This window comes from Bidens hawaiensis, unplaced genomic scaffold (assembly GCF_021521415.1).
Source record: "Bidens hawaiensis isolate Kalapana, Puna unplaced genomic scaffold, B.hawaiensis_p1.1 tig00060555_1, whole genome shotgun sequence".
In the NCBI taxonomy this organism is placed as follows: domain Eukaryota; kingdom Viridiplantae; phylum Streptophyta; class Magnoliopsida; order Asterales; family Asteraceae; genus Bidens; species Bidens hawaiensis.
In genome coordinates, this window is record NW_027500924.1 from 17,770 (window position 1) to 89,858 (window position 72,089).

Consider the following 72,089-nt stretch of genomic DNA (forward strand, 5'->3'; position numbering starts at 1 on the left):
CATAAGAGTTATGCCGATATTCGTAGAAAACCGTTATCTTTTGAAATAGGCGACAAGGTGTTTTTAAAAGTATCTCCGTGGACAGGAGTTATAAGGTTTGGAAAGACCGGTAAATTAGCCCTGAGAAACATTGGTCCTTTTGAGATTTTTGCAAAAATTGGTCCCGTAGCTTACCGATTAAAACTACCCTTAGAACTGAGCACTATTCACGATGTGTTTCACGTATCGAATCTAAAAAAGTGTTTGATTGAGGAAACGGCAATAGTATCACTGGAAGATGTTCAGATCAATGAAAAGCTCAACTTCGTAGAGGAACCGGTAGATATTGTGTACGGGAAAACCAAACAGTTACGACACAACAAAATATCTCTGATAAAAGTTTGGTGGAATTCAAAACAAGGACCCGAATATATACTGAGGGGTCATATACGAGTTGTAGACATATTTTAGAGGCTAACATATTGATATTTAAGCCCCAGTACGTTTAAATCTCTTTAAACGAAAAAGGTTTTGTTTATTGATACGCTATAAGTTTAAACACAATCGATAACATCAAAACGAGCATTGTAGCATCCGTTAAGCCGAAAAAGATTTATAAAAAACTTATATGACATGTTCTAGGCAATCCGTGAAAATATTTTGGATTTTTACAACGAGTCAGTACGTTTTTCTTATTTTACAAAAAGAAGCTGAAAAACACTCGTTTTCGCGCTGGTTTTCACACTCAAACTAGTTTTCTTGCGAAAAACCAAACCCGAACTAAATTTTGGACCGACGTTTACGTATGGCACGAATACCGAGGCACCATTGGGCAAAAAGGAGGCCCAATGGGCCTAAAAGGTTGCGTCCGCAAGAGGGGCAGCCAACCCCTCTTCTAGTATTTTCTATATATAATATATTATAGATATTTTAGAGCAAATATTTCCAGAAAATTGTAACGATTCCGGCAAAATCAGGTATACCCTAACCGGTATATACTATTTATGTGTTATTTAGTAATGAATATATGAATTATAATGCATTTATACGAGTATGTATGATTCACAGTACGGATTATACTCGATTATGCAGTTAATCGTATTGGAAATACGATTAACCGATTAACTATTATTGAAGCCCGAACGAATCGAGGATTACATTATAGATGAGATATATGATATTTAGTGATGTTTACGAAGTATTAAAGCTTCGGGATAAGTGAATTAAAGCACAGAAAAAGAATTTTCGATTTAATGGTACGTCGGTACGTTAAACGAAACCTTTAATACAAAACCGAGCAAGAGACGATCGATCAAGCCGAAAAAGATGCGCAATTATTAATAATATGATGTTTTAAGTTAATAAATGTCATGGTTTAAGTTTTTAAAGTTTTTAAATCGGTTTTATATAAATTTCATTTTTAAGCCGAAAACGACCGTTTTAGCCTCGTTTTAAGCTGAATTAAACATTTAACCGAAAAACCAACTGAACCAGATTATCCAAAACATTATCCGGATTTCCAAAATCCAAATGAGTGGCTAGAAATGGAAAGGTGGGTCCCACCCCACCTCCCCTTTACCTTGTCCGATCGGCAGCGGCAGGGGTATAAACCCCTTGCCCTTGTCATTTTTCTTTTTTGTAAACAAGTATTTCAACATCCTTCAACTCTCTCCACATTATGATCTAAAAACCCAGATTTGTAGCAAGAAAAGCAAGGTAAAAATCGAGTTATTTACGTTTTCATCTTCTTTTCTTGAGTTTATTTGCAAGAAAATGAGGTTTCAAGTGAAAAAGGGTGAAAACCCGAGATGAAAACCGATTCATGCATGATCAAGTGATGTATACGGGTTATACAAGGGATCTTGGTCCAAGAAATGAGTTAAACGAACCAAAAACGAATTTTTACAGTTTAAATCTTTGTTTTTAAATCATAACCGAACCCATGAAAGAAATGGATTGATTGTGGGTGTAACTTGCTTGGTGTGGTATTATGGTGCTTGTAGGTGTTGTATCTAGTTGTTAACAAAGGCTAGAAAGCAAGATCCTTGCGATTTGAAGCTAAAAACACAAGATAGTTTGGTTTTTTTTTATGGTGTATGTGTTTTGGACAGATTGTGGTACATTTAGAGTTAGGCTACGAAATTTCACAAAGATGATCTACATATGAAAATATGAGATCTGTGAAAATTTGGTAATTTTTGGACAAAAGGATGAATATTTGGTGAATTTAATGCTCGGTTTTGGCTAAAAATGGTGAAAAATATTTAAATATCATGATAAATTCTGGAAAATTCCAGATAAGCTTTTTATAACATGTAACAGTCACACACAAAATTTTAGGTCAGTTGGAGAAGTCTAAGTAGGCTTTTCGGTTAAACGAGTTTCAGGGTTTTCTAGTTCGGTTTTAGTGAAAATGGCATGTAAAATAAGATTTTGGTTCTGGAAAAATTACAGGGGACTTTGTGGATGGCAGGGGTCATCCAGGAAAAATTTGGGATTTTTCTAAGGTCGTTGGTATTTACGACATATTTAGTGTTTAAATGGTGTTTAAAAATAGATAAATAAATTTTAAATATAAAAATTAATTCTGGAAATATTTTTATAAAATTCCCCACTGTCAAAAAGTGATTTGTGCAAAATTTCAAGATCCGAGATTAAACGGATAATTATTTGTGCAAAACAAACTTTTAAAGTTTAAAACGCGTAAACCGGTAAAGTTCGCCTAAACGAGCTGACTGGTGTATAAAAACCCTAAAAATGAACTATTTTCATATAACTGAGTTAAACAGGTAAAAATAAATCATCCGAAAATAATTCGGATGATTTGGGTAATTTTATCCGATTTAACAGTTTCCGGTGCACTAAAGACGGAAACGGGTCCCGCGGCCAATCGGGGCGTCTAAACCGAGCTCTAATTTCACAACTTTAATTAAATTATCAGTCAACAACTATTTTCGGGTCGTGTGTGACCAAACTCATTTTTGAAACGTAAAAACGGATAACCGTGCTAGGCACGCAAAACGGGGAAAACGAACTAATAGTAATTTTAACTATTGACCTCTAAACGATATCACAATCAGATTCCGGAGAAGTGTTTCTGGGTTAACATTGCCCCCGGAACGGGTACAGTACTGGGTTAACAGTGTCCCCAGATGTACCAGTTAACACGGTTAAAGTTATATTAATAGTGATTGTATAGTAACGAACTTAGGGATCGTATTACAGATCCGGACTAGTAGCTCACGTACTGTGTTACCTGCTTGCTTGCGATAAGGTGAGTTTCACGAGCCCCTTTTTCTGAATTGTTTTTAAATATTTTCTCGGGGCGGGAAGCATGTTATTATCAAAATGTTTAAGTACATACTGAACGCATGGATTTGCGTGTATTTATATATATTTTATTGTACGGGAATCGTATGGAAATGTACTAAGATGGTAATTGTCTGAGTTGCTAACATTGTAAGGCCCCGTAACACGAGTGATTAGCTAAAAGCCGGTAGAGTGTGAATAGTACTATTGGTCTGACAAACCCAACTGGTCCGGCATGGATTTTCTGATGTTTCCCAGCCAGTTGCACATGTCTATTTTGTTGTTCTTTATTTTGCTATGTAATGTTAGACATAGCGGTTTGGGGCAGGTTCGTGGGCGGAGTATGCCACGGGGTTGTATGTGGATAGTCAGAGGTTTCACTTGTGGGCTCAGCATAATTACATCGTTAATATATGATTATTATAATGACTTGTCGCTGTTTATTTAAATTAGTGAAACTCACCAACTATTCGTAGTTGACCCGTTTTCTTTACATGCTTTCTAGGTACCCCCAAACTGGATTAATTGCTACATGCTTGACGATGCGTGCTTTTTGTGGAAGCTTAATGATCTTTTTGTATTAAATATGTTAATGTAATGTTGGTAAAACTTATGTGCTAACGCCTAGACGGTAACTAAACTAGGAACAATGTAATATGGTGTAAATTAATGTAGTGGTGTTTTCTTTATAAGCAATGCTGTTGATATCAGACGTGTCTGTTGCATCCCGTTTACGTTTCCGCTGCGGTTACAGGGTGTTACAGAAGTTGGTATCAGAGCCATTTGTTATAAAGTATTATAGGATCTGAATATCAATTAATAATTTATAGTGACGAGATCTGGATGAACTTGGATGGACAAGTGAGTTATTATGGTCCGGAACATAATAACAGACTTGTTCGCACGAGGGAATTCAGGGGAAGTCACGGGGAACATTAAAAGGTAAAATCGGCAAAATATGTGTAAGTATATGATAATATTTTTATGTGACAAAGTTGTATAAGTATGTGTATATTAATTATGATTTACATTATGGAAGGATCTATATGTTTGCTTACTTGTGTACAGATAAGGATGTCGAGATCACGAAGTCTGTCAGTGGAGGAGGACCCGGAGGAGGCCAGTTCCGGGAACTCTAGGAGCTTACGCTTAGCATCCAGCACTGAGCCTAGTGAGACTAGCCGTAGGAGTACTAGCTTGTCCTCCCCTACTAGGGTTGCCAGATCCCCCACCCCACCCGCACCACAGGCCACCCCTACCCCTCCGAGACCCGGATCCCGCTTCACGGCGCGGATCAGTGTCCCCTATGTCCCACCTACCTCTACCCCACCCAGACCTACCTTCCACAGGGGCGAGTCCTCCCGCCCCCAGCCCGAGCCTGTGCCTCCACCCGTGTGGGGTACCCCTAGGCTGGAGAGGGATGAGCGTCCCTCTTCCGAGGCTGCATGGCTCCGAGTGCTCACCGAGCAGGTGGTTGAGCACACCATCGCCTTGACGGTGGGGATCCAGAGGAGGAGGCACTTGGCGGACTGCGTACTGGACAGCCAGTATGCGATTGCCCAGCTGAGGAGGGAGGGCGCATACTCCCAGTGGATGATTGACCGGATGGAGACACGGATCCGGGGTTTGCTGGCGGTGTTGGTGGCGATGGTGGCAGTGTCGGCGTGGTTGGTATACCACCAGGCTTAGTTATGTTAGGGTGGTAGTAGTCAGGGTCCGCTTTTTGATACTCTGTGCAAGCAGTTAGTGGCGATGCTAACATAGAGTAAATCTTGGGTAGTTATAGTACAGCCACTAGCCCATAGGGGGTCTCTTTTGGGGATGTCATTGTAGATACTTTTGGTGTATCATTCAAGCACTGACCCATAGCGGGTTATGTCGAAATGATGCCGATATAGGACCGATGTATAAAAACTTAATCTATGGGATGATGGTAGGAATGTAATGTGTACTGATGTTTATGTAATATGTACTGATGTTTATTAATGAATGGAATGTGTGTTGTGTATCGAGATTGGAATTTGTATTAATTAGAGCAAACTTTGGGTAGCCTTTCCTCCATTCATGCTTCAATAAGTGCTTGAACCAACCTTGTAACGAGTCCTCCTCTTCTCCTCCACCCACTTTCCTTTTGAAATAGTTCATTTCCAGAACAGACAGGGTGTGTATATCTCTATAGCAGAGATATGTCAGATCGCCGTTGGAACGTCAGATAGCCCATCTTCTGCTATCTTGGTGCCATTTCAAACAGAGAATTGGAGAATCATCGTGGTACGACTTCGACCTCCATCTAAGAATCGCTATGCGGCTCACATTGTAGCACTTGATACACTTTGTTGACATTTGTTGAGCAGGCTTGGCAACGGGAGTTGCAACAGGCTCTTGAGGGACGGGTTATTCATTCACCCTCTCCGGAATTTCCGGATTAGGTAAGTAGTTGATGCCATAATCACTATCTTCTTAGAATGGATAGTACATAAACTGGTTCAGCCTCAAGGGCAATTCCCTTTCCCTTATCTTGCAAAAATTTGTCTTGCATTTCTAGAATGTGTGCGATCTTGTTAGTGGCGCTTGAACTTTGTTGACCAATCTGGTCAGACGATCCCGAATGTTCATCTGTGGACTGAATGTGCGCTTCAAACTTGAACTCATGAGTGATGTCATCGAATGTGCGCTTCAGACGATCCCATGGTTCATCTATGGACTGAATGTGGACTGAATGTTCGGTTATTAGAAGTGGACGGACCTTAACCAACTTGAGCTTCAATTGTTTCAGGCTCAAAATCATTAGGTTGGCTTGTTGGAGTAGTTTCAATAACCAACACACCCGGTCTCAGATTTTTCTTTCGCCTTTTTCTTGGAATGAGATCGGTGGCTGATTCTTCTTCAATATCATCATCATATGTCGTAGTGAGTGATTGAGGAGGCTTCAATGCAGTCGACTGGAGCTTTTCTTTAAATGCCTCAAACTCTTTCATTTGACCAGTATTAGGTATCGATAGTTCTTCCTGGTGTTCAGTTTCCATGTGTTGTGATGGAGAATTATCAGGCACATCATCGTCATCATCATCAGAATTCATCTCAAAAGCAGTTGTGAACCTTGAAGCAGGTGTCACATGTGTTCATCAGCAATTGATGCACTAGCACTAGCAGTGACAGCCTCGGTTTCAACAAATCTTCCAAATAAGACCAATTTATGAAGACCATTGTAGACTACTTTGGCCCACTTTCTTTACTGCTTCAACAACCCAAACGTATTGGGATCCACGACCTTCAGATCGAGTGTCTCTACAGATTTGATGAGAATATGATAGTGACAGTCGAATATCATCTGTAGGAACCTCGGATACATCAAGAACATATCCTTTTTCTTCCCCTTGAGGTTGCTTATCATTTCATCGAACACAAACTTTGAATAATTCTATTTCAAGTCCATGACCAAAGCTACCGCAGCAGACATCTGAATGTGGCTTATCTCATCAGAACCCCCTTTCGTCCTGAGAGCACGTGAAGATTGTGTGAATCAAAAACCTCCAATATGGATGGAATAGCTTCTTGAAGGCTGGAGGGTAGGATCCTTGGTATCCCATTCTCAGAGCTACTTCAACAACAACATCAGTAGAGTATTCTGTTGGATAATCGGGTTGATCACCGAACAGGAAAACCTCACGACTAATAGCCTCAGAAATAATAATAATAGGCTTTTTCTGGATCTTCGATTTAATCACCACAGTTCACCAGCTCCTCTCTGGTTAATGGAGCCATGATTCCAAGATTCGGTCTTCCATCTTCTAGCAAATGACATGATTTTCTCATAAAGTGTGAGAAATCCTGCACGTATTAAGCCCCACGATCATTGACTTGAAATCCTTGTGGATAAGATGTGGATCATATAAACATCCAGCAATGATATGAGTATCAACAAATTTCAAAGGTTTCTGATCCGCCATGACTGCGATACGGCCTGTTATATCCTTAATCGTGTTTTAACTGTTAAAAGATTAAATAAAACCTGTTATGAACTTATGCACGGCAGAAAGCCAAATCTGAAAGGCCTTGAACCTTTCGGGTCCCCGTGTTCGATATTAAAGACTAACTCTAAATTTGGTGAGAAAGCTGACGAAGGTATTTTAGTTGGCTATGTGGTTGGGACACCCAACAGAAGAGTCTTTAATTTATCAAACAGCAAGGTTGAAGTGGTCTATAACACTGACATTACTAGTTACAAATCACCAAGGCCTAGCATGGGACCAGCAGAGGCTTTCGACTATGATAAGTTATTCAAATATTTTAATGTGCCTTACTTGGATTTTGCATACATAGATGAGAAGATGGCCACTCAGATGCTGTCAGACGAAGCGGAGGCCAAAGTGCAACGTCCCCAATATAATGAAAATCAACCTATCACGTCAAGCGCGGTTGAAACTCCATCTGTCTCGACTGAGGATGTTTTCTTCAATCCATTTCACACTCAGATGAACTCTCTTCAAATCTTAAGAATGATCTGGAAGTTGGTCCGGTACAAACTACCAGAATTCACAAGAATCATCCATTAGAAAATGTGATCGGTAATCCTTTTGATGGTGTGCGTACTAGAAGAAGTTTGGATGAAAACACATGTGTGTATGAAAGCATTAAAGACACTGGTATTATAAATGAATGCTTGTACGCTTGTTTCATCAGTCAGATAGAACCAAAGAATTATCAAATGACACTGAAGGATAGCTCGTGGGTTGAAGTCATGCAGGAAGAACTGGCACAGTTTGAAAAAATGGAAGTATGGCAGTTAGTTGAAAAACCAGAAGATGTGAATGCTATTGGTACTAAGTGGGTATTCAAGTGTAAAAGATATGAGAAGGGAGTAATCATTCGCAACAAGGCAAGATTGTTAGTCAAAGGGTTTAATCAACAGGAAGGAATCGATTACAACAAAGTGTTTGCTCCTGTGGAAAGATTGGAGGCAATTCGACAGTTCCTGGCATTTGCTGCATACAAGGAGATGAAAGTGTTCCAACTGGATGTTAAAAGTGTGTTTCTTAATGGAAAAGTCGATGAGGTGGTATATGTAGAACAACCTCCAGGTTTCCCTGACCCAAATTTTCCTGATCATGTGTACAAACTCAGCAAAGCATTATATGGTCTACATCAGGCACCTAGAGCCTGGTATGCAACCCTGTCAGATTACTTGCTAGAGAATGGGTTTGAGAGAGGAAAGATCGACAGTACTTTGATTGTAAAAAGAAAAGGGGGTGATTTTCTTCTCGTTCAGGTCTATGTGGACGACATTATCTTTGCTGCCTCACGAGTTTCTATGTGTTAGGAGTTTGAAGCAGTCATGAAGAAAAGGTTTGAGATGAGCGCCATGGGCGAATTAACTTTCTTTTTGGGATTACAGGTTGATCAGAAGAAGAATGGCATGTTCATTCATCAAACTAAGTATGTTAACGATGTGCTTAAGCGCTTTAAGATGGACGATAGTACCCCGTTTGACACTCCAATCTGCGTCAACCACAAACTGGGTGCTGATTCCGACAGTGATGAAGATGTGGATCCCACTCAGTATCGGGCAATTATAGGTTCTTTAATGTATCTAACTGCTTCTAGACTTGACATTATGTTTGCATTTTGTCTTTGTGCACATTTTCAAGCCAACCCGAAGGAATCGCACATGAAGGGAGTGAAGAGGATCTTGCGGTACCTTAAAGGAAATCCTAAGTTGGGTCTCTGGTACTCTAAAGGAGGCGAACTGGATCTGGTAGCATACACCGACTCTGACTATGGAGGATGCAATCAGAACAGGAAGTCAACCACCAGTGGATGTCAGTTTCTTGGAGGAAGATTGGTGTCGTGGCAATGAAAGAAGCTTGTAGCCAAATCCACCTGCGAAGCAGAATACATGGCAGCATCGAACTACTGCTCCTAGGTTTTATGAATACAACAACAAATGCGCGATTATGGTCTGAATTTCACTCAAACTCCTATTTGCAATGATAACACTGCTGCAATCTCAGTAACTAACAATCCCATTAAACATAGTAAAACTAAAGATATTGACATTCGTCATCATTTTATACGGGATTGTGCTGAGAAGAAATTAATTGTGTTTGAAAAGGTTGATTAACTGGATAATTTTGCCGATCTTTTTACAAAAGCGTTTGACCGGTCCCGTTTTCAAAACCTTGTTGAGCTTAATGGGATGATCAATCCCGAGTAACCTTGTTTTCCTTGTGTTTTTATTTAAAAAAACATCACTATCGCTGAAAACTATGTCGGTAGCTTAAGTTTGAAGGACATATTCTGGTATATGTTTGGTCCTTATGTATACGTGTAGACTATAAGGATAGCCATGAACCTAATAACTGAAAGCGACCGGGGCGGTTTTGATGGATTTTATTCATTCGCTGAAAATTAGTCGATCATACTTAGTCGGAAGGACACATATTTATATGTGGTTGGTCCTGCTGATCCACTGGATCTTCAGGATAGCCGTTTAGCTAAAGATTTTGACTTGATTGGGGCGACTGAATTAAATTTTTTTTGGGAAATGATATATCTTTTCAGTCTATAACTTCGAAAGAAGTTTAAATATTGGTGTTATATATGAAAATTGATCCAACCTTGAAAAGTGATAGATAAACTGATTTTGTGCGCCTAATTGGTGAAGTAATTAGGCCTAAAAGACTCTAGAACAGTCATTGTATGGTATGGTAGCTTTCTATGGTGCGTAAAAGTAGATGTGATACAAACTAAAACGACTCGATTTACTGTGGAGAGTCATTTTGATTTGTGTATGTCTCCACACATATCTCTCCGAATGATAGGGAGAAAAGTGATTACCCAGTCATACACGAGCCCATGAGTGTCTTGATCCCCCGCGAAGATTGTGTTAGTTTTCTTCTGTGATCCAGATTCGGGACTTGCAGGCATTCCTTAAAAATAATAATAATAATAATAAAATTGTTTATAGTTGAGTCTTATAAAGATTATAGGCTCTCAAATATATCAAGGAAGAGGCATTGACTGAGAATAGTGAAAGCATATTCAAAGTATCAGAAAGGTCAAAGAGTCGACACTTAAAGATTGTTTGATCAGACACTACGGGTCGAAGTCAAATCGGGGTGATCTGGGGAAAGCCAAATAAGCCTTGAGAATAGATAGGAGGCATCGCAATTTCTCAAGTGATGTCCATCTAAATTTTGAGCTTAATTGAACTTAATCAGTATCACAGAAGCAATGAAAACCATACTAAGTCATATACCTGCCTACAACCTGTTTCTCTATGTCATAATAACGCTGAACATGGATCTGTGTGACAGCCTCTTAATCAGTGAGATTCCTGTTTGGATCTTTTCTAAAAACATGCTGGGTTCTACAAGACTGAAATTTGATCCCGTCCTTTTATTTAACTTTTGTTATGTATTTTGTCTTATGGGTTAACATCCTTAAACACTTGGTTACTTGTTTTTGATCGTTTATTTTTAATTTTATTTAACTCCGCTATGGGCGAAGTTGTCTAAACGGCAAAGTTGACTAAATGGGCGAAGTTGACGAAAGGACCGAAGTTGACTAAAGGGCGAAGTTGTCCTAACTTCGCCCCTGGGGTTTTCCAAAACTATATAAGTGACATCGGTGGTCAATTCTAGTCAAACTTTTATACACTAAACCCTCGGAGAACTTACCATTTGAATCAAACCCCATGTAAATCCGTTTTTCATTTTCTATCGAGGTTCGTTGGCCTTTATTGAATCATAATTCATATATTTTGTGTGTTAATCTGGTCCTAAATGTCTGTGTTAATCCGGTTTGTTTTGAAAACCCTTGAAGCTTTGGTCATGATTGATTGGAGGTTTCGTTGTTGTTAATTGGTTATTTAAACTCTTAATCGCACTATCATTCATATATTATCAACCTCTGATTGTTCATCCTTCCACCTTTCTGGGTGTACTTGATATGCCGTTTATGCGGTGAAGTTAGGGTTTTGGTGAAGTTGCTGCAACTTCGCCAACATTGGAACTTCGCTGCATAAACGTTGGATTACTTAAATTTTTTATTTATCAAGCAAACTTTTTTGTCCAAAAGATGTTTCCATCTTCGCTTAATGTTTCAACTTCGCCAGTGATATAACAAGTGAAGTTATGAACTATTAGCACTTTCGTCTGACTTAGTTCGTTGTCTGTGCAGATATGGCTGCTGTGGCAGGTGCTGGTGGCACTGGTGGTGACGAAGGAGACGGTGATAAGAGACAGTTCTTCCCGGGTCATAACATGTATGTGACGTTAGATCCAGATACTCGTGGAGCAGACGATTTCTCGGAGATCATCACGTTCCTCATTCGTTCAAGAATTTTTCATGCAATCACTACTACTCTGCCGATATCCCTGCCGAATATCGAAGACTTCTGGAGAACAGTGGAATATGATTGTCGGGTTGAACCTCCAGTGATGCGTGCTACCATTAACAATCAGGTGGTACAGTTCTCGGCAAATCATATAAGGGAAGCTTTACAGTTTGGGGGTGAGACGACTGAGGATCCCACTGATTTTTGGCTACCTTCAGGAATGGTGCATTTGTTCGTATGGGGTATTCAGGTCCTTTGGAGGATTCTCAGAGGCGTAAGGGGTTTTTATTGGATTAGTGGAGGTTTTTGATGCACATGATGATTGTGTGCATGTCTGGCCGCAAGGCTGGTACAGATGGTATGGGTGCGACAATGCAATCTGCAATGGCTGCTCTGACTTACATCAAGCCTTACAGTTTCAGTCATATGGTATTTTATGAGATCAATCGTCAGCGACGAGCAGTGGCACGGGAACGATTCTTAATGTATCCATGATTCTTACAGATGATTCTTAATCATGTTGCTCCCAATTTTCCCCAACGTCGTCCTATCTCCTTTGTGGAAAGCATCAACAAGAGATATTTGCTCAGTGTCGGTCCTCTAGTGCTCAGAGCAAGCCTGAACTTCGTCCGAGACACACTGCTCTATTCGGGTATCTTGTAAACCCTGCTTATGTTGCTCCACCAGGGGATAAGTTCAATGATCCGGCTCCGCAACAAATTGATATTCCTCAGCCACCTCCTGTGATACAACCACCACCCGTGGTACAACAAGCTCCTCTTGTTGATCCAGTTGCAGCTCCTGCAGATCAGGTTGATCTTGACGTTGCCTTTGGAGGGAATGATTTCTTTGATATGGGTACGGTAGATCCTGCTGAACTTCAAGCCTCAATAGCAGCAGTTTCTGGTGTGAATGTGGGTCCGTCTGTTGCCGCTGTGGAGGATTCTGAGGAGACTTTATCTGATTCCTCTACTGATGACATTGTTGAAGCACAGAAAGTTCTTGCAAGACAAGAAAAAATCCATGGCAAACGAAAGAAAGAATCAGATGATAGTGAGTCGGACTATGATGAGGACTTGTATTGTTTGGTACGTAGATCAAAGAAAGTAAAGGTTGGTGAATGTTCAAGGGTTGTCCGTTTCTCTCCGCCATCGTTATCTGGTATGTTTATGTTACCTGCTTCTTCGGCTGTTCCATTGCCGGTGACCTCGAGTGTACCTTTGGTGCCCATATCTTCATCATCTGGTATTGCTCCCTCTACTGTCCAGTTATCAACACCGGAGATTGTTTCTCTGCCACCTCCTACTCTTACTCCATCAGAGGTGGTTGCTAGATTTGTTGAGTCCACACTGGTAGCGACTGCTGGTTATCTGTCTCTATGCCACACCCAGTTACTACTCAATCTACATCTGATATTCCTGTAAGCTTGGAAATTCCACCACCGTATGCTCAGGATACCTCTCACATGAACTTTGATTTGATCCAAATTTGTCTGATTCTAAGAGGATTGAGGCTCTTGAAAGGGTGGTTGCTGAACAGTCAAGGGTAAATGTTATTCAGACTCAGGCTATTAATCGTCTGGTGGCAAAGAATCAACTTCAGACTACACTGCTTGTTGAGCATGGTAAGTTGTTTGATCAGCTGAAGCAGTTCTTAGCATCTCGGGGGGAGACTACTTGCAAAGGTGATGAGCTGAGAACAAAGAATAGACAAGACAGACACGATGATCCCAATGCATCGAAAGATGCAGGTGGTGAGTTGACAAGAACTGAACAAACTCTTGGAGCCTTCACATCTCAGGGGGGGTCTGTTGGTCCGTCGGGCAGTGCAGAAGATGAGACAGTGGTCGTAGATGAAGATGATGAGTTGTGTGATGATGAGTTGATGGTTAATGAGATTGAGAAAATCGGGGAACAGATAGATATTGACAGTGGGCTAGAGGAAGGAGAGATAGTTGACGATAGTGTTGAGCACGATATTCCAAGTGTTGATCAAGAAAAAGGTATTTCAAGATGAAAATGTGTCAGGTGATTTTGAATGGGAAGAACAGCCAAGATGGAAAGAAGGCTGTGCTCAGTGGTTCTTCATGACAAAGAAGCCAGTGCGAGGATGATGGGGATCAGTATTTTAATAAGGCTTTGAGATCGCTCAACACCTTTCCTGAGTGCGAGGTAAAATATTTGGCTTGGTTGAGATTAATAAATAGAAGTAATGATAATTTTGCAACTTGGGTTGGAAAAATTGTGTGGAAGGAGAGTGTTAAAGATAAAAAGTTTGAGTTACTAAAGCCTCAGAAGGGGAAGCTGATTGAAGATAAGGAATGTGGTATGCGGGCTGATCGTAAGCCTTGGATGGTGATGAAGTACAAGCCGATTCGTTGTTTGAAAAAGGTTCCTATGAAGTTAATGCCCAAGGATGTGTTGAATGATCTCAAGTGGTGGTATGTTGATTGTCAAACCGCTGAAGCTGTGATGGAAGATGAAGACGAACAGGAGATCCTGAGAGTGTATGATCCAATGCACTTGGTTAACTTGTCTCAAGCAGATTTGCAGGTACTTAATGATAAGAAGATTTTCTATATTCCTGCGTGGAAAGAAGAAGCAAAGAAGTACCATAGGGTGGTCTCTGTCTATGTGAGACAGGGCGTTCATGCTTGAAGACGGTGGGTACGTGATTTTTGGATTACAAGACACGCGAAAGATGTTAGAGATATGAAGCTATTGCCAAGGGGGAGTCTGTTGGTGCATGATGCCAGTAGTTCATTTATCTCGTGTTTATTTGTGTCTGTAATCGTTACTTTGTTCTTGTTGAACTTGTTTAGTTTACATTAATGTTTGGCGAACTTGGATAGCGAAGTTAGGACAACTTCGCCTAGCCTGTTAGGCGAAGTTGTCGCGATATATATTCCTAACTTCGGCTCACTTTAGAGGTAACTTTGACGGCTGGGTTTTGGTGACTCTCTGTGTCACGTGTTTAATCTTTGGTTATTACCTTTGCAATATAACAAGTATTCCTTTATACTAGTGTGTTTACGTGTCATTTATGTGTTCATCGTCATAGCACTCGTATCGTATACGTAGGGGATTCCGCACCCTCGTGTTACGAGATACTCCTGTGTAGATCCGGCTGGGAACCTACACTTCTGAAATCTCATCTGTCTTGCATGCGTTTGCAGAGTTGGAGAATAAGAGGAAGTTCCAGTCTCCCAAGGCAAGTGATGTGGGCGTTAGCCACGTGGATGCTGGGGGAGGAGCGGCGACAAAGAAAGCTAGGACCCATCGTCCAAAGAAACAAAGGGTCAAGCTTGGTGATCGTATCAAAGAGATGTCTTGTAAGTTTTCAAGAGCACTTTACTTTCCTATTATACTTTAAACTCTGCTTAACTTTTTACCATGTTGTGTGCAGAGCCAATTGGGGCTACCGGTGGGAGTTCTATGTTGGAGAAGTCTCCATCCTTGCCGCCGGAGACGAAAAAGCCACCATCTCCTCCTCTCGAGAAGGAGAAGCAATCATCTCCGCTGTTGGAAACAGGGAAACCACCGTCTCCACAGTCCGAGACCGAGGAAGCACCACTCCCTCCACCAGAGACCGTAGAAGCACCAACGACTGTCATATCCGGTGACGCTTTCGGGTCTAAGGAGCCGGAAACAGCTCTGGTTCCTGAAGGACTGGTGGCGCATGATGCGCCACATCAATCATCATTTCTCTCTCCTCCGTCCCATTCCTCTTCTTCGGTACACCCCTAATCAACAAGCTCTGACTATTATGGGTTACCCAATCCAGGAGAGGATGGCTACCTACACATTCCTCATTAGAATGTCACAAAAGGATCTCGTTTCACAGATCCGGACACTTGTGCTTCTTTTGTTAGCCAATGTATTCCGCCTGCGAAACGAATCTTTCAGCGTGGTCATTCCCGTCATGATCTTCAAATGGATTTCCCTTCGTCCCTAGCTAACACCATGGCTAGTGGGCAAAAAATTTTACGGGAATGGAGATCCACGGGTGAGAGGTGGGGCGAGAAGTCTCGGGCATAGGAAGAGGCCAGAAAGGAAGCTGACGAATATCGTTTTGCGGCTAACACTGCTAAGTGGAAGTTATCTAATGCTGAAACTGCTCTAAAGGCTGAGAGAGATAAGCTGCTGCCGCTCGTCAGTGGAAAGAGTCTTGTCAAAAGCAGAATGATCTCCTTCAAGATGCACGGGATGAAGCTTAGAAGAAAAAGGATGATTTGGCTAAGGCGCTCGATGCCAACTCTTAATTGGAGGACCAAGTGACTCGCCAAGGTACCATTATTCAGGACCTTGAGGCGAAGTATAAGTTGCAGAAAGAGTAGGCGGAGTTCATGGAGAAAAGAGCCGCTGATATGCAGGCTGCATGTGACTCTCTTTTTCAAGCGCGTGAAGAAGCGGAAGCCCGTGCAGCTGAATATTTTAATGACAAACAAAAATAGCTGACGGATTCCACGAGCTCCAGGAAAGGTCGGAGCGACCTAAAAGGGACCGACGGTGGTTGTTAGGGCAGGGCCTCAACTCGGTGTGTTTCACTTTTTCTCCTTTATCACTTTCCTTAATCCTGATCATGCCGTCAATTTTTTTAAGTGTCTCCGTTTTTGACAAGTCATCAAACACATTAAAGAAGGAACTGAGCTGACGGATAGTCTCGCCTTCCTGCTCAATGCCTCTTCTCAATCTGGCCGCATGATGGGCTTTAATGAAGGACTCCAATACGCTCAGGCTGGCCGCCCAACTGAGGAACACTCGCTGCATGGGTTGAATGTCACAATTGAGTATCAGATGCGTTTAGATGATAATGACAACCTGTCATTCCCCGTACAAGGCATGCTTCCTGACTGTGCAGCAGCAAGTGATGGTGTCCAACGCCTGAAGGAGTACGTAGAGGATGAATCTGAAGACACTCCACCTACGCCTCCTTCATCATCGAAGCCAGATTCTCCATCTTCCAGGGGTCAAGATCCTGAAGACTCGTCCGTGCCAAACCCTTAGAGTAGCTGATGACTTGTAGTTTTATTTTGACTTATTGTAATTATCTTTTGATATGAATAAAAGGAAGTCATCTGCCGTTTTGTGAGATCTGTATTGTGTTGTACTTAGGATATTTTCTTCTTGAGATATTTTGAATTTGCAAGTGAGGGCGAGATGATGAGGTGGCGGAAAGAGACTATTGCAGGACATTTGATAAGACGTGTATGACATCTTTCTGTAATCCCTTTTTGCTTTTTCATCTCTCCCGCCTGACGTGTCGCCCTCTGATTGGGCCATATTGTCTCTCTCCACTGGCAATCCATCCATTGCATTAATTGCGATGTGTATAAATAGGTCTTTTCTTATTAATTCTCATTCTTATCTTTCTCAACTTATTTTTCTTTGAACTCTTCTCGATCTTCAGATCTATACCTTGCAAATATTTACAAGTACTAATTGCTTCTATCGAAATAATGGTTGGTGAAAAGGAAAAAAATCCCTCTATTGATAATGTTTTTATCCACTGGAAGGAGAGAGACATCGAAGATATTATAAACGTCTATGGTTTAGCGTCGGAGTGGGAGCCATAATATCCAGCGGACATTTCTACTGCTGACAAGCCTCCGGCCAAGAAAATGGCCGTGTATGCGGACCAATTCACTACAAGGAATCTTCGATTTCCTGTAACGAAGTTTGTTGAGGCCGTTTTGAAGGCATACGGAGTTCACTAGTCACAGGTCCATCCTTTTGGGATGCTAAGAATTCGCCACTTTGAATTCTGGTGTCAGGCCCATAACTTGGAGCCCCCGGTTGGCAGGTTCGCCATCTTCTAAAATATGACCAGCCGTGGTGTGTGGTATAGCTGGGCGACCACCGGAAAAGGCGTTATTGGTACTGAATGGTACCAGAACCTCCATGAGTGGAAACCAAAGTTTTTCTGGATCCAGGAAGATATCATTCCATTTGCGATGACTTATCGCAAATCTGATGTTGAAATGCCTGTGATCCATGCCACCACAGAGTTGAACGTTCCGTGTTTTAAGACGTTAACCCGCACTCCTACCCCATGCGCGCGATACATGAGGGAGCACTAGTGGGTGCTAAAGTGAGCCGTACATGGCCTTTTCCTGACCTGGAACCGTTTTATGAGAAACCCAACAAGAGTAAATATATTGTTATTCTTTTAAGGTTCTGCATAGGTATTAAATATTTAACTGTGCAGGTGAAGGATCAATCTTCAGCTCTCTACTGGATTATGATGAGGGTCTTATGGTGCATCGTCCCATAGATCCAAAGGACGAGCCTATTCTCGAATGCACCCGCAACAACTTTTTGTTTTCTACCACCCTCCGTCAAGAGCATGTAGTCTCCGAGGCAATGTTTGCCAAAGGTGAGGAGTTTGTCGCAAAAGGTGAGGGAGTTTTGAAACCTCGTCCACTTACTGCACTCACTTCCAGCGGGGTGATAGTACTTCTTTCTTCTAGCAAGGAGTCATAACCCCGTGAAGAAGAATAGTTATCTATTGGAACCACTGATGCCGAGAATGTTGTGCGTGCAACTGTAGGTCTGACCCGTAAGCGGAAGCAAAACCCTTCCACTAGTAAGGATGAGGTTACTGGGGAAGACATTGTTGATGCTGCTACTGATGATGAGCATCGGGCTGATGATGCGAATACCCCAAAGCCGACCGGGAAGGGCAAGTCAAAACTATCCAAGCCCGCTGCTTCTAAAAAGCACAAGAGGGTGAAACTAGGAGAGCTCGTTCATCAGCTTGCATCAACGACGGTTATTTCAGGTAACGCTCTCAGTATTTTCATATTTCCAACTATTTTTTTTGTGTAAGAACACTTTGTTGATGGAGTGAAATGCTCTGTGGATGTTTCAGGGAAGCAAGCCAAGGATCAGTCCCACCAGGAGGTAACTACACCTTCTGCATCACCATCGAAGGGTGGTAAGGATCCTATTGTCCTCGAACACACCCCTCCGGGTAAGGGTTCACCAAAGGGGGCTCCAATTAACTTCATGGAGCCTATAATCTCCTCGCCTCCTGATTCTCCTCCTTTCATGGTGAATCAAGAGGGACAAAGTGCTGTAACCAGTGATCCTTAGGCTTCTACATCCCATCATAAGGAGGTTCCCCTGGTATACCGCCCACCATGGTCCTTGCTTCATGTTTCCACGTTTGCAAATACTGACGTATGTCATGAGTATCTGCAACGAGGGATTCCTCCCGCGGAAAGGGAACGCCAGTGCGGGCGTCCTCGCCCCGAGCTGATAAACTCGTATGCTAACACCCTAGCGAACGCCATCTCTACCAGTCAAGAAATATATCGAGACTGGTAGGGTATGAATGAAATCTGGGAAGATTTGGAAGCCAAAAGGGCGAAGGCGAAGAAGGAGGCTGAGGAAGCCAAAAAGGAAGCCGAGGACCACCACCAGGCTATCATTATTGCTGAAAGGCAACTGGTTGATGCGAACAAGGCATTAGAAGCAGAGAAGGGTCGACGAACCATTGCTGAAGAAAGAAATGCTTTCTTACAACATCAAGTGGACACTTTAAAATCCGAAACGTCCTCTAAGGATGAACGCCTTGCCAGCCTTGCCGCGAAGAATAGGGAGCATGCCCTTGAATGTGCTGAGCACAAAATAGACCTCATCCGGTCTAAGGCGGACAAGAAATGGCTAATGGCGGAAGGAATTCCCCGGGTAACTCTTCTCTCTGTACTTCCACTTAATGAATTTATTTTTACTATCTGCTTATACTTTCTTTGTTTCAGGTTATTGAGCACATACATGAAGGTACTGAACTTGGGAACTGCCTTGCTACCCTATTTGTCACATCATCACAAGCTGGTCGTCAGGCAGGGTTTTATGAAGGCGCGGAATTCGCCAAGGGGAACCGTCCTTTTGAAGAATTCGAACTTCATGGCCGAGATACTGCCAAGACATTTACTGAAAAGACAGAAGCTTTCAAAAAACTTAAGTTTCATATTGAAGAGACTGTGTCGGAGCTTGCTGATCAGGATGGTGGCGTGGATCTCTTGAAGGCCTATTTTGCCAAAGGTGATAAAGAGAATCAAGAGAATGAAGACGCGAATGAGGATAGTGAAGATCCGCCTTTGTAGATGATGTGTTTTTGTAATCCGCATGTATTCATCTTTCTTGTAACTGTAATCCCTTTTGACTTAAATATAAGAAGTTTTTCCTTCACACTTTGTCTTATGTATATAATATAAGTGTTAGACTTGTAGGATCTTCTTAATTGTCAATAAAGGATTTCTTGAAATAATTTTCCAAGGACCCTTTGGCACGCAGGCCAGGAGAAATGTTGTTAATACAATACATGTACATAAACTCAATCAATATTCTTTAATAGGAAAGAAACGTAGGCCAAAATATATTGCAAACGAAAGCATTACTAGTCTATAGGGGCGCCCAGGCCGAAATAAAAAGTAACTGATACTATACTTAACCTAAATGTAACACTTTTTCAATTGTGCCACATTCCAGGTTCTGGGAATTTCAGTCCCATCCAATTTTTCTAACTTGTAAGCGCCCTTGGATAATACTTCTTTAATTTTGTAGGGGCCTTCCCAAGTTGGGGCCAACTTGCCAGGAGGCTCATGACCAGATGCCTCGTTGTTGCGAAAGACAAAGTCTACCGTATCAAAAATGCATTTTTGGACCCGCGAGTTATAATACTTTTGTAATTGACGCTTGTAATTATACTTTCAAATTAATGCTAACTCTCTCCTTTCTTCAAGGAGGTTCAGATTCATCCGCAACTCTTTATCGTTGTCATTGATCATCAAAATTCGTGCGGATTGCGGAAGGCCCAAAGTACATGGGGAAACTCATCGACTCATCCTGTTCGCTTGGTACCCAATCTGGCTTTAATGCCTTCTTTGATTGTTCGGTTGGCCCGTTCAACCTGACCATTGGCCTGCAGATGAGCTACATATGTGAAAATCTGGGTGACCCGAAGTTCTTTCAGCCACTCTTGCAGCCTGCTATCCGCAAACTGAGTCCCATTGTTACTCACAAGTTCTTGTGGAAGGCCAAATCGACAGATAATGAATTCCCAAAGGAATTTATTGACACTTGATGCCTTAATAGATGCGACTGGTTTGGCTTCCAACCATTTGGTGACGTAATCAATGGCCATGATTAAAAATTTGACACGTTCGGGGCTTCTGGGAGAGGTCCCATGATATCAATTTCCCACTTCTGGAATGGCCAAGCGGACGTTACTGGAACAAGCTCGTTCTTCAGACGCAGCGCATTGGGAGCATGACATTGGCAAGAATCGCATTTTCGAATTTCTTGCACAACATCCAAGTGCATCCCTGGTCAGTAGTATACGGCGTTCATGAGTTTTGCTACGACCATACTCGGGCCTGCGTGGAGACCACAAATGCCTTCATGAACTTCCCTGATCAAGTAATTCGCATCCTCGGCATCCATGCATCTCAGAAGTGGGCCGACGAAGGACCTTCTGTACAAGACGCCATGTTTCACTTCGTAGTTCAAGGCCTTGTGTCTTATCTTTCGAGCCGCGGCCTTCTCTTCTAGTAGAATTCTTGATGAAAAGTAAGCCATGATTGGCGTCATCCAGGATTCAACGCCTGTCTGAATTACTAGCACTTGATTCTGCGGGACGGATGGCCGATCTAGTACTTCGATGCGAATGTCTTTAGCAAAGTGTTCAAAGTTTGTTGAAGCCAACTTGCTAAGAGCATCCGCCAACCTGTTCTCGCTTATTTTGATGTGAATTAATTTGCACGAAGAAAATTGACGGATCAAGTCCTTTTCTTGTGACAAGTATGAAGCCATTACATCATTTTTTTGCTTCATAAGTGTCATTGATCTGTCCCGCGATCAACATAGAATCCACCCGCGTTTCCAAGTGTTTGACACCCAGTTTTTTAGCTATCCTTAGGTCCGCCAAGAAGGCTTCATATTCTGCTTCATTGTTGGTACTCTTGAAGTCCAACTTGATAGCATATGTAAATTCATGACCTTCAGGATTGACTAGCCTAAGGCCTGCGCCTGAACCTTCACTGCTTGAAGCTCTGTCCGTGAACAGTAGCCAAATCTGGCCTTGTTCAGGAGGAACTGGTGTTTGTTGTTCAACTAAGCATTCTTCTTCTTTGTGTTGCGGAACTTCCGTGACGAAGTCTGCCAATACTTGCCCTTTGATTGCTGGTTTGGGTTTGTATTCAATTGCATGTTCTCCCAATTCGATGGCCCACTTCGCCAATCACTTAGTCAATTTTGGCTTGCTTAAAACATTCTTTAGTTTGTATCTCGTTAGCACATTATTGGGATGAACCTGAAAGTATCTGCGGAGACGCCTGGCAGCATAGACCAATGCCAAAACCAATTTTTCAAGCATTGAATGCCTGGTCTCTGGCCCAGTCAACGTCCTACTGACATAATAAATTGGAGTTTGATTGTTTTTTCTGTCTGTCAGTAGTACGGCCCCAATGGCGACATCAGACGCTGATAAGTACAGTGTCAGAGGTTCTCCCGTCTGTGGTGCTGTTACGGTAGGCAACTCCATTAAACATTTATTTGACCTCCAGGAACGATTGTTCAGCTTCCACGGTCCATTTGAAGTGCGCTTTCTTGAGGCAATTTCTCATAGTCGAGACAAACGGATAAGACTTAGCCGCATGGTTGGCTAAGAATCTATTCAACACCACCAGCCTTCCATTAAGTGTCTATACTTCCTTGAGAGAGGAAGGTGAAGGCATGCGGGCTACTGCCTAAACCTTGTCTGGATTGGCCTTAAAACCTGCACCCGTTACAATAACACCCAAAAATTTTCCCTCCTCTATATCTCGAAGCATATGATCTTCCTCAATGCTCTTGATCACCAGATCATCCATATATACCTCCAAGTTTCGACCAATTTTTTTCTTAAATTCCTCGTCCATCAATCGTTGATACGTAGCACCCGCGTTTTTCAAGCCAAAGGGCATCATCTTTTGACAGAATGTGCCTTGGTATGTGAGAAACGTTGTCTTGTCTTCATCGCTCGCCGCCATGCGGATCTGATTGTAGCGTTTGTAGGCATTGAGGAAACACTTGAACTTGAATGGGGCTACAACATCAACTTTGAGATCGATTTCCGACAATGGATAACAGTCTTTGGGACACGCCTTGTTCAGATCTTTGAAATCTATACACATTCGCCATGTCCTATTGCTTTTGGGGACAATGACCGGATTGGCGACCCAAGTCTGGTACTTGATTGGGCGGATGATTCCAGCATGTAATAGGTCTTGAACTTGTTCGTTCATTGCTTTGGTTTGTTCCGGACCCATCTTACGCTTCTTCTGCACTATTGGAGTAAACATTGGGTTTACTCGCAACTTATGCTCTGCAATCCTCTGCGGGACACCGGTCATGTCCGCGGGTTGCCATGCAAATATGTCTATGTTCCTTGTCAACAAATTCTTTAAACATGTCCTCACTATCTCAGAGATAGCGGGTCCGATCGTTACAATTTGATTTGGGAACTTCTTGTTTAATACCCATTTTTCTGGCTCGGTCCACCGAACTTGCTTTGGAACCTTGCTGGGTTTTGAACTTTCTGCCGTGAAGCAATGGCGATTAATGTGGATGATAGCCATACCAGTGCAAGTTGGAACTCCCACCGCGTCGTGTGCTATAAAAGGATGGGCATTAAAGTCGTCAATCGCCTCACGACCCAAGATGATGTCGTGCTTCGATGTCACCGGTAGGACCAAAAATTCAACATCCTCCGTTCTTGAATGAATCCTATCACTAAGAGCGACTGGGAACGATATTACCCCCCGCGGGTGCATCACTTCACCTCCGAACCCTGTCACAGGTGCATGAATCAGTTTCAACCTCACCTTATCATCTTCATCCAATTGTTCGAAGAACTGCTCATACATTATGTCTGATGTGGATCCCATGTCGAAAAAGACATAATGTGAACGATAGTGGCCCACGAGGGCAGTGATATCACAGTGTTCTTGTTACAAGGTCCTCCTCTGAACCGCATAAAGATTACCGGCTCATTTTTCCATTCCTCATCTTCGAATTCTCTCCTCTTTCTTCCCACTTTGTGTCCGCCTTGTATCATGTGGACATTCAGGTCATTAACTTGTTTCTTGGGCGGGCCCTGGTTATCTCGAGCGGAAGCTTTACCAGTCCCTGGTCTTGTACCTTTGATCAAGTGTCCAAGTTTTCCCGATTTCACAGCCGCTTCAATTTCGTTTTTCAAAGCTATACACTCATTCGTATTATGACCTATGTCGTCATGAAACGAACAATGTTTCTTAGCATCAAGGAACGATCTCCTTGTGAGTGGTTGCGGTTTCCTGAAGTTCATGTTTTCCGTTGTGGGGATTTCTACATGAGTCTTCGATAGTGGGGTCCAGTTATTGTTGACCCGCGCTGAAGAATTTGCCTTGTTTTTGTTTCCAATCAAAGATCTGGCATCAAATTGCTTTGATGATTCTGCAGAGGGTTGGAGCCTTGACCAAATAGTTCCTTTGGCCTGTCTATTTGGTCATAGAGTTTGAAACTCCACTTTTGGCGTTTGTTTCTAATTTCCAGAGCTCAAAGTCCTTTTGGTTCTTGCATATAATTTTGCTGCGGACATTATCTCGTCCCATGTTTTGGGCATTCCGTCTCTTCCAGTCAGTGTTCTAATCAGATCATCACTTTTTACTTTTTTTGCGGAACGCTCCTCGCAACATATCCTCGCTGACCCCACCGATATTGAGACTTTCGTTATTAAATCGAGTTATGAAGTCCTTAATGGACTCATTACTTCGTCTTATCACATCTAAAATATCGGAAGGATCCCGAGTATGTTTCTTCTGCTGACTGAAATGCTGGGAATATTTGGCTACAAAGTCATCCCAGCTCTTGATTTGTCCGTCCGGTAGCTTCTCAAACCACTCCCATGCTTCACCAGTGAATGTTAATGCGAACATGTGGCACCAGTAGGGAAGAGTCCAACCACTGACTCCTCCTACAACCACAAAGTTCAGTAAGTGATCACTGGGATCAGTCATCCCATCGTATTTCCCTATAGATGTTGAGATTTTCGCATTGACCGGGAATGGGGAAGTTGCAATACGTGTGATAAACTTTGATTTTTCAGCAAAGGCTGCATGACGATACGGCTTGGTAAAGTCCTCCTCCGCGTCACTATGGTATTCGGCATGATTGATGGGTGTCGAATCCAACAAACAAAATAAACCAACTTAACACACTAAAAATAGTATGAGCGAAAGTAAAGTCCGTGTCCTCAGGGATACAGATTAACTAAATTATACCAAAAGTATTTCAGTTCAACACGATTGTTTTAAAAGGGGGGGGGGGGGTTTGATTTAAACTTGAAATTTATGAAAACAAAATATTATAAAATGTGAATTCAGATATATAAAAACTAATTCCAACACTAAGGAAATTACTTGATTTAATTCTAGCTTATGATCATTAACAATTATAGTACAATGATTTTTAGTTAAATGGTTTGTACCAATACTAGACGTCACGCCGTTCGGACATCCACTCTATCTAATGTCTAATCACACACCGTTCGGTGATTAGAGCCAACCCAGTACTCCAAGCTCACGTCGTTCGGATCTTAGTGTGTGGGTTGCGTGATAGAAGTATTGATTATAATCAAACACTCACGCCGTTCGGAGTGTTTAACTAGATCATGTGACTCTATAATAATTTTGAGTTCATAGACAAACTCAAAACATTATTTATTCCTTGTATCAAAACTTAAAATCTGATTAGGGGTTTAAATCTTAATGAACTTTATTAGAAAAATTAATAAGTTGATCAGGTTTATTAGCAATCTAATATATACCGGAATAGAACCGGGTTAAAGATCAAAAATCACTCAAACAAACCAATTAAACAAACGAATCACATAACTGCTTCACATAAGTTTTGAAACAAATCAAAATACCATAGTGTTGAAACTAAAATTGATTTAGCCGGACATAGTTGCTAAACCAATCAAACCATATATAAAAGAAAACATAAACTCACAAAACCAAAGAATAATAAACCAGAGATGATGAAGAGGATCTGTCCTCGTGAGATCTCGATAACTTTATACCCAAATGAATTATCCATTGCACTTCAAACCTAATGCCTTTTGAAACTTACGTGGGCCCAGCTCGATTCTTTTATTTTTCTATTTTTTTTGTCTTTCAACTCATAAGTTTAATTTAAAATATCCAATTATGAAAACTCTCATATGGACCCATTCACATTAGTTGGAGTCCACGTCAAGTCGTAAGAGAATACTCAATAACTAATTCCAACTTGAATTATTTGATTACAATCATCAGATATGATTTAGGACTTGTTCTTTCAGCTTGGTTCGTCTCTGTATAAATCCACCACTTTAGCTTCTTGTTCGTCTCTTGAAAATTAGGCCTAACTCCTCTTCAACTTAGTTGATCGTCTTAATTCATCTTGTCTTGTAACCACTCCGCACCTACAAAAACAATTAAAACTATCCAAAGTAGACTCCGTTCCACAAAACAAGTGTTTCACAAAATAATTTGATATATGTAAGATAAATGCATTATATATGGAGAAATTGAGTGTTTAAGTGTTATAGAACATGCCAAGAAATGCAACTAACAATGACGGGCTGTCGCACGCGGGATACTAGTCCCCTCCCAAACATGGAGTCCGAAGTCTCTGCTATAATAGCTGACGGCACTTGGTTGATACGATGGATCAAAACTTTCCAGTTCTTCTCTGTAGGAGGGTGGACGTGTAACCCTGAGAGGATAACCACGTCCTCTCCTAACCAGCTCAACTTCTGGAAACCCCTCCGTTTGAAAGCTTCCACAAATTTGATTGCTTCTCACGGTTGTAGGAGGAGAAAGGGATCTCCTGGGAGATTCATCATAATTCAGAGCACGAGCACGAAGTCGCTCTTCACGCACCACACACTCATACTCTGCCACAACATTCGTTTGCTGGGCACGTAACCATTCCTTAGGAGAAAGAGCTCCTTCAGTTCTGAGTTACGACGAGGAGCTTTCACCGGCCCAGAATTATCGAATTCGTCTTCCAATTCCAATTTTGTACAGGTCCGCGAGTCTCCATCGTGAGACGTCCTAGGTCACCCGAAGTAGGACCTCCAGGAGCCGTGAGACGTCCTAAGCCACCTAGAGTAGGACCTCCAGGCGCCGTGACACGTTCTAAGCCACCCAGAGTAGAACCTCCAGGTGCTTCGATATCAGCAATACGTTTAGCAAATATAGAGGTTTCCATCGGCCCTTCAGGAATCTTACTCATATCGTACGAACCAAAAACCAACAGAAAACTCTTGCAGTTCTAACACCAAAACGCATGGCGCCAATGAAGAAACACTGATCCAATCCCCTTAAAGGGTCACGGATCTAATGAGTCCACAGGGCAGGATACAAATATAACTGACTACGATATGAGCACAACCTCCGGAAGTCCAGTGACAGAAACCAGCAAAACAAGCACCGTCAGCTCGTTACGGGAAGGACAAGAGGGTGGGTCTTCCCGTAACCACCCTCCGGTGTGAGAATACGTACAGTCCCGATGGAGAGAAAGTACTTAAGTAATTTAAGTAGATAGTGGGGAGTAAATGCATTACCTCATGGAGATTGTGAAGTATTTATAGCCGAAGAGTATGGGAATATGATTGGGCCAGCTGTCCCGTTCTAGAAGATCTCTCATAACCGTCTGGACACGTGCCCTTATGTAATAGGTTGAGCTATACGTCCCATGTGCATGGTTATAACAACCTGGACACGTGTCTCTTTATGATAGGACGAAATATATCTGGCCATGTGCCCGGTTATAACAACCTAGCCAGCTGTCCACTATTTAGTGGCTGATGGGTCACGTATTCTCCGAGAAAAGATCTTGGTTATTCTTCTAGAAGGTAATTAGTTAATTACAGTTGTCCAGTGGCATTGCCTTCCGGTCATCCTAGCGGGTGAACATGCTACCCTGCGGATGACTTCTGAGGGTGCCTGGATGCTTCCGCGTATGGTCCCTAGGATGTATTGTTGTTCTTCCTTTAGTGATTTATGCGGGTGATCCATGTCCCGCATGTGTCATATGAGGGGCTTCTTTCTGACATGCGGGTGATACTTAAGGGTATTTGGGTATTTTTGGTACCCTACCTCTATAATATCATAGATTATTTTTTTTCCTTATCTTTGATAAGGCTACAGAAACTCAAGGTGATTTATTTGAGTTGAGAAGCTTTAGCACTGCTAAAAAACAGATCGATCAAATTGCTAGGGAATTTTTGTTACCCACCGAAATTTGTCACAAAGTGGTACACATTTGCAACGCATTTCTCATGATAAAAAAACATAAATGTGAAACAATTTGGCTACAAAATAGCAACAAAAGAATCCCTAAAAATGAGTCGAGAACAATTAACCTATAGGGTGGTGGGTATGGTCTTCTTGGAAAGGTATAGAAAAAGGGAGTGGGATGGGTGATGGTACAAGGTGGGGATGAATTTCTAGGCGTATGGACTTCCTCGTAAGGTACTCATAGTGCTTTAAGCCCACCTTGTTACGGATGTTAATGAACTACTATTTGTTCGAGTTAAAGTTTATATCTTGACACCCAGAAAATATATATGTGTTGTGTTGAGATTCATCGATGAAACCCGATTACCATATAACTTAATTAAATACTTCATATTAGTTAAAGACTTCCACTACCTTTTAATACCAAAAACTACAAAATAGCATTCCATCATTAATTTTTTTATATGTTTTCTTAAATTAATTTTAAAATTGAGTCAAAGATGCTTTTCTTGAACTGAACCGAAACATTATGTGACCTGGAACTCCCAACTAACGTTGGAAACTGAGGGTTGGGAATGAGGCGTATGTGGGTATTCCGTTGCGAACCGAACCAGACCCATAACCCAATCAATATGGTCTAGGGCGGTCAGACCCTGTCTTAAGGGTGACCACCGGGATACAGGTTGTTACATTTTTAGCATTAGCCACCACCGGTTCATTCTGTCTATGACATCACAACAATTACTTTGTTTTGTTTCTAAAATATTGATTTTAATGGATCGGTTATTTAAGGTTATCGAGTTGTTTAAGTTCATTATGTTTATACTTTAATTTATTGTGATAAGTTTATAAGAGTTTAAGTCATATTTGGTTTATATTTTGAGTTTAGTATGCAGAGGTGGATACAAAAAATTGTTGTACGGGCGTACAATAAAGACCAACAGGAGATTTTATCCACATACTTTGTTTTTGGGAACTTATGTTCATGCGGTTGGCATGGTCATTTTAACAAATATTTTCTTCTTATTTTATCTCCTTGATTTGTATGAAAATATGAAAATGCTATCTTATCAACGAGATCCCACGAAAGATTATTCAAATTAACAAATTTAGGCATAGTAGGAGTAGAGATAGGTCTCAGACCATCACTACTACTAGGTGGATTTCACTTGATATGGAACTTTTCTTTTTGTTCCAAAGTTGAACACCAAGCAAATCAATTTACAAAACAAAACAATAAATACAGTTATACAAGAGGGTTAAAAATGACCACCTTGTATTTGTATTACTTGTGAAGACATCATCAATTCACTAAACGGGCAAAAAAGAACATACAAAAAGTTATGTAACAAGAAAGTTAGTCATGTTCGCTACGACTTACAATACCATTGAAAACTTATAAGCCAACAATTCAGTAAATAAAAAACTAACAATTAACAAGATTATAAAATATCATAAGTTCATAACAAAGTTGAATTATTAATTTATTATATGGACAAGCAAACAGTCAGACGCTATGTGAAAAATTGGCAATATATAAAAATTAACAATAAATCTATAACATCGATACATAAATCACTTTATCTATTATTCAACAAAATATACTAGTAAACCAGTAGCTCGGTGTACTAGATAAAGACAATAGACGCAACAACACTCCTGATCCGATATTGTTTGGCTCACGACGAGCGGTGGCAATAGAGTAAGGAGAGTGGAACTGTACAACATGGAGTTGTGTCTGTACTGTTCTTCTCATTTGTTAGTGTTCGACCATCAATTTGACTTTGGAGATAGGGTAGCAAAGACATTTCAGGGATCTAATTTTAAAATAAAAAAAAAAGATTTAACTAGTTTGGGCCTTGAAGCTTGGAGGGTAGGCACTTGGGCTTATACCCGAAAATTAGGCTATTAAATACACTACATATATACTACATATATGGGTTGGAGGGTGGCCCTTGGCTTACCCTAGCATTGGGCTAAATTCGCAATGTTAGTATGAATAGATTAGTAAGGTTAATGATTTATGTGTGGGTTAAGTTTTTATTTTAACCATAATAAAGAAAAGAGTTGAATTGAATTGTGTGTTCTTGGGTTTGATTTCCGGGGCATGATTTCCAACCAAATTCAATTATAAAAACTAATCAACCGCTTTAAATGATTAAATATGCTTACTCGAATTTGAGGGCGGTTCAACCTTCTTTATTGCTTAAGTAAAAATGAAAACTTAACCTTCAGATAACCAAATTCACACTTTTGATTCATTTAAAACGAAAAAAATCTAACAAACAACTGAAAAATAGGAAAGCTACAAAGCAATCAACTAACTAGAACGAATTAACAGGAACACTTGTTTGAGAAATCCAGGTGTCAAGATGTTATGACGAGTTATGTTGAGATCGTCTATTTGCGTGGTAAAATCCAAGAACAACAAGTGCGAGTTTGTCCACTTGCAATTTCTATTGCAGCCGTGGTGGTCTAATAGACATATCAGAGCCAAACATGCTTGTATCATCAGTAGTTAGTCTTCAGTTGTTTGGATTTTTTTTGGTTTGTTGATCAGCTGTTGAGTCTTCAGTTCTTTCATATCAGCAGTTTTGTAGTGCCAGATGTTTGGATAAGCAGTTTGCCAAAATACAATGAAGAACAACTGATGTTTGAGTCATCAGTTGTTTGGTATTTGGCCATCAGTTATTTGCTAGGATTAATAATCTCCCCTTGAACTGATTATGCTAAAACCATTTATTATTTGCTTCATTGTTATATCTTGATAGTCTTCTTTTAGCTGAGTCTTTGATAAATTTTACAAACTTAGCTCCTAGACTATCATCTTCTTCGATTTGCAGTGGAAGGTCTATCAAGATCCTCAACAAGCTTTCATCCAACATAGGCACATCCTGAAGTTCTACATTTTTAGTGATACCAGAATCAAATTCCAAAGTCATATAGATTTTCGTTTTAAGTTTGCTTCATTTAATAACTCTAGAATCTGGCTGGCTTTATCCTTCAGTTTGATCAGCAGTCAATGTTGGTAAAGAAGATGAAGGCATTAGTTGCAGATCAAATTCAAAGCCCATCATAAAATCTCTATGGAGATCCTTGATTTCTTCTTCTTCTTCTTCTTCTTCTTCTTCTTCTTCTTCTAGCATACAATGCCAAGTTTCTAGCCTTTATCCCTTCTTGTGCAGATACATCAATTTGGGCAGTAGTTTGGGCTTTTCTATGCCTTTTGGGAAGTATGATTTCAGATAAAGCTTTAAGTTTAAGGAATTTACTTGGGTTTTTCTTTCTTTCTTGTACAAGATTCCTATAAACAACTCTGAGCTTATCTATTCCCCATCTAGCAGTTTCTCTTCTTGAATGGAAATTAGCCTCACCTAATTCCATTTTCATCTTCAAGATATCCTTTTCTTTTTCCTCAGAGATCCTTTCTTTCACTACATCACAATAAAGTTCAGGATGATCCTAATCAGGGTCTTGTTCTGTGAGTTTCTCTACTCTTCCACATTCTGCTTGTAATTCTTCATAGGTCTAGCCTCTGAACATGTGGAGAGACACTTTGTACTTGGCATGCTCTTTAAGCCATAAAAGAGCAGCCTTCTTTGCTTCCATAAATAGCTTCTTTTCAACTATTGGTTTATCTAATACAACCAAGCTTCCATCATATGCTTGTTGTTCGAGATCTCTTCTCTTGTCTACAAAGTCTCTTGTTGATATAATCTTGCTGCTTCTTCATCAGACATGATTTTTGTTGTTTCTGCCAATGCTCTTGCTACCTCTTGCTTTTGCTAAGTGATTAATTCTTCAGCATTCTCAGGCTTGAACTTTTTTGTAGCAGGAGATGGTGGGGAATCACCTCCTATTGGTAAGATTAACTTTATACTCTTTAACCTACTGTCAAGAAGCCTTTTGTTGACCAGGCTTTGACTTCAAGGTTTCAACTACTTTTGGAATAGAAGCTAGTTCTTGTGTTACCTTGGGTGCATCAACAGTCTCTAAAACTGTTGTTGGCTCTTGTGGATCACCAGTAGTTTGTTGTTCAGCAACAACATCAGGAGTTTGTGAAACTGTTGGTCTTGAATCAGCTGTTGGTGTAACAACTGTTTGATCAGTAGTTTGGGAAATTACGGATCAATAGTTTGATCATCAGTAGTTTGGAGAAATACTGGTATTTCTTCTGATTCATCCGAAGTTTGGGGAAATACTAGTCTTTGTTTAGTGTTTTTACCTCCTTTAGACGTTGACTTCATTCTCTTTGTCTTTGATGAGCCTGTTTCATCAGGATTTCCCTCAGTTGTTTGACTACGGCTTTCTCTTTTGCCTCTCTTTCCTTTCTTAGAATTTATTTCAATCTAGCAGCCTCTTCAACAAATTTGTCGACTGATTCATTCGGATTATTTTTAGTTGCTCTTCTTGAAGCATCAAGAATGTTCTCCCCCTTTTTGGCATCAGCAGCAGCATCAGCTTGCTATGAAAACCATGGAGCAGGAGAAGCAATTCCTGAGAGTTATATTAATTGATTTCTTTGGTCAACCATATGTTTCCTTAACTCATTGGCAAGAGTATCATAGAAATTTCTTAGCATGGTAGTGTCTGTTTTGACCTTGGTTTGGAGAATTTGGAATTGGGTGGTGATGAAGGATTTGAGCTCAAGATACTCTGGAATAGGGGTGGTTATACCCTCTAGTATGTTGGAACTTTGAGTGGCTGGTGGCTTTGTAGTGACTAATTGGTGGATGCAAGTTTGAAATTCGCTCCCGATGGAGGCCAATAATTGGGTGTTATCTTGGGGTTGTTGGACTTGAGTTTGAGTCATTTTGGTGATGAGCCGCAAGACCCCAGAGCTCAAACTTTTAACCTGATCTGTCAATTGTTGAATGATTTTTGCATCAGCTAATTGAATAGTCTCATCTGCAACCCTATCATCAGTAGTTTTACCCACATCAACAGTTTTATTTGAAGCAAAATTAGGATTTGCATCATGAAATTGTTCAAATGCCCCTTTTTCTTTCTATTAGGACTTCCAAATTGAGTTGATATCAAGATATTAGCAGTTATTGCAGCGATAGGAGTCTTAGTGCCTAAATTATTGACCAAATGAGAAACATTTGTTTTAATAGGTGTAGTAGTTGCTCCAAATCCCGTATCCAAATCACTTATAGTAATAGGGATAATAGCCTTCTCTAGCTCTGGGTTAGTAATGCCTATCTTAACATCAACACTTTGGGTTGGATTTTACCTTTCAGGTGATGTGGTATATAAAGGACTATGTTCATAGATGTGAGATACTTTGGTAATTAATTGAGCTAAATCTTCGATAATATGGTGGTCAAGTGGAGGTGCCACAAAAGATGCCATGGGAGATGGACATGGAGTTGGAGTGTTGATTAGCCCTTCAACTCTTTGTTGTGATTCTCTTATGATTACCAAAATACCATTTTATGAAGATGACTGAGGAGCTGGCTTGGGTGGAGGTGTGACTTATTGCGAGGAAGTAACAACAATCATTTTCTTTGTGGCCTTTGTTTTGTCGCATGTGATTCATGCACCTCAACATCATAAACTACCATTTTGGGTTTCTTTAGAGATTTGGCTTTTGACGATTTCTTGGATTATCTCTTTGCGGTGGTAGGTGTGGGTTGAGTACTTTGATCAGCTGTAGTAGTGGACTGAGTTTCTATAAATACTGCTGCTGAAACATCAGCAGTTTGGGCAAGTTCCTCCTCATCAACCAAGGTCGATGATTTGGAATCTTTCATTCTCGCAAAGATCTCATTGCCGAGACTTTGACTTTTAACTGATGTTCCTTGGATGAAATTAGAGTTTTGTAATACCTTCGTGAGATATACCATTACGAACCTTGGAAACATCAAAAATGGTTTTCCTTTTGTTTCAATCATTTAGTTTCACATTTGAAACTAAAACATTGAACAGTGATTTTGAAAAGCAGTAATTTTCACCAGTTAGAATCGAATATGCCAAATATTGAAAATTTAGTGGCAATTCTTTCCAACAAATGGATTTACTTGACATGCACTCAAGTAAGGTGTGAAAAAGGAACTTCATTGAAGAAGGGAATAAGTTTGCTCGAAAAGCGTTTCCTTTTGAGTTGAATCCAAATATCCTCTTTCAATGAGACAGAGTTTAGTGTAGGTGCAACAGTTTTTGAAGGAAATTCATCATCATTCAACTCCAAATGTATTGAGAAGTGATAATGATATGAGTACCTCTATCTTACCTACCATTGTTTTGATGAACAACGACATCATTTCATTAACATCGTATTGGATAAAGGAATTATTCCAAAAGTCATTGAGAGTTTGAGGAAAAAGATCTGGATCGATAGTTAAAAAGTTATGAAATCAACTTCCTGTGACTGTTCCGATCATGTTGTCATACTCAGCGTAGTTAGGGTTGGGGATATGATATGGTAACCAATTATGGGGTTTCTTGTATTGAAGGTTTCTAGGGTTTTGTACCATATTTGCAGAGTATGTGAAGATGATGATGGTAGAAAGCAAGTTATATGAGTAAACTGTGAGATCACAAGGTGTAATATAGGTGATAGCTTTCTTTAGAATTAAGAAAGATTATTATGGAAGGTAATTTGTGATTAGCGAAGGTTTAGGCGTTTTAAGCAAGTAGGTGACTAAAAGTGATAGTTGAAACCACCGTTATATTGAAACAGCAGCTAGTAAATCCATACAACTATTGGAAAAATGAAACAACTGTTGCTTGTCTTTGATAAGAAGTTTTGAATAAATCTGATCAATACTTTTGAACACTACTGGTTTAAATCGGTAGTTTGAGAAATAAATGTTTTAAACAGTTGTTTTCATTATTTTTCTCAACAATAGTTTTAAAAAACAGTATTTTTGAACACATTGATCAATATTTAGAGAAAAAATTGATCAGTACTTTTGAGAAAACAATAGTTTTCCATTGTATTCTACATCAAAATATGTATAAACAATTTCTTTTTGAAAGTTTTGAATACATTTTATTACCAAAAGTCAGTTGTAAACAACTGTTTAACTTTGCAAAAATGACAATTCAAATATTTAACATTCCGAATATACTAAATCTAGTGCTTTTGTAAACATATCAGCTATATGATTTTCAGATGAAACATGTTTAGTTGAAATTAAGCCTTTTTCATAGCAATCTCTTATGAAATGATGCATGATCTCAGTGTTTTGGTATTTGAATGCTGAACTGGATTTTTGATGATGTTCAAAGCAGCTTCATTATCCAATTAATGGAGTTTTTAAAGCAGTTATCCCATAATCCAGTAACTGGTTTTGTAGCCAAAGTTTTTGAGTTGTGCAACTTGCAACAACAATATACTCAACTTCAATAGTTGATTTTGAAACAATAGTTTGCTTCTTGCTCTGCCAAGACACTAATAAATCTCCACATAACTAACATCCCCCATATGTCGATTTTCTTTTCATTTGACAAACTACATAATCTCTATCTGCAAAACCAACATGCTGGGTCTTTTTGCTGGATGGATACCAGATACCCAAGGTAGGTGCGCCTTTGAGATATCTAAATATCTTTTTGACATCACTTAAGTGAGATTCTGATGTTCTGTGTGTGGTGCGTTAAAATATATTATGGATTGGAGATTTAGCTTTCGTACAAGATCGTGTTTTAAATTTATAAAAGTATTTTCTGCTAAGACTAAACACACACAAAATAGGCAAGTGTACCTATCGTATATGTAGAATAGTATTGGTAAGAACCAAGTATCGATCCGTGGACACAAATGTTTCTAATAATGAATCTTCGTTTTACTTTAATCGGAGAGGATAATCATTTTGGGGTTAATTGTTACTTTTATAAAATAATATGTATATATATTATATAGGTGACCAAGACGAGAAATTCTAAATGAGTAATTCAATTATATGAAGGTTACCATCTAAATCCAAGAATCCTCTCCATTTGTCCTTGGTGATTATAAAGTGAACAGGTGATAAACTTGCCGTAATAATATATGATAGAATAGCCTCTCATTTCTAAGTGAGCATATCCTATGACATAAAAGAAAGTAGCATGCGCATTTTAAAGTTAACCATTTCCAAATGTCATGCTACCACGAGAATGTGAATTTGAGTTGGCAAGTAGTTTAGTAAAGTAGAAAGATTAGGATTGACTTCGATTTCTCAAATACCAATTCTAATAACTTCGGGCGGTTATAGTTTTCTCACACAACCTCTCCTTGGTTTATTTAAGTAGGTTATAGTTACACATTCCGTTAACATATGATTTCTTTAACTAGCATGATAACCTAAGCAATCGTGTTAACGATGTTTTTTCAGAATCATCAAAACTAGAGAAATAGATCATAGCTTATATCTCATCATTTCTAAGTACAATATAAGGATCCATGTTTTATCTTAAATAAGTTATCAAAGTATTAGTTTTACCATTTCTAGTGTCCAAGAACATGAGTAAATCATGAATGATTGTTAATCATCAACTTTTATTTATTGAGTTAAAATGATAAAACATTTTTCATCAAAGGATAATTGCAAAATAACCATGTACCTTACTAAACCAAACCACATGTTCAATATAATCATCAAGTAAAACAAAGCTTCTTCATAGAATATAGATGGTGAATGGAGCTTAGCTCATAATGAGCATGGTTAATGACATCAAAACAGATGAAGATAACAAACATATGATCAAACTAGAATAATCTAACCAAATGTGGATGAATATCCCTTAATGATGATGATGATGATGATGATCTCCAAGCATTTAAACTCTCCATAAGATCTTCAATATGAGTGTTAGTGGATGTTTTTATAAGTGAAAACCGTATAGAACTCTCTTCAGGGCACACCAAATGAGTGCAACATGCTCCTCTATTTATAGGCTGTCTGGGCACTCAGGCATGGCCCCGTGCTCCATAAGGCACACCCCCGTGTCCACGTGTCAAGTCGCATTAAATTATCTGTCAGATCGTACATGGTGACTCAGCACGAGGGCGTGCTTCCTGAGGCACGGCCCCGTGTTTTTGGGTGTTTGTTATATATTCTTTTGTTGTTTCTGAAACATGACCACGGCCCCGTGTCCTCTGAAGCACGCCCCATGTCCAGCTGTCCACTATTTTGTCTTTTCTTATAGATATTTGTCTTTTCTGAAAGGTGAGCATGGACCCATGTTCCTTGAAGCACGACCCCGTGTTTCTTGAAGCACAGCCCCATGTTTCATGAAGCACAGCCCCATGTTCTCAGAAGCACAGCCCCGTGTTTTCTGAAGCACAACCCCGTGTTTCCTAGAAGCACGACCCCGTGTCTCTTGAAGCATAGCCCCATGTTTTGTTGTTTTCTTTGGTTCTCTTCGATTTTTTCTTTGTCTTTTCATCCGTCTCTTCATTTGAGGCTTGGATTCACTTGAAAATATATTTTAACATGATAAGTAGTTATTTGAACTATATTATACGATAGAAGTTGCAGTTTTTAGAGATTATTTGATGCTAAAAAGATGTATATTTTTATATACATCAGATTCCCTTGGTAAATCTTAATATCTAGCACACACACACACACACACACACGTTGCATGCATTATATCTGGCCTAGAAGCAGTTAGATACATTAAAGATCCAATCATGCATATGTACAAGGTTTGATCAACATCCTCACATGTTTGAATAGGTGATAATTGATAAATTTTACTCATAGGTGTGGCACTTTCTTTGCAATAAGTCATTTTAAACTTTTCAAGTAGATTTTTAACATATTTTAATTGATGTAGAAAAATTCATTTTTTAGTTTGTTTGACTTACAAGCATAGAAAGTATTGTAACTCACCCATGTTACTCATTTCAGATTCAAAATTCATGAGTTTTGTAAAGCCATCACACAATTTTGGATTTGTGGATCCAAATATAATGTCATCTACATAAATCTGAATAAGAAGTAAGTCTTTTTCCTCTCTTGTGAGAAACAAAGTTTTATCAATTAGTCATCTTTTAAAGTGATTAGAAATGAAAAATGAGGAAAGTATATCATACTAGGCCCTTAGAGCTTGTTTGAATCCATAGAGTGTCTTCTTCAACTTGTAGACATAGTCTATATTGAATGCATCTTCAAACCCTGGTGGTTGTGTAACATATATCTCTTCTTGCATGTCACTATAGAGGAAAACTCATTTGACATTCGTTTGTTATACGTTGGTGTTGTGAGTGGTTAGATATACAAGAAACAATCTGATGGCTTCAAGTCTTGCAACAGGTGCAAAGATTTCTTCATAGTCAAATCATTCCTCTTTTATGTATTGTTGAGCGACTAACCTTGCTTTATTTTTTATAACAACCGCTCTCTCATCAGTCTTACTCTTAAAGACCCATTTTGTGCCAATATGTGTTATTCCTTCTGGTCTTAGGCATAATTCCTAAACATGCATCTTGGTGAATTGCTTGAGTTCTTCTTGCGTAACTTCTACCCAACTATTTTCTCTTAAAGCATATTGATACTTAGTTGGTTCAAGTTGAGATAGAAAACCAACGAAGAAGCAAACATTTGCTTGTTGACAATTCTTGTGAGAAAGAACACCACGTTGTTTGGTACAAACTATCTATTCTTGAGGATGGGCAAGATGAAACACATATAGAAAAATGTCCATTATAGTGTTTGATGAAGTTATTGGTGAAACTACTGATGAGGAAACAACTAAAGGTGGAGGCATAAGGGGTAAAAAAATGCTTTGAGAAAAAACTAAAGAACTTCTAAATGTGGAATGAGGAAGTTCATTTTGGACGTAAGTTGTTTGAGCATCAGTAGTTACACAACCTTGGGTTCGTTGATCAGCACATTGCACATGATTAGTAGGTTGAATGAAAGTGTTGTTGTTCTCTATATCTGAATCTTCAAAGAAGTGTAGCCTTTTAAATAGAATACATGCATAAGCAGATTCATTACTTTTAGGCTCATACTTTAAGATATCAAGATTGAACAAATGAGCTGGATCAGAAGGAACTTTTATATAAGATATTTCATTAAATTTAACATTTAATGTTTCTTTTATAGCTTTTATTCTAGAGTTGAAAACTCTATAGGCTTTAAAATAAAGGAATAGCCTAGAAAGTAACCACTATCACTTTGGCTGCAAATTTTGAAATTGAATCTTTCAAATTTAAAATAAAGCATGGGCCATCAAAGGCTTTGAAAAAATGAGATTAGTGGTTTAATCTTATACAAAATTTCATAGGCTGTATTTTCATGTCTTTGGTTTATTAAAATTCTATTATGAACATAACCAACAATGTTGACCACTTCAGCCCAAAAATATAAAGGTATTCCTAAATTAGCAAGCATGGATCTAACAACTTCAATGAGTGTCCTGTTATTCCTTTCAACTACTCCATTTTGTTGAGCTTGTCTTGGAATGCTGAACTGTCTGATAATGCCTTTTGAGATACAAAAAGTATCTAGCACTTTATTTTTGAATTCAGTTCCATTTTCACTTCATAGGATTTTTATAGGAAGATCATATTGTTTTTCAACTTGAATAATGAAGTTCTTGATCTTTACAGTTGTTTCATCCTCTGAGTGCAAGAAGAATGTCCAAGTGAATATTGAGTAATCATCTACAATCATAAGACAATACGTTTTCTTTCCTAGACTCGGTATTCTAACTGGTCCATAAAGGTCCATGTGTAAGAGTTTAAAACAAGCAGTAGTTTTGAATTCTTCAATGAATTTATATGAAACATTATGTTGTTTGCCTTTAAATCATGCAACACAACTTTCATCACATAGATATTCTTTGACAGGTAGGCCTCTAACAAGTAGTTTCTTTGTTAGATTGTTAATTGTTTGCAAATTAACATGGCCTAATCTCATGTGCCATATATCTATTTCTTTAATTATGCTCTACTAAGAAAACATTTTGCAATAGGGATTTTATTATCCTTATACATATCAACAACATAGACATTGCCTCTCGTGATTGCAATTAACAAAGTGTATTCTGCAACCAGATTTTCAATCTATTTAACACAATCAGAATTGACAATTTTGCATGTTTTCTTAGTACATAAATCACCATACCCTATATCACACATTTGTGACACACTTAACAAATTTAATTTCAGTTTGTCTATCAAGTTAATATTATAAAATATTAATTTGCTTGCTTTCACTTTACCTGAGCCTAACACACTTCCATTTTCATCATTTCCAAAGGATACAACTCTCCCTCCATGTTTCATTAATTCAGATCGAGGAGACTTGTTCCTTGTCATGTGCCTGGAGCCTCCACTATCAACACACCATAAGCTTTCATGGCATGTGAAAGCTCTCTACACATTTAAAGGAAATTAGTTAGAAGGATTAACCCAAGCCCCTCTGGTCTTGGGTTGCTTATTTAAGGAAGATAGATCAACATTTTGTTGAAGACTTTTCACAATATTCATCAGCTAATTTTGATTCTCCATGAGCGCTTTTATCTCATCACTTTGTGAAATAACTAACTGATTATTCAAAACAGCTGTCTGCTTTGGCTAGATACTAGTGGGTGGAACATCTATTAATTGAACAACTCTTGAACATGGGATGTTATTTAATTCCATAATGACATGTGTTCGAACGCTTTCAAAGTGAACTTTGTTTTAGGGGTAGAACTTTGACTTATGATGAACACATTAGGAGTCACAACATTTTTCTTGTGATGGACAGATTTTAAAATTTACATTCTTTAGTTAGATGATTGTTTTTCTTGCATACATCATAGGGATTTGGAAACAAAGGTTTCTTTTTACTACATTTAGATTTTTTTCTAAGTCACACCCAATCTATCACCAACCACTGTTCCTGGTTCCTCATATCCAGGTACAAAAGTTGGATGAGTTTCAGTTTGAATATGCTCAGTTTGTGTAACAACTGATCTTGGAATGAATGCATGATCAGTTGCTAAAGCCTTGAAGTTACTTCTTTCTTTGAAACTGCTGATGCATCAGTTGTTTATGAAGCTTCAATTATGTTTGTCTAAACTACTGATGGTTTGATCACATAAGTTGTTTTGATTGAATTATTAGGTGTTATTGAAACCGCTGATGGATTGTAGTCAATATTTGATTTTTGACCAGTTAATGTAGTTATGGAAATCTGTTTGACTCAATTAAGTGGGCTATTTGTTTGATTTCAATTTTCAATTACATATTGAAATAAAAATTTGTTTGGGCCATTCCAGTTTTGAGGAACTTCTGATGGTTTATGATCAACAACTGATTTTTGAACACTGAAATCAGTAAATGAAATTGGTTTCAATCCTTGTGACGCATTAGTTGTTTGATACCAGTTTCCAACCTCATCTTGACTAGCAAGTTTTAGTGAAACAATAATTGGTGAAACAACTAATTGAACTTGTGTTTGAAAAAAAAGCTTCTTCCTCAAGTTCATCAACACAATTGTAAGGAGTAATTTGAGTATAATTATGAGGTTGCTCAGTGTGATTATATTAAATACCAAATTTCACATTACTATTTGATTTCTTGCTCAACAACATTTGAAATCCCTTACTAGATTCAATCCATCTGTTGCAGTTTGCTTGAGTTTGTTCTAATGATTTGTTGCACTCATTGTATTTTCTTAACAAGTTCTAAATATGAGCAATTTTATCTAACAGATCATGCTTTAATTTCAAATCTCCTTTTCTTTTTCATTTAATTTAACCTTCATGCCATCTTTAGATTTTACTACTGATTCAAGTTATGCAACTTGTTTTATTAGTTTTAAGTTGGAAGGTTTTTATATTAGCAAATGCATTGTGCAATCACTTGAACACAATTTTTAACAAATCATAGGTGTTACCTCATCAATAGTAGTTTTAAGTGCTTTGTCATCAGCAGTTTGTGTATCTGCTGTTGTATCACTTGTCATAAGCACTTTTATGTTTTCATTATTGAAATCTTTCTTCATCTCCTTTCCATATGATAATTCCACATCAATAATCACAAGAGCACGATATTTTGTGCTCATCTCTTCAGGCATGTTGCTCCAATTTACAAACTCTTGAGTGAAGAAGCATGTTTTGGTGCTGTCTTGGATTGAAAAAGATAGTCCAGGTTTGGTAAGCATGGTAGGTTGAACTTGGTATTGATAGATGGGATGAAAGGAGGTTGCATAAATTGCATTTGCTGCATGGATTGAGGGATTGGTACATATCGTATAATGAGAACCAGTGTTAGCCATTGCTAGGGTTTGAGCAAAATGAGTTGTGGAAGGGTTATTGAAGTGTTGTTGTTGCGAATGAGGATGGAGAGGTGAACTTAGATAGGTTATTAAAAGCTGAACTTGACTGGGACTAGGCTGTAACTGAATTCTGCATTCTCATGAATAGTTTCCTAGCCTGGTACATTTGTGACATGTCATTTTTGCCTTGTCATAACCCACTTTTGTCTTATTACTAATTCATGGGAATTTCCTTCCTGTCCTATTGTAAAACTTGTTTGTTTAGAAGTTCCGGTCTATGTGTTGCAAGTCTCCATAATAAATGACAGATTGGTATACACATGTGGCGAATTCTCTTGAACAAAAAATGCTTGGTATTCAATTGCTGAGCCAATACCATTTGTTATTTCTATGTGATTGTCATAAACTTGGCCAACAATTGAATAGGTTGAGTATCTTGACAAAAAGTGTTGACCCAATGGTATAATCATCAGCTGATTTTCCCTTTGAGAAGCATACCATAGAGAACAGTCAGACTCAAATCTTGGAAATTTGGCAAAGTTCTTAGTATGATAGCATGGGTGTCCTAATTTTCTGGATATGACCTCAGAAATCGGTTATTTAGAGCAGAGTTTGTAACAGTAACTTCAACCATTTTTAATTCACTTATTAGAGTTGTGAATCTTTCATATTGTTAAGTCAAACTCCCCTCTTAAATAACAAAATGCTTCATACTGCTGCCTAAGAATTTCACGAGTATACCCAAGGACTTGTGGGGTTCCACCATATTGTTCCTTTAGGGCACCCCCTTAGCATATTTGTGATGAATCAATCCACCATAAACTTCATTTGGAATTTCCATGGCAAGCATTGCATGAGCTTTGGCATCCAATTCAAATTCTTATAGATATTTATCAGAATAATCCTTAGGATCCTTCTTAATCATTTTGTTCCCTAGTATTCTTTGAGCCCAAATGTTGTATTGACCTCGAAGAAACATTGGCGTTTGGAGGTAAAAACGGTATTCTATGGATTTTGTACAATCGACATGATTCTCAATTCAACCAGTTTTCACTTAACAAAGTTTTCAACCGATTTTTTATTATCCTTTTTGAAATCCACAACTAGAATTATCAATTTGAGCTTAGATCTTGTTTCTAAATTTTTTAGTAGATCAAATTCATAGATACATAGCTCTGATACTAGTTGTTAGAATTCTAGATCTCATTCTAAGCTAATGAACACAATCAGAACCAATGAAACACTAAACAAATGATCTCGTTCTTTGTATGAATTAGTATCACTTTAATTAAAATCTTATTTGAATTGTAATTCAATTAGTATTTTAATCAAACAGTTTATGCAGCGGAAATCATAGAGCTAATAAGCGGTTTCATATGGAAGAACAACTTTGTATTAATCGTAACTGAAAGATTACAATCTATTACTCCCCCTCATCGATCCTTAGCTCATCATGCATTCATTGATTGTCAGGTACAGAGTACACTTATCATGTGAATGTTGTGATGTGTGAAAGTGTTAATGAAAAAGAGACCCCCTTCTTCATTTTATACATGTGTAAAACAACTGATGAGCTAAGGTAAAACGACATCTAACAAAATGGTTACAAACTGATGAACAAAAATCAAATAACTGACTATAAAAAGAATCCTATGCCAACTACCGATCTTTGCTTAAATAACTGATGTTTGTATCATCAGTTGTTAGTCTTTAGTTGTTTGGATATTCTTTAGTTTGCTGATCAGCTGTTGAGTCTATAGTTCTTTCATATAAACAGTTTTGTAATGTCATATGTTTGGAGCAGCATTTTGCCAACACACAATGAAGAACAACTTATTGAAACTTGAATAAAAATTAAATTGAAACGTCGATAAAAATAAGTATACCGTAATGGTGCGTTGAGAATTTGATAAAACATAATATGTTAAAAGATATAACAAGAAAAAAAATTACAGTTTTATGGGTGTGGGTAAAGATGAGTTAAAAGTATAAGTATACCATTAAAATATGAAATGTACAAAAGATAGAGTTTACACTTTGAAAATATTTTTATTATTTAAACTTTAAAGTGAATGCATCGTGTGTTATACCATATGCATCAATACTTGTAAAACGCTTACAATAAAAAAAATTTCTTAAACTACACTTCAACCATTGATTTGAATATATTTTGTATCTTATAAGTCAACATTTGAGTTCACACAGATGACAGAAGATACTGTCACTTTGTCTCTTAAACAGGTAAACTGTAACGTAAATCATATTGTGATGTCGGTTGTAATGATGATAGTGCATAAATGAGTTGTACATTACACTTTTGCTGAGAATAATGAATCACTCATTAATTTGAATATATTTTGTATCCCATAAAAGTCATGACATTTGAGTAAATAGATAACTGATAGAAACATTGTCTCCTTGTTTCATGAACAGCTAAACTGTAACGTAAATCATATTGTGATGTCGGTTGTAATGATGATAGTACATAAATACGTTGTACGTTACACTTTCAGCTATAATTGCTTATATTTCATTAATTAAAAACATTGCTTAAATTAATAGTGTTTAAAAACATATACAAATAATATATACCAACACTATGTTAGTATTCCTATGGATTTTTATTTATTAGATGTAGATATTTTTAATCCAACAAGATTAAGTAAGCTTAAAATAAATCATTTCAAAAATCAAATAAATCATCAAATAAACGTATAACCTAAACATCCGAAAACCTATATGATGTGTTCCACTAAGTTATTACAATATCTTTGGTTTTGAATTTAATAAAAGGAGGGAATACATAATATAGTTTAAAAATCCACACAACTTATAACCCTCACATCAATAAATTTAAATAAGACAACTAAGAAAATTACCCACACAAAACCCTATTGTTACCTCACAAAACCCTTGTGGAAACAAGAACTCAAGAATTGGGGAGAATATGGGGTAATGATATGGGACAAACGTGGGACCCACTTGACCTCCCATGCACATGCAAACTTAAGTTAAAATTCTCTCATCAATTTGTGAGAAACAACATTAACCCAACACAAGCATCACTTCTCTCTCTAATCTTCCCCGAAAGCGACCAAATTAATCATATATTCTTTTTATGGCTGATTAGTAGACAAAAAGAAGTTATAAATATGAAACATTCAGCAAAGAAATTGATTGTGCTTTCTGGTGAAGATTAGCAGTACAACAAACCCTCAAAATATTCATGGATCTCACAGCTCATGGTCGTAACCTACCTCCTTCATTTAATACCAGAGATCTTCAATTGCACCAACACCAGCAGCAGTTTCAGCAACACCATGTCCACCACCTTCAACCACCGCCGAATTCCGATGAGGATGATCAGCAAGGTGGAGGCAGTAGCAGCCTAAACCATGGTCAAAAGCGAGACCGAGAAGAAAATCATAACAATAACATTAATGGCAATAGAGAATTGGTCCCGGTTATGACTGTCGGTGGTGATGGGGACCATAGCAGAAGTGGCTCTAGACGGCCTCGAGGTCGTCCAGCTGGTTCCAAGAACAAGCCGAAGCCACCAGTTTTTGTCACAAGGGATAGCCCGAACTTGTTGAAATCCCATGTGATGGAGGTGGCTAATGGATGTGATATCCAAGAAAGTATACTAAATTTTGCTAGAAGAAGGCAAAGAGGGGTGTGTATTTTGAGCGGTAGCGGGATGGTTTCAAATGTTTCGGTTAAGCAGCCGGGGCCAACAGGAGGGGTTACAACACTACATGGCGAGTTAATATCTTATCATTATCCGGCTCCTTTCTTCCTCCTCCAGCTCCACCCACTGCATCTGGTTTGACCATCTACTTAGCTGGCAGTCAAGGGCAACTGGTTGGAGGAGGAGTAGTGGTAATTGCCGCTTCTTTTGGGAATGCGGCTTTTGAAAGACTTCCTCTTGAAGAAGAAGGCACTACACCCGGCTCGGGAAATGGAACTATAGGGTCACCAAATGGCACCGGTGGCCAGCAACAACTCATGAATAATGCAAATCCATCGTCATTTCATGGATTACCTCCCAATATGCTGAACTCTTGCCAATTACCTACAAATGCATATCCGGGGGCAAATCGTCCCCCTTTCTAAAACGAAATTTCGCTTATTTTACTTCAGTTCGTCTTTGCGGTTTGCGGTGCTCTTGTCTTTCCAGAAATCATATAAGCTTGTTGCCTTTGGGATGTTAGTTACTTAAAATAGCATGTTTGATTGATCAAGAATAATTTAGAGGGTGTAAAGAGGTTTCTCAACTTTCCCTCATCAGTGCATCTTTATGCCTATAATTTGTCTGAATTATGGGATATTTTAGTTCGACTTGTTTATTTAGTCTTTGGTGTTTGAAGAAACACTAAGTGAACCCTGGGCAGATTATAGATAATCTGGGGGTTAAGTAATGTTTCCCACGAGGATGAGGTCTAGCAGAGAAGGTTGTTCTTCAGGGGACCTGCAAAACAGACACCGTAAGCTCGTCACTGAGAAGGGGGGTTCCTCCTTGTGACCACCCTCCGGCGTGAGAATCAGACTAGATTGCTCTGAATATAAGTGTATATTAAGAGATTGCTAGATAAGATTGAGATATTAGATGATGTCCTTACCATTCCAAGGTGTTGGAGTATTTATAGCCGAAGGTAGGTTTCCTAGAAGGTACAGCCGGCTGAATAGTATTCCTGTTCCACCAACAGTGGACTACGCACAGGCCATGCTGGTTGGTGGATAGGCTACGGCCAACAGTAAAGGTCGGCTGTATACCGTTCCTTTACTGCCGGCTACGCACTGTTCCACCAACTGTAGGCTGTGCACGTCCCATCGTAAGGGTTGGTGAGTAGGCAGCGGCTAATAGTGACAAACAGTACTAGAGGGTGCTCCTCATCGTATTGTTGTCGGTGAGCTGTCACCCTGTGATTGGTTCATGGGCTGCTCTGGTCAAATTGTCTGTTCCGCCCATACCTTAGTAGGTATAGTACGAAAGACCTTCCAGAAGCATACGGACTGGCTCATTTAGGCGGGAGTATTCCCGCCTTGCTCATTCCTTCATGTGACTACTGAAGTAGCTAATGCCTTGTGCGTGTAGCCTGCAGTTAGTGCGGGTAGCCTTCCCTGATGGCTTGTATCCGCAGCTGCGGGAACAGGCGAGGTATTTCACCATTGGGAGGCTTTCCCTGCGGGTACAGCTGTCGTACTGCGCGTAAGGTTCTTTGAGCAAGGTGGATCCTGCTGGAGCAGTTGGTCATTGCGCAGACGTCCCTGTTCAAGGTGAGTCTTGCGGGTCCAACTGGGCTCTGCTGGGACCTACCTCTTCAAGTCCCCCCAGTCCAATGTTCTTCTCATGAATTATTAATAAGTGAGGTGAACTTTTGGACTTAGCAAGGGATTTTGAAAAGGGTTTAGCTTTTAGGTTTTCCGTGGTGATTCTTCCCGCGGTTTTCCTGATGTCACGCAGAAATTCCCGACTTTTCTGCTTGATCTTTGGGTGTGAAGCGGGTAGGTTTGTAACCTCTTCGCACGTCAGGAGCGTTGAGTCCCACTTGTGTGGATTCTCCATGGGGTCTTGGTAGTTTTCAACATAGTGATCAATTATGCTAAAACCACCAATTCCATCTTGGAGTTTCAAACAATATAGTTCTCGACGTTCCCGTCATGCGGGGATGTTATTCCCGTTTCCGCAAGCATGGCCCAGAAGATCCTTCTTGGTTTGAATTCCCTGCAGAGTGCTAAGTATGTGTAGGGTTTTGCCTTGACACTGTACCCGCACTTGTCTTACGGTTACTTTACTTCCAAGGTATTTCTGGCGTCAATTCCCTGCGGGTGCTCAGTATGTGAAGGGTTTTGCCTTGACACTGTACCCTCACCCGTCTTATGGTTACTTGGTTGCCTAGGTAAGGGGTATTTTCCCGCTTACTTTTGAATCTTTTTGAATTTTGAATTTCGAAATTCGAAGAGTTGGTGGAAGGATAAGAACAGCCCAAACCTCTGAAACGTCGTGCGACGGTTTCTTCTGACTGTCAGGACGTGCAGGAAGTTATGGTGACGTGACAGTACATGGTCATTCCAGACGCTTTTTCAGGCGCGTGGGCCTGATTTTTTGGGCGCGTGGCCGCGAAATTAATGGTATGCGTCCTATCAACAGCTGTTGCCAGCTTGCTTTTTGCCACGTGTCATATTTTCATTGCACCTTCGATTTCTCTCTCTTCCGCATTAAATGCATCGTATTAATTGCGATTAGTATATAAAGTGGGAGAGGGTTCTTTGTAATCCACACTTTCACTCTTTTCTTCATCTTCTAAGCGATTTCCGGCGAATACTCACCTTTTCAGGCAAGCATTCTCCCGAAATCGTTTTCTTCTTTCTTTTGCAAGATGTCGTCTCGTGATCTTGAATCTACAGCCGATGACAAGAGTACTGCTGGCGAGTGCCAGTGTGCTCTGCCTGGCGATCTGTACCAGTACGTCGTCTGGAAGTTCATGCTCGAGTCTCTCGAGCCTGAGTTTCCTGAACCCCATCAGACTGTGTACGATGCCCCCAGAGGCAAGATCGGGGTATATGCTGCATTCTTTGTTTATGGGAATCTTAGGTTCCCATTGACAAAGTTTGTTTACCGTGTCCTTGAAAGGCACGGTGTTCATTTGACCGAGTTGCACCCCATGGCGATCGCCAAGATTCGCCACTTCGAGTGGGTGTGCCGGATTCTGGGCATTGAGCCCTATGTTGACCGCCTGATGACCTTCTACACTTGGAGGTGCATCCAGGGGTGGTATACATTGATAACCCGGATTAAGGGTTTAAAGATCTGCGCGACCGAGCGTAGTCTTCGCTCGTGGAAGCGGGAGTTCTTCTTCATATCCGCTCGCGCCATCCCCATTGCCATGAAATTCAAGAACGGGCAAGCACTTCCCAGCCTTCACGCCTCCAACTACGAGGAGGCGGAATGGTTTTCGAAGATATCCCGAGTCCAATCTCCGGTTTACCGGTTTGCGGAGTCCGGGATGGTGATGCTGGGGATGAGCCGGGTGTGGAAGGCTGCGGATGCGCATAAGATCCCAATCGTCCTCGAATACGGTTCGAACTCTGTTCCTTACGGTATGCTTCGTTTCTTTTTTGTTGATTTAGAATCTCTTCTAACTTTTTTCCTGTTTATTTCAGAGGGGAACGACTTGCAGTCGCTCCTGAACCCGCGGGAGGCTGACGGTCCCGCTCGGATGGGTACTCGCGCTCTAGACAAGAACGAGTTGCCCATCCTAGATCAAACGGCGGATCGGTTCGTGGAGGTCTACCCGCAAGGCCATGAGATCCTTAGCGCCCGGCGGCCAGGTAAGCCGTTATTCGACCCTCGACCCCTCAATGTTGAAACCTCTGTTGGAATTCCTCTAATCGTATGTTCTGATGAGGAATCCGCAGATGGTCCTCCGTTGGTGCGGAAGAAGAAGGCTGCCGGCGGGAAGGGGAAGGAGAAGGTGGCCTCCAATGCCGATCCAGCGCCTCGGTCTGATTCGGAGACCGAGAGCGAAGAGGTGGCGGGGAATCCCGGTGGTGATAAGACCACCGCTCCGGAGGCTGCGACTGTCACCTCCGGAGAGCCCAAGAAGACGACGGTAACCGGCGCAAAGAGGCCGGCTCCATCGGGTTCGTCCCCGCCTCTCCGTACCTTTAGGCTCAAGAAAACCCGTAAGTACAAACCTCTTGTCTTTTAACTTCATAGCTTTATCATTTAACACTTATCTTCTTTACGCAGGCGTGGATGTTGACGCATTCCAGGGTAGAGCGCAGAGGAGTACCTCTCCGCCAATGACGGTAGGCTTGGTCAGCCTACCTGAGGCGTCGACCCAGGCGCCTGCGCCTGCTTCCGCTGGTTCAGTTGCTCACTCCTTTGAGCCGACTGTTCCAGCTGAGATGACGTCACCGCCGGCTGTGAGTGAGATTTTTACAGCATCTTTCACCGAGCCGGCGGTTACTATTGCTGCGGATTCCGCAGCGGCCACCGCGGCGGCCGCCACCATGCCTCCTCCGTCATCGGCAACGACGGCCGATCCTTCAGGTATGCATGGGGCGTACCGCCAAACTCTGCCACCTTCCCATCTGCCTGACCTCTTGGATGGATTTCCCTTGGGTTCAGGTGATGGGTTCGGCGGCTATCGGCCTGTTATTGACCCTACAGGTGCGTAGGGTTCTTTTGGCCTATTTTATATTTGTCAATCATCTTTTCCTAACTGCTCTTTGTTTTTTGCAGTGTCGGATTCCAATGAAGTGTATGTTCCACGATGGAACATTCGCCGAGGAACAACCCTTCGCACACCTGTGGAGTGCGTGGAGTGGGCTCGTCACGCTGCTCCCAGTGGTGCGTTGGGGGAAGCCATGGCTAGCTACCAGGAGGGTAGGCTAAGCAATGAGCTTCGGGTTCTCCTTGCCCGGATGCAGCAGCGCGTCGAGCTGCTTTGTCGTGAAAACGACAAGTTAAAAGCAGCTCGCCTTCAGGAAGTAGCTCAGGCGCGGGCTGTCCGGGAGGAGAATAGGAGGCTTTCCGCCGCGGCGGCGGAGAAGGAGAAGGCGTTCAAGGCCCTTGAAGTCGAGGTTCAGGCCCGTCTCGAGGCTCGCTCCAAGGCTGCCCAAGCTGTTAATGAACAGCTTCGGCTGGCTAAGGAGACTGCTAGGAACGCGACTGAAAGGGCCACCAAGGCTGAAGCTGTTGCTGAGCCTCTACGCCTGGAGAATGAAGAGCTTAAAGCCAAATTAGAGGCTCTCCAGCAGGCTCATGATGCCTTGGCGATGGAGGACGCTAAGAAGCTTCAAGAAATCCTGGACCAGAGGGGGGTGCTTGACCATACCGAGCGTAAGCTAAAGGGCGTCGAAGAGGCTGCGGCTAAAGATGTGTTGCTTGCCAACCTCAACAAGAGTGAAGCCGAACGCGCCCGTAACGAAGCTCAAGCTGCCCTCCAAGAAGCTCTGGTTACCAAGGAATGGCTTCTTCGAGAAGCGTTGTCTCAGGTATGTTTAGCTTTATGTCTTCACGCTTTTCTTTGTAAATAGAAAAGGTTCTGATACTTATATTTTTTCTTTGTAGGTTGTGCATCGGGTCTTCTCAGAGACGTCTTATGACGATGCTATGAGCGCAGCCCTCAACGCTTCTCATGAGGATGGGGAAAAGGCCGGCTTCCTGCTTGGTCTAGGGTTCGTTGAGAAAGGCATCCCGCCTTCCAACTTCCCTTTGTACGATGTGGATACTGAAGCTATTTACGACCAAGCAGTGAACCAATATGCCGCCTTCCCGCATCCTGTTGTGGAGAAGGTGAACGAAGTCGCTGCTGCTGATGATGGGCTAGCTATTCTTAAAGCCTTCCTTGAACCACCACGCTCTACTGATGGAGCGGGTCCAAGTGGAAGTGGTCCTGAAGCCTGATTCTGAAGATCCCTTTCCACCATTAGCGTAGATTTTTGCTTTTGTATAGCTATCTTTGTAATATTTGAATTTGATGAAATAAAGATTGTGTTTGTTCTTTGCCTTGTTTATTTTACGCATGTTTTGATCTAACTTAGTAATTTCTTTAGTACTTAGATAAGTTAACTTTTTAACGTGGTAAATTATAAGTTTGTTTCGCTTCCTCTTTCATGATTGTGCGGGTATGACCGTCACTTACACTTAGTAGGATGGCTTAACTTTACTTATATCTGACCTGCGTGGAAGTTTTCCTCATCTTTTCCTTTGAAATTTTCTAAGTGTTCAGAATAAGTTAACCTTTGAACGTGGTAGATGATAGGTTGAAGTTTTGCTTCCTTGTTCGTGATTGTGCGGGTAAGACCGTCACTTGCACTTACAAGGATGGCTAAACTTTACTTACATCTGACCTGCGTGTAGGTTTTCCTTATATTTAGAGTTGTGTTTATGCGGGTTTTGCCGCCTTCCACACGTAACGACTTACTTCTTCCCCCATTTATGCGGTGAATACCGCCACCAGTGTGGGAAGTTCATAAGTATAAAGGTAAGGCTATCAACACATTGTGAAAGGAGAATCATTTCCATTAGAAGTGGCTCTAGGCCTTTTCTTTACAAGTTTGGAATTGATCTACATATAACATTTGCGTAATTGAGCTCCATTCCATGTTCTTGGGATGGGAGTGCCATCGAGCCTTTCGAGCCGGTATGCGCCCTTTCCCAGGACTTCTTTAATAACGTATGGCCCTTCCCAGACCGGGGCCAGCTTTCCTGGGCGTTCTTGGTTCGAAGCCTCGTTGTTACGCAGTATGTAGTCTCCTACATTGAAGTTGCAGAGTTTTACCCGCGTGTTGTAGTACTTTTGCATTTGTCGCTTGTAGTTCTCTTCACGCACTGCGGCTAAGTCTCTGCGTTCCTCGGTTAGCATAAGGTCCAACCGTCTTTCCGCATCATTGTCTTCTGGCTGAATCAAGACCCTTGGTGAGGGTAAACCAATTTCGACTGGGACCATGGCTTCAGTGCCATAAGTGAGGCTGAACGGGGTTTCTCCCGTACTGGCCTTTTTCAGCGTTCTGTTTGCCCAAAGGACGTGCGGAAGCTCGTCCACCCAGCCGGATCTGTGTTCCAATAGTCTTTTATTTATGCCTTCGACGATGCTCTTATTTGCTCTTTTCACCTCACCATTACCTTGCGGGTGTGCCACTGAGGTAAAGGTGTGGGTGATTTGAAGTTCTTTCAGCCACTGTTGTAGCTTCTTGTCAGCAAAGTTGGTGCCGTTATCGCTCACCAAATTCTGTGGAAGTCCAAAACGACAAATAATAAATTCCCAAATAAACTTTTTGATATGTTTCGCGGTTGTTTGGGCTAAGGGTTTTGCTTCTATCCACTTGGTGAAGTAGTCAATGGCTACAACTAGGAATTGAACATTTCCTGCTGCTGTAGGAAATGGGCCTGTCACATCGATGGCCCACTTCTGAAATGGCCATGAAGAAGTGACTGGAACAAGTTCATTCTTCGGGCGGTGCGTGTTGGGTGCGTAAAGCTGGCAAGACCTGCATTTTCTGATGTATGCCAGTGCATCCGTATGCATCCCCGGCCAAAAGTATCCCGCGTTGTTTAGCTTAGCTACAACAGCGCGGGGACCTGCGTGTACCCCACAGATGCCTTCGTGTACTTCCCTTAGGAGGTAGTCAGCATCTTGGTTGTCCACGCATCTTAAGAGTGGGCCAAGAAAGTTACGTCTGTAAAGGATGTCATCGATGAGTTGATAATTCAGTGCTTTACAGCGTAGTTTTCTTGCCTGTGTTTTTGACTCTGGTAGTGTACCTGCCGCAAGGTATTTTATTATTGGTGTCATCCACGTTTCCGTGCCGGTTTGGATGACACAAATTTCCTTGTGCGGGACCGAAGGTGCCTCGAGGAGTTCAATGCGGATATCCTTTCCTAAGTGGGTGAAGGCTAATGATGCAAGCTTGCTTAACGCATCCGCAGATTTGTTTTCACTTCGCTTGACGTGTATGACTTTGCAGTCGTTGAAATCGCGCATAAGGGATTTTGCTTGTGCGAGGTACAGGGCCATTGTGTCGTTCACGGCCGTGTACGTCCCGTTGATTTGATTGGCTACCAACATGGAATCCACGTGGGCTTCCAAGTTTTTCACCCCCATCTTACGCGCAATTCTCAGCCTAGCCAAGAATGCCTCATACTCGGCTTCGTTATTCGTACTTGGAAAATCAAGTCGAATAGCGTAAGTGTATTCTTGGCCTGCTGGGTTGGTTAGTTTCAGCCCTGCGCCTGAACCCTCGCTACTGGCTGCTCCATCAGTGTAGAGTCGCCAGACATCATTGATGTCTTATGCTGGAGAGGGTTGAGCCTCTTCCTGGCACTCTTTTTCCCGCGATGCAGGCACTTCTGCAATAAAGTCGGCTAGAACCTGGCGTTTTATGGCTGGTCTTGGCTTATACTTTATCGCGTATTCCCCCAACTCAATTGCCCATTTGGCTAGGCGTCCCGATAACTCGGGTTTGCCTAGAACGTTTGCAAGTTTGAAGTTGGAGAGAATGGTGATTGGGTGACCCTGGAAATATCGTCTTAACCTGCGTGAAGCATGTATAAGTGCTAAGACTAATTTTTCGAGGGTAGAGTACCGGGTTTCTACGTCTGTTAGGATACGGCTGACATAATAGATTGGCATCTGGATGCCTTTTCGTTCTACTAGCAGGACTGCCCCGGTTGCTCTATCAGTTGCGGAAAGGTATAGGATTAACTCCTCTCCCGCTTTTGGTGCTGTCAGCGTTGGGAGTTCGATCAAGCGTGACCGAATCTCCTGAAAAGCTGCTTCCGCTTCTGGTGTCCAGCGGAAGTGCGTTTTCTTTAAACAGTTTCTCAATGTTGACACGAAGGGAAACGACTTATCCGCGTGGTTCGCCAAAAAGCGATTAAGTGCCACCAGTCGTCCATTCAGTGTCTGAGCCTGTTTGATGGTAGTAGGTGATTCCATTTTGATAATGGCTTCGACCTTTTCAGGGTTTGCTCTGAAGCCATCTTTAGTGACGATGACCCCCAAGAACTTCCCTTCTTCCATTCCAAATGCACACTTGCTCGGGTTGAGCTTCATGTTTATCTTCCTGAGCGTGTTGAAAGTTTCTTCGATGTCTTTCAACATCGCTTCTGGGTCAGGGCTTTTGATGACCAAGTCATCCATGTAGACTTCCAAGTTCCTCCCGATTTGGGCATGAAACTGATTGTCCATCAGGCGTTGGTATGTGGACCCGGCATTCTTAAGTCCGAATGGCATCATTTGGTAACAAAATGTGCCATCGGGCGTCCGAAAAGCGGTTTTGTCCTGATCATCAACGGCCATGTGGATTTGATGGTACCCCTTGTACGCGTCCAGGAAGCATTTAAGGCGGAATGGTGCCAACGAGTCCACCTTAAGATCAATTTCAGGTAACGGATAACAATCTTTGGGGCATGCTTTGTTCAAGTCCTTGAAGTCTATGCACATGCGCCATTGTTTGTTATTCTTCGGTACCATAACGGGATTTGCAACCCAAGTTTGATATCTACTAACGCGTACGATGCCTGCGTCAAGGAGTTCCTTGACTTGGGTTCTACACGCGTTAGTTTGTTCTGGCCTCATTACTCTGCGTTTTTGTACGATCGGCGTAACAGCCGGATCGCATTTGAGCTTATGCTCTGCCTTACTTCGGGGTACACCAGTCATGTCAGCTGGTGTCCACGCGAAGATGTCGGCGTTTTTTTGTAATAAGCGCTTGAGTAGGGTGCGTGTGGGATCAACAATTGTCGGGCCAATGGTGACGGCCTGGTCAGGGTACTTGCCATTGAAGGTCCATCTTTCTGGTTCAGTGATGGTTGGTTTAGCCATCTTTGGTTTGGGTTTAGATGAGACAGATGCGATGCATACCTGGGGAATGCCGGTGATCATCGCTACACCCTCAGCTGTTGGCCATCCCATCATGCCGTGGACTGAGGATACCACGGCGTTGAATCTTGCCATCCCGTCTCTCCCGAAGAGGATGTCGTATGTGTGGTGTGGCTTCCTCATCACGACAAAGTCCACATCTTCTGTGCGGGAGTGTTTCCCATCCGTAAGAGTGACGGGGAAAGATAGGATACCCAGGGGGTGTTTGTGCTGCCATCAAACCCTTCCATCGAGGCGCAGATCGTTTCCAGGCGTTCCTTGTCTTCGTCATCTAGCTTGTCAAAGAACTGCCTGTACATCACCGTTGACGAGGCGCCGTTGTCAGCAAGAGTGCGGGAAGTGATGTAGTGCCCCAGCTGGCTTTTGATGACGATAGGGCCTTCTTTGCTGGGTCCTCCTGGCACTCGCGGGAAGCGCACCTCAGCTTCCTTCCACGCACATGGTTCTGGCGTTCGCCTTTTTCTTCCTCTGATCTTACCATAAACCATGTTGATGCTGATGTCAACGGGCTTTCGTCCGTTGCCTCGGTACCGGTTGTCGTTTCTTCCTCCCTTCTTGATTGATGCCACCAGGTGTGCCAGTCTTCCATCCTTGATGAATGCTTCAATAATATCCTTCAAGGATGTACACTCTTCCGTACTATGACCATTTGTCCCGTGGAAGTCACAGGATTTACTCAGATCCGCATTAGGTCGCTGTCGGATCATTGGAGCTTTTGGCCATGGTAGCTTTTCAGTGGCAAATATCTCTGTGACGCTTTTGGTGAGTGGCGTCCACCGGTGCTTTTGGCTTGAAGGGTGTGTGTGATTTCTTCCGCCAACAAGAGGGTGAGAGCTGGATGAGGTGTCAAAGTTTACCCTTGACTGCCAGATACCTAGCTTCCTCTTTTTGTTCTGCCGGGCGATCCGAACATTGTTCTCTCTTGTCCTCTGCGTGTAGAGGTGTGTACTCTGGGGAAGATCCCTTCCCAGTTTCTTCTCCGTCTCGGCAAAGCGCTTGGCCGCCGTCATGATGGCATCCCATGTTGATGGCATGCCATCCTTACCCGTCAATGTGCGGATAAGCTCTGGGTATTCGGCGCCCTGGATGAAAGCGGCGCGAACAAGATCTTCACTTATGTTGCCGAGACTTAGCTTTTTGGAGTTGAAGCGAGTGATGAAGTCTAGTAAAGATTCATCCTCCTCTCTAACGCAGTTGAGGATCGTCCACTGTTCTTCAGTATATTTCCTCTGCTGGCTGAAGTGCTGGCTGAACTTGTTCTGAAAGTCCGCCCAATCATAAATGTGGTGGACCGGTAAACGGTCGAACCATGCCCTGGCCGCTCCAACCAGAGTCATCTGGAACATATAGCACCACGTGGGTTCCGTCCAGTTACTGACGGTTGCCCCCGCAATGAATCTGTTCAAGTGGTCGTCTGGGTCGGATAGACCATCATAAGTGCCAATGTTGGACATTTGTTTGGCACTTCTCGGGGCGATTGCTTCCGCAATGTCCCTTGCGAATTTTGACTTTCCTGCATTTGTAGCAGTTGGTCTAAAGGTTTTGGAGAAGTCACGCGGGTTTCTCTCTGCGTTTGTTGGTTTAAAAGCTTCCCCAAAATTCCTTTTCGGTTGGAAGTCCGTTTCCTTACGCTTCCCTTTCGCCTTATGGCGAGGGTTTGCGTCGGTATCGGATTCTTCCCTCTCGTCGTCTGAGTACTCGCACTCACTGTTCATATTGAGATGTTGGCGAGTACTGCCGAATTCGTCAGCCTGTTGAACTGAACGCAAGCGTTCATCCAATTCAGCTTGGAACTCTCCCTGACGTGCTTCGGCCCACGCCTTCACTTGATCTAGTGTTTGGCGAGGGACCCTCGTTCGTTTTTCCAACTGGACATCGGTGAACCCCAGTGGAATATTTACTGCACTTGCCCCGGCTTGGGTAGTCGGGGTAGTGTTCGTAAGATTTGTATAACCGCCGGTGTTCCCCCCAGTTGCTGGGGTTGTGGTTACCGGGGTTTCTTGGTCGACTACTGGCCTTTGGACCGGAGTAACGTTAACCATTTCTTCAGAAATTTTGAAAAAAACTAAAAATTAGTTCTAGCTTTATGCACGGATGGCGCCAATGAAGAAACACTAAGTGAACCCTGGGCAGATTATAGATAATCTGGGGGTTAAGTAATGTTTCCCACGAGGATGAGGTCTAGCAAAGAAGGTTGTTCTTCAGGGGACCTGCAAAACAGACACCGTAAGCTCGTCACTGAGAAGGGGGGGTTCCTCCTTGTGACCACCCTCCGGCGTGAGAATCAGACTAGATTGCTCTGAATATAAGTGTATATTAAGAGATTGCTAGATAAGATTGAGATATTAGATGATGTCCTTACCATTCCAAGGTGTTGGAGTATTTATAGCCGAATGTAGGTTTCCTAGAAGGTACAGCCGGCTGAATAGTATTCCTGTTCCACCAACAGTGGACTACGCACAGGCCATGCTGGTTGGTGGATAGGCTACGGCCAACAGTAAAGGTCGGCTGTATACCGTTCCTTTACTGCCGGCTACGCACTGTTCCACCAACTGTAGGCTGTGCACGTCCCATCGTAAGGGTTGGTGAGTAGGCAGCGGCTAATAGTGACAAACAGTACTAGAGGGTGCTCCTCCTCGTATTGTTGTCGGTGAGCTGTCACCCTGTGATTGGTTCATGGGCTGCTCTGGTCAAATTGTCTGTTCCGCCCATACCTTAGTAGGTATAGTACGAAAGACCTTCCAGAAGCATACGGACTGGCTCATTTAGGCGGGAGTATTCCCGCCTTGCTCATTCCTTCATGTGACTACTGAAGTAGCTAATGCCTTGTGCGTGTAGCCTGCTGTTAGTGCGGGTAGCCTTCCCTGATGGCTTGTATCCGCAGCTGCGGGAACAGGCGGGGTATTTCACCATTGGGAGGCTTTCCCTGCGGGTACAGCTGTCGTACTGCGCGTAAGGTTCTTTGAGCAAGGTGGGTCCTGCTGGAGCAGTTGGTCATTGCGCAGACGTCCCTGTTCAAGGTGAGTCTTGCGGGTCCAACTGGGCTCTGCTGGGACCTACCTATTCAATGTTTTATCAGATAATAAATAATAGATTTTGAGTTCAAATTCTATAGCCTGTTTAATTACGTGCATTGATCATCTATATGTAACATGTGAGAATTTCCATTATATTTGATGTGATTTTCAAAGTTTTATCTTATATACCAATGAATTTTCAGTTTAGTGTCTTTTTTTTAAATCAATGAAGATTTCCGTTCCCTCTAATTGGTTGATTTTATGGTAAATATTATATATATCTTTTCTTTATAGTAACTAGAATAATTAATTATTTTTTCCATGGTTTAGTGGTATTTGTTTATAAAGTTTTGTATTTGCATAGTATAATAGTTGAAGTCTCATGATCAAACAAAGGTAATTTCTAAAAATAGAGTCAGAGATAGTCGTATTAGAAAAAAATTATATGGGATCATTAATTAATGGACAATCTTTACTGAACAAATTTAAAAGTGAAAAAAAAAAACCACTTAATTAATTTAACTTAGATCTTTTTATGTGTATTACGTTTTATTTTCTTGAAACATCAACCATTAACTTAAAGCTCATGAACCTTATAAAATATCATTTTAAAACCGTAGAGCTTATTATGATTGAACACTTTCTATTTAATTTCCATCATGATGTAATAAGTCAGAGAGTAAGGTTCTCTTTCCAACTAGGGAACGATTATCCTGTGCAACGAGGAAGGAGCAACTTTTATATAAATATAGAAAAATATATATACAACCGTAATTTAGCAAAAGGGTATTGAAACATGTTTGTTTCTTCTTTTATCATGTAATGTCTAATCTAACGTTGTGACGGTTAGCAAATGAGAGATAAAACCCTTAAAATATAGAATGTGTTCGATTAATTGGCCCACCTAAATACGTTTAAGAAACGTATTAAAGAATGAAAAAATAAAAAAATAAAAAAGCAAAGGGCTACTGTAATTTTGAAATCAAATTAAAGAGAGAAAAAGAATAGGGTGTATAAAGTGAAGAAACAATCAAATATATAAGAAAAAAAATGTGTTATACTTCTTATTATTAAGAGTTAAATATTATTTTAGTACTTGTGTGTTTAATTATGCAATTTTGGTACCGTTTTCAAATTTATTGCAAATGGCTAGCTTACTTTTCTAAAACTTTTTTCTAATCCCGTTTATTTTGTCCGTTAAGTCAGGGGTAAATTAGTAATTTCGTTTATTTTATTTATTTTCTCTTTTGAGCTAAGTGCCATTTTCATACATAGGATTTGTTCAGTTAAGCAACTTATTGCAACTGAATACTTTGATTAGTTTTGGATACACCGGAAAACCAAAAGAGACATTATATATTACTATTAGAGGGTAACAAAAATACATGATAGAAGATGAAAAGCAACCGTGAAATGTACAACATATTTTTAGCCTTTTTTTGCTAGATTGCCAATTTGCTTCTAGTAGCTTAAGATCTGAGTTCAGCTTAGCCATTTTTCTTGCATTTTCTTCGCGTGCATTAGGGGTGTCATTCGGGTTCATTTTTCAGGTTTTTCAGGTCGGGTTCTTCGAGTTTCAAAGTTTTAAATATTGACCCGAAACCCAACCTGAATCTCTCACGGGTTTTTCGGTTTCGGGTAATTCCGGTTCCAGTTTTTTCGGGTTGGGTTAATCGGCATTCGAGTATCCTAGAAAACAAAACAAAAAATAAAAAAATTTAAAAAACTAATATGCTAAGATTAAAAAAACATATTATTCTTTGCTCGTAAGCAAATAATCAAATAATAAACCAACATAAATTGATATGACAATCCAAAAGAAGAGTAAAACTAACTCGAATCATAATCTTTAATTGGGCGTTATTTGGTTGTTTGATTACGGTTTCTATTAGTAACAAGCGGAAACCATAAATTAACAATAAACAATCGATCTATAATAGTTGTAATGAAAACAATCGATTAGGACCAGATTCTGATAACGTTAGTGACTAATATTAAGCTTATTATACCTAAAAATATATTTAATATCAAAACTAAAAGTTTATTCGGGTTATTTGGGTTGACCCGAAACTTAAAAATCAAACCCGATAACCAACCCGAATTACTTCGGTTCGGGTTTGGGTTAGTCTTTTCTTGGGTTCGGGTACATGTTTATTCGGGTTGGGTTTGGGTAAAAATGACAGCCTTAGCGTGCATTGATTTTTTTTTCAAAAGTTTGGGTATGATAACAATAGCTTTTTGAAAATCAGAGGATCAACCCAAATCATTATTCACTTGTATAACATCAATTGAACTTGTAGATGAAGGAGCCACAATGAATCACATGGGTAAAACACCATATCGTAATTCACTGAACTTGAAGATGAACAATGGTTAGGGTTTGAGGGATCGATGAGTGCACATGGGGAGGGGGTTGATATGTTCATTAGGGTTAGAGATGAACTTTTAATTATAATATGTAATGTCACTCTTGGTTTGCCTATGTGTCCAAAACTAATAAAAATATCCAATTACAATAAATTCAAAAAGAGTACTAAAGTTGCATAATTGTGCAAATCATAGGTATGAAAATGACATTTAGCTCAAAAAACAAAATAAATGAAATTAACAATTTACCCTTGGCTTAACGGAAAAAATAGACGGGTTAAAAAAGTATTAAAATGGAAAGTTTTAAAGAAGTGAGGTAGCCATTTACAATAAATTCAAAAACAGTACTAAAGTTGCGTAATTGAACAAAACATAAGTACTGCGATGACACTTAACTCTATTATTAATATATGTACATTAATATATATTATGCTCTTCATTAATGGAAAGACTAAATATATCAAAATCTTTTTAATGGTGTAGCTCAAAACTATTATTATTTGAGAAGTATTCTCCGAAATTGGTTCATAACCAAATTCTTTCAATTATACATACATGATACTGAGAATAAATTTTTTTGTGTATGTTTTCGCACGTGCATTATTTTTTTATTAACTACATTTTTTTTTGAAAAAAATAATTTTATGATATAAATAAAATCAATTTATGTATAGTGATATAAGCATAGACGTAATACATTTTTCTATATACATTATGTATTGCTTTATTTGTAACTTAATTATTTAGATCATCTTGTGTGTTACACGGGCTCTAAAGCTAGTATATATATATATAGAAAATTGTTCAAATAAAAAGAAAGGGTTTCTTAACAATGGTAAGAACCAATAGATTTTTGACAAGTGGCATTACAACATATGGTTAAAGAACAATTCTAAGAAACTATATATAATGAGGGAAAGATGAGCAAATTAAGACGGTGGATTTTAAGGGATTTACAAACTTTCAAGCACATGGTACAACCTAAAATAAGGACAAATTGGTCATTCTAACATTAAATCTCACGTTTCTCCAAAATAGTTACAAGAATGCCCCTTTAACTTTAATCATATTTTGAAAATTTAAGAAATAGTTATAACTTTGGTCCTTTATCTTTTAACTATTTATTCTTCATAATTTCATTTTTAACCCAAATACCCCAACGATTTTTAAACGGTTATAACTTTTTCATACATTAATATTATTTTTTAAAAATTGCACCATAAAAACAAGCATTTAATTCTCTTTAATTTGAGTATGATATTGTCATAGTTTCTTTTTAGTTGGTTTTTTTTACATATAGCCGTTTGTCATCCGGTTCTAATGGTCTTAAATTAAACCATGAGCCAAGCCATTATTAACGGCTTTTGGTCGCCAAAAACTGAAACTAAACCATTGAAAATTACCCAACAAAATCCATTAACAATGATTAGGTTCCGTTTCGTTTGTACTTCGATATTAAAATAAGTTTAAAATAAGAACTACAAATCTACATATACCAATATATGGTTTCATAGTTACAAACGAAACAACGAACACCCATAAATCTATAATGTAATTACCAATGTCTGTATTCCCCGCTGCATCATGCGGGCACCCGTCTAGTATATTTATATATATATATATATATATAAACCTAAGTCCATGCGAGAATTCATCTTAGTATGAGAAATCAATATGAACCACTAGTTTGAGAGAAAAGTTAAAATGCAAATTGAGACAAAAATGACACGTGTGAGTAGGATTTGTGGCCACAAAAAACTTCTACAAAATCAATAAAAAATCATAATTCAAAATAAGTATAAAAACGAAAAAAGTAAAAAAAAAAAAACAAACTAAAATGTTTCCCCCGACATTCTCGTTAAAAAAACGACGAAAATGGACAATGCCGAAAAAAAGACACAATGGCAAAACACAAACAAAAAACACAATGATAAATTTAAAAAAAATGACACAATAGATCGCAAAACATAATACAACGTCAAATAAAATATAACACAATATTGGATAATATAACACAATATCAAGTAAAAAAAATGCACAATGTCAAGATAAAAAGACACAATTAATGACGAAATAAAATAATTAATACAATGATAAATGTAAGGCCCCAAGCCCGGTGCCCTACATTATCGTTGAATTTACTCACAAACACAATTTTAAATATCATAGTGAATAAAAACTTTTCACGGAATAATTAAAAGTCAACCATTCATACATAAGTCTTAGAATTCAATCAAACATTCAAACATGTCTTTAAGTTCAACATAACAAAATAACATAATTCCCATTCCTCATATGCTAGCTTTTTTATTCTCCTGCAATGTGTCCCTCCTCAAGCTAGCTGTTTCATTCCAGTCACCTGCATACATACTAAAAGTTAGCTACGTTGAGTGATTTCTAGTTAATCAGACCACACACCGCATATTCACATACTTGTACATCGATACATACCCGAAGGTATATATTACATACTAACATGTTTACCTTTCTATCATACATTCATTCTTTCATGCATGCATTCTTTCATACTTTCATAATACATGCATAACTATCTCTACAATCTCATATATTAGTAGTGTCTGGTCCCTTCTTTTCTATATCAGATATTAATAAGGTCTGGTCCCTTCTTTTCACACAATCTTACAACCATACATACATTTCTTTAAATATATATTCCTATATATACTTTCATACATACTCTTAACATTTTCTATTTCATTCATATATCAGTCATAAAACATTCACGTATCATACACTTACCACTTAAGGTAAATGTATTAACCAATCACATCAAGTATGCACACAGCCCCGAAACATAACAAGGAAATGGGGCTAGAAACTCACCCGAGTCTTGTTTTCCATTTGAGTTTATTGTCACACCTCTTCTCAGCTGAGCAGGACCAACTGTGTAACAATTTACAGAAATCACTTAACTACCCTAACCAAATCATATCTCTAGGTTAGTGAAAACCCTAGCTAATGGGATCTGGTGGCAGTATCCCTAGAAACGGGTTTCTAGGGGCGACAACCCCTAGCAGGGTCCAAGGGGCTCCATGTCACACCCCAACCTAAGGTTGGAATGTCGGGGCATGAGCTGATTGGTCACGGGTCACAAGGTACTATCATGCAAATTAATAAATTATAATATCTATTTAATTTATTAAAATAAAGAAATTTACAATTAAATACATTCGCGGTGTATCATCTTTCCCTCCTTCAGATTCAAAAATCTTATCTCGGCTCGTTCAACCTCTGCATCAGCACAAAATCGCTTTATAACCATTTCCCGTAAATCATGCCATTTCAAGGCCTAAATCTTCTTAGGGGTCTTCCATTGTTCTACAATGTCCCACCAGTACATGACCTCATCACCAAACGACTGGGTAGCATAACCCACCTCTTAGTCGGACAACACTAGCTAATTTAGACAACATTGTCCATAGCAGTTATCCACTGGAGAGTAGCGATTGCATCTCCCAAACCAGTCAGCTTCGGCGTGTCGCAACCTTTATACGACTTATAGTTACACCCACCTCGACCTCTTCTTCCCTCACCAAACTCATAGACCGAACTTCAATTGATTCTTCTTTCTTAGTCTCATCATATTTTTTAGAGTTCTCTCCAGTCTTCTCAGTGGGTTTAACTTAGCTTCCAGCAGACCTTTCTAGATGCAAATTCTTCACTACGCCAGCTACATATTGAACAATGGCAGCTTGAATAGCAAAGTCAAGTCGACATCCCTCCTCTCGATAAGTCTTCCTTTCTTCCTCTCCTGCGTCAGTAACCGGTTCTTTAGAGGGTATCGGGGTAACACGTGGCCTACCACGGCGTACCGTATGACCTCCTTAACCAACAGCCTTCTTTTCTTCAGCAATTGGTAGTCTACAAGAAACACAAATGTCGTCACTCTAGGAACTATTTAGTACAAGGATAGTCAGGAAAGTAGGTAATAACAGTGGTCAGTTGTGATTAGCTGATCACGTTACTTTCCGTGTCCTATACACTTCCCTTTGTGAGTCCATATGTACTAGGTCCTACTTTTAAACAGTTAAAAAAACTCAAACAATTTATACAATCACATAACCCTATCTCTAGAACTTTCTTGCATATTTCTATATTATACCTGTAATAATCATGCACTTTACCTTTACATAGCTTCCTTGAGTGACAAATGGCTTTCTTGAACTGACATCTTCTTTTTTTTCTTACTTAAGTCTCATTATGTGTTCGAGTCTAAGCATGTAGGATGCTTATTTCTCTCAAACTTGTGCTCTGATACAAACTTGGTCCCTTCTTTTCTTACATCCTTCAAACCATACATACATTTCTTTAAGTATATATTCCTATAAATACTTTCATACATACTCTTAACCTTTTCTATTCCATTCATATATCAGTCATAAAACATTCACGTATCATAAACTTAACACTTAAGGTAAGTGTATCACCAATCACATCGAGTATGCACACAGCCCCGAAACATAACGAGGAAATGAGGCTAGAAAATCACTCGAGTCCTGTTTCTTTTTGCGTTTATGATCACACATCTTCTCAGCTGGGCACAATTAACTGTGTATCAATTTTCAAACACCACTTAACTACCATAACCATATCATATCTCTAGGTTTGTGAAACCCCTAGCTAATGAGGGACCAGTGGCAGCGCCTGGCAGTGGGGATCTAGGGGTGGCAACCCCTAGCAGTGCCCAAGGGGCTCCAATATGAATGAATGCATGTATGTATGTATGTATGCATGCATCATGCATGCATGCATGCATGTATGTATGTATGTATAAGCAGGTTAAATATGTAATATGTATCTACGGATACGTATAAGTAAGTATGTGAATGTAATATATGTTCATTGATTAACTAGAATTCACTCAGCGTAGCTGACTTTTAGTATGCAACCAGGCAAATAGGATGATGGAGCTGGCATGAGAGGGACACATGGCATGGACTGAGCTGACTGTCATCTAGTGAAGAACTGTTATGATGTTTTATGAAAGTTTAAAGATAAGATTTTAATATTTTGTAATGAATGTTTGATGTTTTTATATTTCGCGAAAAGTTTTAATTCACTCTGATATTTAGAACTGTGTTTATAAGTAAATCTAACATCCAATGTAGGGCACCGGGACTGTGACCTTACACTATTATTATTACTATTTAACATAACCGAATATAAACACACCATTAAGTAATTAACAAAATTATTTTATTTATTATTATCAAAGTAGGATGTTACGATAAATTAAAAGAAACAATGATCATTTTTCCTCAACATTTTGTCATATTTTATTTTCTTTTTTTTAGAATGAAGTAGACGGTGGAAATATTTTTTTTGTTTTTAGTTTTTTTTATTTAATTTTGAGTGATGATTTTTTTTCTATTAATTTTTCATTATTTTTATGACTTTTTTTTTCTAGCTACAAATCTTTCGCACCTCTTTTTATTTTCGTCCCCTTTGTAGAATAATCTAACCTTTAGTTTAATTACAATTTTAAAATGTTTACTTATAAATGAAAAGGTTTTAAATACAACAATAATTATCTTCTCTTTTCACTTAATACAACTAATAAATCATTACTTCTCTCTTCAATTAAAATAACTGATAAACTAAAATAATTAAAATAGATAAAGATAAACCATTACAATCTCAAGAAAAAAGACATAGTGTCAAGATAAAATGACACAATCAATGACGAAAATAAATAAATAAATAAATAACTACAATGACAAAATAAAAAGACACAGTGGTTTTTTTTCCTCTACATTATGTGTTCTTTTTAGAACGAAGTAGGCTGTGAAAAGTTTATTGTGTTTTGTAATTTTTTGTTTTTTTAGTTATAATTTTTTTATTAATTTTACATTATTTAATTATGGGTATTTTTTGTGGTTACAAATCATTCGTATTCTTCTCACCCCCCCCCCCCCCTTGTAGAATAACCTGAGCCCTAGTTTAATTATATTTTTAAATTTTTTAAACATGAATGAAAAGGTTTTAATTACAAAAATAATGTCACACCCCAACCTTAAGCGAAAATTTCAGGGCGCGAACTGATTGCTCACAGCTCACAAGGTACTATCATGCAAATTAATAAATGACAATATCTATTTAATTAGTTTAAATAAAACAATTTACAGTTAAGTACATCAAGTATAAAGAAATTACAACATGACCAATTAATTTTTAAATAAGTTTGTATCCTAAAAGACATCTCTACGTGATCTTCATCTTGCTAAATAACCAACCGATAACCTGCAAATACGTATATATATATATATATATATTTTTGTCAAAACACATGTTGAGTGAGTAGATCACTAGTTTGAGAATACAAAATAATGAGATATAATATTATATAAATGATGAGCAAAACTTTTGTCTGTGAGTATAAATAATCAAACCATAGCATATAGTTATTGCAAACAAATAATGATGAATGGGCTAAACCGTTGCCATGCGAATCGGGCATTGGTTACCATGATTGAGTTGACGATGAATCCATTATCATGCGATCGGACGCCGACCACTACGACATAATGTGAATATAATTATGGGCCTCTCCGAATGTGGTAAAATAAACAAGTAACAAGTAGCAAGTAGTCACACAGTTGTTACACGACACAAATATTAACAGTTTGCATTTGAGAATATAATACAATGTTTAAAACTGAAGTTTGATAAAAGTACGCATAAATCCCCAAAAGTATTTAAAAACAGTAAAATAGGAGAATGATTACTCACTTGATTAGATGAACGAAGTACAAGTGATGATGAAGGGATAGTAAACTGTTAAACCCTTTGGAATGCACCGACCAGAATTTCCTAGTTAAATATAGTACAATATAAATTAATTATAAAATATATAACATGATTTAATGAATTATGATTTCAATGTGATTTGAGTTATGTTTGGGATTGAGATGTCATTGATTGAATGATGGATTACTATTATGATTGATATTGCGAAATCACTATTAATAGTTTAAATAAATAAATATGAGTTGAATATAATATAATTATATAATTATTTAAAGAATATTTAAATAAGTCAATTATAAATGAGTACATAAATGATTATAACTTGTAATATATTAAAAAATTTAATACAAACGTTTAAATATGTAAGGTCCCGAACCCGGTAGCCCTACTTTAGCGTCGGATTTACTCATAAACACCGTTCTTACAATCAGAGTTAATTAAAACTTTCGCGGAAACGATAACTTAAATCATTCATTACAAATCATTAGATCTTTTCTTTGATACCATAACACAAAACTTTATATTTAAAACATCATTTCTTCCATCTTCAGATTCCAGCCGTTCAATCCAGGCCATGTGCCCTCCTCAAGCTAGCTCATTAAACATATTCACCCGCGTGCATACTAAAATTCAGCTACGCTTAGTGAGTTCTAGTTAATCAGGCGACATACAATACATACACATATCATACATACATACATATCCAAGATACATATCCATACTTAACCAGTTACCCTACTACCATACATACGTATATACCTACAGTCACCAACCTCAGTCTACCGAGAGTAAGTTCATAGTCCGCCGTCTATACCTGTACTCAAGGTCGTTAACACTTAAAAGGTCCGAAGTCCATACCTATGTTCACCAATTATGGCACGTGCAAGATCCGCAGTCCTTTCCTATACCATCCTATTTTAACAACTTGTACAAGGTCCTCAGTCCTTCCCTATGTTGCAACCTAAACCATAGCACGTACGAAGTCCGCAGTCCTCCCCTATGCTACCGCAACACAAATACAGCACGTATAATGTCCACAGTCCTTTCCTATGCTGATGCCTATCTACAATACGTATAAGCTCCGCAGTCCTTATCTACGTTGACATCTATCACCTATAACAAGTATAAGGCCCACCGTCCCTATCTAAGTTTACATCTATCATCTATATCACGTATAAGGCCCCCAGTCCTTAACTACGCCATCACCTGTAAGTCCATGTCCAACAGAAGTTAGAGGGATTCGCCATCCTAACTTACTACGTCGGACGTAGAACTCACAAATCATTCCTATACCTGTATACACATACTTCACATATACAATAATTACATTATAGCATGAGAACACTCTAGGCATTCTTTACATCGTTCATTTAACAATCGTACCCCTTGTCGATACGTCCAATATCCGAAGATCGTTCACGCCCCGACAAGTGTTCATTTGTAATGTTCATACATCATCCATACGTTACATATAACATTCATATCTCTATCTCTAACCGGACAGTACGCACAATATCCGAAGATCGTTCACCTACCAACAAGCAATCATTCATGCCTATCACATATATATCATATATGTCATACACTTACCACTTAAGGTAAGTGTATTAACTAATCACATCGAGTATGCACACAGCCCCGAAAACATAACAAGGAATGGGGCTAGAAACTTACCTGAACTCGGTTACTTCTTCCGTTAATAGTTATTCCTTCTTGAGTTGTGCACAACTAACTGTATAATTATTGCATATATCAAATACGGCTCTTGCTCTTCTTGTCGTTTACTTAATTAATCTTAAGTGTCTAGGCCGGTTTTACTTCATTGTACCTTTACAGGTTAGTTAATAGTTACTCGTGAACCTTTAAAGGTACCTTTCATAGAGTATCAAAGTCCAAGGGCTAATATATAATTATATCATTCTTTTCTAAGTCCAGGGACTGTTCTGTCATTTTGTTAAACTTCCAGTTCGTTACTTGGCTCTTGACGAATTGGGGTTCATTCGTTACTTCCGTCTCTAATAACGAATTGGCTAATTAGTTACTTTATAACGAATTGACCTTCATAGCGAACTGAACCCTATAACGAATTGGACCTTATAAAGAATTGAACCTTTATAACGAACGGGTCCTTTAACGAACTGGACCCCGTAACGAACTGGACCTAATAACGAACTGGACCTTTGATGAATGACCCTTCTGTAACGAATTGAACTTTCTAAGTTGTTATCTCTTCCTTAACGAACTTGGACACAAACTAGAGCTAGTTCGTTAAGCTTACATTAACGAACCACTTGACGAATCACCCCTAGTTTGTTAACTCCCCGTTAACGAATTACCTTCTAATTCATTAACTCCCTGTTAACGAATTAGGGTTAGGTCAGAGAATGTCAGAAAAATTCTCTGACATTCCCTATCTCGTACACACAATCTCCGGCGCCGCCATTGCCGGAATAACGGGATCTCGCCGGAAAAGCGAGATCTCGCTTGTTTTACCACCGTTTTCACCGTTTTTCGTCCCGTTTGATCCAGATCTGAGCTAGGGTGATCCCTAAGCTCATCTTAGGTTCGGTTTATACCCGATCCCACCCGGATCTCATGACTTTAATTGTTTGAAGGTGTCGGCTCGTCGTTTCATGGCTAAATCTAACGGTTTGGATCTCTACATTATCATACTATCATTACCTCGGGTTGATGCTCGGTTTCTTCTTCTATTTCGGCTAGAGAGAGAAAGTAGGATGAGAGAGAGCTAAGTGTGTGTTTTGGGTGGTGTGTGGAATGGAATGGAAATGAAAGGATTAATGTGTGATTTCGGTTTATATATCATGGGTCATGGGCTTGAGCCCATGGTCTATCTTCCTTCCTTTCTAATCCAAGTCCATTCCCATATTACTTAACCCACACAAGCCTGACTCATAATAAATCCTACTTTATTTTATTATTTCACCACTAACCCGAGTAAACTTTCCCACCAATATTAAATAATATAATTAATATTAATTTAGAAATTTTGGGATGTTACAAGTCTTCCCTCCTTAAAGAGGTTTCGTCGCTTATTTCTTGTAAAGGAACACTTCCTATATTCACGCACTCTATCGGATCGTATTTTCTTTCTGGGTTATCCTCCTTACTCCTGACTTGCAGTCATCGAGTGGTGTTCATGTGGTTTAGCTATTAAGGTAGCTTGTCCATGAGGCCCTCGATGGCTCAAGTTTCGTATCGCCCTTCCAAGGGACCTTGTTTCATACTATTAAACACTATTGTCTATAACGACATTTTATCACAGCATAAATAATCATTCATAACCAACTCAATATAATACATGTCATAGATAAGCATAAGTCTTAAACATTAACACAAAACAAGCTCTTAGGCAATCATAATTAAAACGAAACAAAACTATTGCGTAAGCAATTACTCCTTTGTTGAGTGCTCCTCCCTGCAGTTCTCCTAAGTGTTTACCCTTTCGCACCTCCTGCCCCTGTTTCCTTGCAATCCCTAGCCATGTGGTCAGCTTTACCGCATTTGAAGCATTTCGCGCGATCAGGGCATTCTTGGGGGTAATGCCCACTCTTTCCACACCGATAACACTTGTCCGTTCCAGTCTTGCATTCTCCCTGGTACACTTGCCCACACTTCTTACATGCATCCTTGTTTCCAACCTTAGTCTTTCTCTCATCAGTTGTTGCCATCATCTCGCCCGACCGCTTAGCTGGAGTAGCCCATTTCTTCTCCTTCTTTTCCTCCACCGCATCGTTTGCCGCCAAGTCGTCATTAGACCATTTCTGAGAGTCCCGCAGCAGAATCAAAGGTAGTCGGTCTACAGGCCTTGACCAAGACGCGAACATTTTGTGGCAGCCCCCTGATGTAGCACTTAATTCGCTTTGCTTCAGTTTCCACCATGTCTGGAACCAGCCTAGACAGGTGGTTGAATTCCGTGGTATATTCGCGGTGTGTCATATTTTCTGCCTTCAGACCCAAAAACTTCATCTCAACCCTTTCGACCTCTGCATCGGCGGAGAACCTCTTCATCACCAACTCTTTCAGATCCTTCCATCTCATCGCCTTAACCTCATCCCTAGTCTTTCTCTGCTCCACACTTTCCCACCAATACATAGCTTCATCTCCAAATGACTGAGTAGCATAACCCACAGCTTGGTCGGGACGGCATTCGCTAATGCGGATAATTTTATCCATGGTGGTTATCCATTGGAGAGTAGCGATTGCGTCTCCTAGACCAGTCAGCTTTGGCGGGTCACACCCTTTGAAGGACTTGTAGTTGCACCCACCTCGGCCCCTCTTCCTGTCATCAACCTTCACAGATTGGCCTTCGTTCGAGTCACCCTTCTCCCCCTCATCATCTTTCTTACCATTCTCTCCTGGTCTCTCAGCAGTTCT

General features: G+C 39.9%; 1 protein-coding gene and 1 pseudogene across 1 annotated transcript; one reads left to right on the top strand and one right to left on the bottom strand.

Annotated features, from left to right (window-relative positions):
- Positions 1-20,961: 20,961 nt before the first annotated feature.
- On the bottom strand, positions 20,962-21,444 carry LOC143603079 (uncharacterized). Its single transcript, XM_077079991.1, has one exon. The coding sequence runs from the start codon at positions 21,442-21,444 to the stop codon at positions 20,962-20,964; it is 483 nt and encodes a 160-aa protein (XP_076936106.1).
- Positions 21,445-45,374: 23,930 nt separating this feature from the next.
- On the top strand, positions 45,375-46,261 carry LOC143603080 (AT-hook motif nuclear-localized protein 18 pseudogene; annotated as a pseudogene).
- The last annotated feature ends 25,828 nt before the right edge of the window (positions 46,262-72,089 follow it).

Excerpts from the sequence above, each read along its gene's own strand:
- LOC143603079 (XM_077079991.1), bottom strand. The coding sequence starts at position 21,444 with ATGGCTTCATACTTGTCACAAGAAAAGGACTTGATCCGTCAATTTTCT.